The sequence below is a fragment of the Anoplophora glabripennis genome, unplaced genomic scaffold (genome assembly GCF_000390285.2).
Source record: "Anoplophora glabripennis isolate ALB-LARVAE unplaced genomic scaffold, Agla_2.0 scaffold539, whole genome shotgun sequence".
Lineage (NCBI taxonomy): Eukaryota > Metazoa > Arthropoda > Insecta > Coleoptera > Cerambycidae > Anoplophora > Anoplophora glabripennis.
The window spans coordinates 33,843-105,931 of NW_019416773.1; the positions used below are offsets into that span (position 1 = coordinate 33,843).

Sequence of the window (72,089 nt, forward strand, 5' to 3'; positions counted from 1 at the left end):
CAATGGTCCAATAAAGTCATCACCAATGATTCCTGTCCATACGTTGACGGAAAATTGGAGTTGAAAATGGGTTTCCGTTATGGCATGTGAATTTTCATCCGGCCAAAAGAAATGACTGTTGTGAAAATTTTGAATGGAATTTCCTCGTCCGTGAACAGAATGTCTGATTCAAATTGCGGATTTTGCGCAACATTATGAAGATACCACTGACAAAAGGTTACACTTTGGAAAATGGCTGTACTCTTAAAATGTGGTACGGATATAACAAAAAATCCATTAAAATTCTCCAAACAATTTGGTGGAAAATAATCAAATATCTAGCGACCTTCCTCGTTCTCGTTTCAGGATGTTCTTCGTCTTTGTGCAGCACCGCTTCCTCAATTTCAGGTGTTCTTACATTTCGAGGCCTTTCAGATGTACGTTTTCGGGATACGCACGATTGGGATATCTTTGGTGATAAATTCGTATGGCTTGTTCGGCGAGGCCATACACGTAATGTATTTGTACCATTTCAACATTTGAAAAATTCACCATTATTAAGAAGATTGTAAAAATAAGATATTCGAATAAATTTGAACGACATATACTTACTTCAAAATGTCAGAAATACAAGTAACACATTCCAGCCCAACTAGGTTTATTGCAAAATTGTATTAAATAATTGCATTAATTAATTAAGAACAATACAACGGGTTTTATTTTTTTACTCAAAATACGACACACAAAAACACAAGAGAGCTCTTATCTTTCGAATTAAACGAGGTTTTCAAAAATAATTTATTCGGGAAATAAACCTATGTGCGTACCATTTTTTTCTTTAAAAATATCAAAGTCGGTGCTCGTACGCACGCCACTGTTAGAGCTAAAAATTATGTTTGTATTGAAAAACATACGCTGTTAACTATCACTACGTACTAAATATCACTGCAATATCTCAAGCGGTTTTTAAAATATTAATACATTTCCTTCTTTTGCCTAAAATTTTAACACTCCGTATTTTCGCAACGGAATATGACTGCGATTTTTTTTCGGGAAAGCACTTACGACGAAGGATTCTGGTTGAAAGTTTTATGGTCTGATGGGATCATACGATGATGACCTTGGCCATGACTTAGAGGTCAAGCTTCAAGGTTCTTAGAAGGTCAAATCAAGTCGATTTTAGGACATTATGTAAGATATAGCGATACCACGAATCTAGAGCTATGGTAACGTAACTATTAGATACTAATAAAGTGTATAGCAATACAAAATGGGAATTTGTTTTCTTTCTGCATTTACTCACCGCTGAACCAAAGTTCTGATTAGCAGGAAAATTACATGGGCTAGTTCGGTGTAGAATATTAGCAGGGGAAAAAATTGTTAAAGGCAATTAAAGTAAGAGAAGTTGACAAGTGATGTCGAAAATGGGTACCGCTTAGTCAAAAGAAGATTGACTATTAGCCAAGCTGGCAACAGTGGCGGTATGACTAACATTAGTCATAGCATTGGGAGAACTAATAAATAATTCCTATTATAATTGCGATCTGCTGTTCCCAAGCTAAGAGTATAAGTTTGTAGTGTATGAAGTGTAATTGTGTAAATGGGACTGAGAACTATTTGAGAAAGGAATAGCAACAGTTCATTCAGGTATAATAACAGTTAAGGAGCTTACAAGGTAATATTAGTAAAGAACCCCATCGTCGTCGAGAATTATTAGATAGGGTACATAACTTAATAAAAGAAGCTAGGAAATAATATAGAAAATTATTTCACTAGGTTAAGAGGTAAATATAATAAGGTGTCTAGGAAACCTGAGGAAACTAAACAATTGATAATATATATCGGGGTAATAATTGAGAATATTATTGTAAAAAGCTTGAATAAAATTTGATGTTGTCTTCATAATGGTTTATTAGTTATATCATTAGTTAATTGCAGTCGATATATTGTTTCCTAAGCTTATCAGCGTTCTTTGAACTATATGCTATGCATTCTAAAACTATACCTATTTTATAAAAATGCCAATACAACATATTTTATAATTGCGCATAAACAGTAGGTAGTAGGTAAGTATTACAGTATTGTAATAATATGTAAGTAATATTTTAGAAAATATCTAGATTAGAAAAAATAATCAAGTCCAAACCGTGTGGAATCGAATCGGAAGGTAAATCATTCGAGTTAACTGGTAATAATGTAAGTAAGGGAGAGAATAGCGGCATTCTTATTGCCTTTCATGCACGACAATGAGGATGTTATCAAACAATTAATGTTTATATAATGCGAGGAAAATATTTCAATAAATTACGCTTTGAGAATTACAAGAAGTCAGAATGCGAACCTTCGACTAGAAAAACAGTAAGAGAAACATTAATAATAATCAAAAGCAAGTTTTTTAAATTAAAGATAAGGTCGTGATTGTCAGTTGTCGCAACGTCGAAAAGTAAACAATAACAGAAAGCTCGAATAAACAAAGGAGTTAATAGAGTGTGAAAATGATAATTTCGAGTGTGAATGAACGAATTATGTGTGTGGGACAGGGACGAGTATTACCTATTTTTTTTAGTGATTTCCTTAAAAATAAAGATGAAACAGAATTAGAATTAGAGGAATAATGAATTCAACTCATCAGTCGGTTCAGCAAAAATTTCACTTAATATAATAAAAAACAGTTATTTTGGGTAAATTCTAAGTAGAAATTATACATTACCAAATGGAGGAGACATCGGCATCAATTTCATGTAGGTATATACAATATTAAAAGAAGATATTTTTAGCAAGTACCTACTGAAAAATAATGTTGAGGAATTTTTCAAATGGTGTAACGATTGTCAAAGATTTAAACATTCGAAATCTAATAAAGAACACATGGTAATAACCACAACAGCTACATCAGCCTTTCAAAATTTTTTTTTGATTTAATAGGCAGGCCATAGATATCGAGGGAAACTAATATTTAGATTATTGTAAAGGGCTCTAGGGATCGTTTAATATTATAATTAAATTCAAACTTCAGAAGTCTGGTTATTTATGACACAACTTTATTACCCCTCTTGCTACACAGGAACAGACACTAATAATAGTAGATAAATAAATAAATCCTATTATTTGTTGTTCTTTTTGCTACATAGGCAACACAAACAAAAGGGTAGCTATAAATCCTAGGTTATTGTTCTTCCTGTTTTATAGGCAACACTAATAACAATGGAGATGTAACCCTTGTCACTAACTTGTTATTAGACAGGTGTAAATTTGTACTAAACATGGAACCAATACAATTTCATGGGTTAAGTTACGGAAATTATCAATTAGAATATAAACGAAAAATTAAACATTAAAATTAGCATTATGCCGCCCTATTTTTAATTAAAATTACCTCGAAAAATAATCATTTCATCGTTATGAAACTAGGATACATTATTTTCGTAAAAAATGTTTATAGATAAAACATCATATTACAATGGCGGTTCCACTAGTGGCATAGAATTTAGAGGGGGAAAACTATAGCACAGACAAAATAGCTATCGCCACAGACCGCTCCTGGAATAGGCCAGCAGTTTTAAATTTCCGAATTGCCGGTAGAGTACACCACCAGCAGAATTTTAGGAAGAATCAAATACAGCGGCCCGCATACCTAAGCGTATCCTAGCAACATATAAACAAGACTTTGGTAATGTTGCCAGGCGTACTTACGAATTTCTTTTGTACACTTTTTTATCAACATCTGTTTTTTGCGTTACTGTATTGATAAAAATGTTTTTAAAGAATCAACGAATATCTATGTATGTATCATATGGTATTCTGCAGTGGTGTTACTATTAAGTTATTTAATCATAATTTCGTTAATTAGCTACCTACTATTTTCATTTTTTGGTATTGAAATACTGCAGAAAATATATTTACAAATAAACAAAATTCGTAATAATATTTTAAACAGCTTGTAATATAATTTTTTTAATATTTGATGACGACGATAAATTTACTTAATATACAAGGTGGGTTATTAATACGTCGCGGAATGTAGGTACAGGTTTTTTTTGTATTTTGACATCCACTTATAGGTTTAATAATTAAAGATAGAAAGAAACTTTAAATACAAATGTACGACTTTTCCTTTATTTCATTTGATATCAAAATTTACTGGCATAAAATATATATGTTTAAAATTAAAAAAATCATTAAAAAAAATTAAAATTCATCCTTATGAAAATAACAAACAACGCTTTTTATAACTAACCTTTACAACAACATAAGGAGAATAACTAAAAACGAAATAACGTTAATATACCTACAATTTTTACAAATCAACATGCAAGTGATTGTGATGACACAGTTGAAAATATGTTTCAATTTACTATTAATTGCATCAAAAACAAATTCAAAATTATCAAGCGTTTCGTCCTGTATTTTTTTTCAATACTTGCAAATTTTCAGGTAAAAAAAAATATGTCTAAAGGACTGACAATGAGATCGGGGCTGTTTTCTGGCCACCTAAGGTTTCTAATAATATTTTTTAGTGTTCGTTGACGGGATTCTTCCTCCAAAATAAATTTGCCAATATTCCTGAAGAACTTTTGCACATTATTGTTATTTGAATAATACAGTTAATTATGTTTTATTTTTCGTCATCAGAATAACCCATTGTAATTTCTAATAATGATAAATCCCATGTATTTTTAAAAGAAGGTTCGTTTCTGTCGTTTTTGTCTGATTGTGTGCGAGAGAAATAGAGTTATAGTGTGCGATAGAGATAAAGTGACTCTGTCCTCATAGAGAGCTTATCTCTCTCTCTCTCTGCTGTCTTCAGGAGTCTCCCCAGCAATTTCAGGACACCTAGGGAGGGAACGTGGGGTAGAGCGCGTGGCATTGTTAAGCCTTCGTTATCGATCTATGATGTCACACAGTATAAGAAAAAAAAATGGTTTTTGCTCGTAACTCGGAAATGGCTGGAAATATAAACAAATTTCCCCTTGGTCCTGAGTAGAGCACTCGGTGGGCGACGCAGAGCGGGGTGTTACAATATATGAAAGAAAAAAAAACAGCATTTGCTTAGACTCTTAAGTATCAAAAAATCTCCCATGGTGAACAAATAAATCTCCCATGGTGAACGAGTGAAAAACGTCAAAACCCGCATGTCAAAAAAAAAAATCCGGACCAACGGTGTGTGACGTCATAGGATAAAAAAGTGTTTATAACTCGGAAACGGTGCGTTGAATCGAAAAAATAATTGAAAAATGTCAACCCCTCCCTCCCGGGTTCTGTATGTTCCTTCTGCGTTGAATGCAAAAGGTCCGAAGTCCGTATGTCGAAAATAAATTCTGGAAACAAGAGGTATGTCGTGTTATAGTAAAAAGGCCGTATAACTCGGAAACGGTGCGTTAAATCGAAAAAATAATTGAAAAAATCTCCCCACACCCCTGGTTCTGTATGACAGTTCTGCGTTGAATGGAAAAGGTCCGAAGTCCGTATGTGGAAAATAAATTTCGGAAAGAAGAGGTGTGTGAGGTGATACAGTAAAAAAGGTCTTATAATTCGGAAACGGTGCGTTGAATTGAAAAAATAATTAAAAAAATCTCCCCACTACTCTGGTTCTGATTGTCCGTTCTGCGTTGAATGGAAACGGTCCGAAGTCAGTATGTCGAAAAACAAAAAAGTTAGTTAGTTAAAAATTGCAACAGCAGTAGCGAACGCATTATCTTATCTCTGTATTGATTGATGATTTGTTGTTTTTTTTTAAATAAATTTCGTATTCAACTACTCCTTGAGGTTCCAGCAATTTTACATTGTGTTAATTTTTTTGAACACCTTGTGTCACAAATATGGGCACTACCAATGACATCCATAATATGCAACACTTGTGTCAATAAATAATTATTTACCTATCTAAAGAAATCAACAATAAGAGGCAGTACCCATCTAAGGATACACAATCTGTATAATGCAATTTTTTTAAACATAGGTTTTGATATCGTACCATATTGGAAGTCGACGCACAAATCTAAAAACATTACTTTCGAGTTTTTGAATTTTCCCATTCCAAGGTGATATAAAATAAATAATTAATTAGGTAAATTCATAGTTTTAATTCTAACTTGATTTATTTTATATAACATTTAAGGCAAATGTGATTTCCAAACACAAGATAAGTTCCATATCTCTTTAATTACATAATTGAAAGCATTAAATTTATTTAGCAGTTATTATTTGGCAACAAAGCCACCGCTGGAACTGCCGCCTATTAGCAAGTAGAAGAGTTACCACGCTAAATTTTATAGCTGGAAGCCGGCTAAGGAGACCCTGCTTCCATTTCGGGTTGCCAATTTCCTGCATTTAAGTAGCAGTCTGTAGCGATACACTATATTGTCTGTGACTATAGTTACCTCTGTTCCTGCCGTACGCCTCTGGTAATAGCGAAATCTGTATTATACATTAATGTTTCATAATGTAGCTAAAGTTTCTACAAAAATATTAAACAGTCTAATTGTTAATAACAATGATTTCCGATACTACGTATTTTAATATAGTTTTACGTAGGAGTGTTGGAAGAATATTAACTGGACGGAGCACTCCTTAGTTTCCTTAGCTTAAGTCTAGTTTGTAATAACGTAGAAAAAAGTAGGCTTCTCATACATGTCACATTGTAACATTTGTCAACAAATATACAGTCCACTTTAAGGTCAATTTATTTACCACAAAACCAAACATTAACAATTAAAAAAATGACGTCAATCCGTAGACTAATAATTAACTTTGTAAAATGAAGTAAAATGTTTGCAAAAGCATAATGATGTTATATAAAGACAGTTTACTTAAAAATTTAGCTAGAAATAATTCCATTTTTATTTAATTTATATAATATAATAAAAAAATATCGAAAACTTACATTTTTAGCAAGGCGTACTATATTTCCATAAAATGTTTCCTTCAAAACATAGTTTTAGGATATTAATAAAAAATGGAAGGCAATGAAACATTTAAAAAATAAAAAACGACACGCTATATTAAAAAATAAAAGTGTTGGTTTGTTAAAAATTGCATTTAAAAAAAAGCTTCTTTTTTGACAAGATGTCACACTGTACAGCTTACTAAGACGATGTTATGTTAGTAATAAATAACGTCTCTAAAAATGAGATAACGAAAACTAATCTTCTATTAAAAAAGCATAAATTAAGGCTAATTTCGGAAATGCTCCATTCAATTGTTTTTGTGGTATGTATAATTTTTTTAAATTTCTACAAAGTCATGACGTGGATTTTGGTTAGCTCTCGGTGGAGTTGTCCTATTTTCATCTCCCTCAGCATCATGAGAGGGTCGTAGAACCTTATAATGGGTTCGGAAGGGTCGTATGGATCTGAGTCGGTTTTTACCCTCGGTGTTAAGACGTTAGACGTCTGCTCGCTGGTGTACAGGTTCCCAGGCATCTCATATGTTTTCTTCTTGACGTCAAACCTGAAGGTCGTCAACGAAAGATGCTGAGATTTACGGTCTTCCGCCGTAAGTGAGTTCGAAATTCTGTAGGTTGATGCTACACGCTGTAACTTGTAGTTTTTAAATGGTTTTAAGACGCACTGCAGTTACTGACACTTGCCTTAGTAAAGTTTATAGCGTATAAGAAAGTTTGTGTAACGGGTTTTTTAGTTCACCCTGTATAGCACTGGCGGGTCTGATACCCTTGTGCCTGAAAATCGCTGTCTTTTCACTGTTTAGAAACATTGTGCTGTATGGTGTCCGGGGAACACCGGTATGATAAGCTTTTAGAAGCTCCTGTGGGAGTGTTAATATGGCGTTTTTAGAAGTGAAATTTTTTATCATTTTTTCGAAACTGTATCGAAAAATTTTCGCTGTTGGCTCATATCGGCGACCTCGGGGGAAGGAATGGCACATGTTGTTAGCGTAGTTCGATGGAACGGAGGACTTGGCGGTGGAGATTTCGAAAAATCGCTGATTTTCGAAGGATTTTGCACTTTCGGATGCGCTTAGTGCTCATTCGCGTGCCACTATGCATCGATGTAGATGGTCTCTGATGGTAATCTTTTTTATGTGCTCGGAACTGTTCTACACGCTTGGTGTTCCTATTTTGTGGCGGAAATCGCGCCATACATGCTTTTTTAGTAGAAATGCTGCTGATATTTGAAACATAGGCGAATTTGGTCACGTAGGTACCACGACAACATGCCCAGAAAGCTTAAAGGTTTTATTTCTTCTATAGCAATAGTTTCTTTCATAAATACTGAGAATTAGTTAATTTCAAATTGACAATGTAGCAGGCAACAGTAGTCAGTAACCTATAGAATTTCTATAGAGTTTGGAATATATTTCTTTTCAATATGTTTATTTTATACACCTTCATTAAAATTATTTAAAATCTCAAAATTTTATACATTTCCAGTTAAATTAAAAGGTTTACAATAATTTGGTAAATATACATTAATACTGTTAAATTACTTGATATTATTCTGTAAAATAAACTAATTACGCTCATGTAGGTACTCATTTATTACGATTTACAAGCGTTTTGTTAGCTTAATCTTGCATGATTTTTAATTTTAATCTCCGTGATATTGTAAAAATGATGACCATTGTACTGTAAAAAGTGGGGGGAAGATCCGTACAAGTCTTTTGCAAGGTTTTATTTACCTGGACCCTTATCTGTATCCATCGATTAATGTTATCAATATTAACATATTATTGTCGTGATCAATATCTTTTCTAAGTACTGTAATTTGATTGTAGTCCTTCAAAACTATAATTTCAGATAGAATAGCCTAACGTTTTATAGAAAATTCAATTAATTTTGCATCTCACTGTAAAAAACACACTAATCCTAAACGTTACAACCCCACTAAATTATATTACTGAAGATATATCAACTATGCGCAATCCCAACAACGAAGGGATATATGAATTGAATAGAAGGCGATGGAAAATCCTACATGCCGTCGGAATTTGGTGTTGCTCCACCGATTAAGTAAACTACAAGATAATAAAACATACTTTGAATTTCTAGTCCTTCACGAGATTTTGAATACTAAAGATGGCAGAAAAATATTGTCAATGCAGCCAAACATCAATTAAAACTCTGTTCTATTGATAAGTATCTATGCTTCGATATGATTATTTTTTAATTCTTTGAGACTGTTATTTAATTGAGTTATTCATTTTAGTTTTGTTTTGCCCATTGATCGTAATGTGTTTGTCAAGACCGGAGTTTAGATCTGTCTCGATATGATGTCAACATACTTCCATATATATTGTGTTTTCGTCAAGACCAGACATTAGATCTGTCTTGAGTATGGGGTTAGCATACTCTCATACATGTTTGTCTTGTAACAGACTCAACTTTAAGTCTGTTTGGGCATCGTATCCGCATTTTCCCATAAGATTGAATATTTTTATTTTGCTTTTTATTACTTGTGCTGCCTGTGTGCTTAAGTCATCAGGCTATGATTTTTTTAATAAAACACACTTAATTTTTTCCTTTGTAAAATGAGTTTCAGATCAGGATGTTCAGAGAACGTAACATCTGTCGGTATCTATATGTATACAGCGTGGTAAAAAAGTTCTGCATAAAATTCATATTTTCGTTAAACAATTTTTTTTTCGAAAAACGGTGAGACCCGTCGATTTTTATTTGATCCAGGGCACCTTGTTATGTGGAAAAATTTTTTTTTCGATAATCCACTTACGGCAGCGATGACATAATTTTTTTTTAAATGACAACGCATATTTTTTTCGTTCGAAATTGATGACAGTGATAATTATCTAAACAACGGTGTGAAAATTTCGATGTCTTACATAACAATTTTTTTTAGAAAAATGCACCTTAAGTTCTTATAAGTGATAATTGTCTACTTACACTATTAATGGCTCCGAAAAGGACAAAGTTGACAAAATTACATTTCAAACGAGTAAAATTACACTAATGTTTGTGTAAGTCTAGCGAAATTGTTCGAATTGCCCACCCTGTACCATTTGGCATTGTCCTAAGCGTGTGTAAACGCCGTCTACACTTCGTTCAAGCATTCCCGGGTCGATTTGATTTATTTCAAAACGAATACGGTTTTTAAGTTCTTCCAAATCACCTGGTCTGTTTGTGTACACACGCGATTTCAAATAGCCCCACAAAAAAAAGTCTAGAGGTGTTAAATCAGGCGAACGCGGAGGCCACTCGATTGTTCCGCGTCGCCCGATCCACCGGCCAGTAAACGTGTTATTCAAGTACTCCCGTACTTGCACTCCATAATGGGGCGGTGCACCATCCTGCTGAAACCAAATTCTTTCCTCAGGAATATCAGGATCCTCGTTGTTCGGGAATAACTCTGCTAAGCTTGGGACCAAATCGAACCGCAGGAAATCCAAATAGCGAGCAGCAGTTAAATTTTCCTCGAAAAAATACGGGCCTAAAATACGACGCCCTATTATTCCCGCCCAAACGTTCACCTTTCGGGGGTGCTGATGATCTACTTCTTGCACCCAGTGCGGGTTTTCCTGAGACCAATACCGGCAGTTATGTCGATGCACCGATCCATTAAGATAAAAAGTAGCCTCGTCAGAAAAAATTATGTTCTTGAGGAAGTCGGGGTCTCCGTTACATCGATGCATTAAATCTTCACAAAAGTGGAGACGGCGGTCTGGGTCGTCCTCAGTCAATGCATGTATCAAGTGACCCTTATAGGGGTGAAATTTCTCTTTTTTGAGAAAGTTCACCACAGTTACATGTGAAATATCATTGTTCAATGCAATCGACCTTGTACTAGAATGAGGGTTGTCCTGGAGCTCCACCAGGATATTCAATCTAGTTTCATCATCTACTCTAGGACGACCCGCACGAGGAGCATCTTTCACACTACCAGTTTCCTCAAACCTTGCCAGTACCCTACTAACCGTAGATTGCGTAATTGGTGGTCTGTCAGGGTACGTTGCATTAAATAATTGGCAAGCTTCTTGATGGGTTCGTAACTTATCGCCGAAACCAATCATCCTCAAAATATCAATTCTTTCGCGTTCACTAAGTTTTGCCATTTCGAATTAAACGATTTCACCAAAGAATGTTAAATCGGTACTGATTTTTAGTCTTCAATATTTCAGGTAATCTACTCCTTTCAAGTAAACATTTCTTTGGATCTTTTTTTTTTGGGGAATTTATCGGCAAACTCGAAGACAAAAAGTCGACCTTAATTTGCTACATACTATTTGGATTTTGTGCGGTTGAACTTGGTTCTAAATTTTGCAGTTTAATCAGGATCCTGACAATATCTGATGAATAATTCCGCAAATATTACATAACACCAGTTGCAACTTAAGTTATCTGAAATGCTTTCTGCCGAATAAATTTTTTTCTAAGGCATTTGATCCGTAAACAGCAAATTATTGCATTCAAGAACTTAAGGTGCATTTTTCTAAAAAAAATTGTTATGTAAGACATCGAAATTTTCACACCGTTGTTTAGATAATTATCACTGTCATCAATTTCGAACGAAAAAAATATGCGTTCTCATTAAAAAAAAAATATGTCATGCCCTGGATCAAATAAAAATCGACGGGTCTCACCGTTTTCCGAAAAAAAATTGTTTAATTAATTTTATGCAGAACTTTTTTACCACGCTGTATATGCGGGCGGCCTCTATGAGGGCTGTGCCAGCAAAGATATTATAACTTCATGCCTAACTATGTTAATATTTTTTCTTAAAGTTATTCAAGGAATCATGTATCGAAATATTTTGACGACTATACTTAAGTTAAGTTAAGTTTACAATAGTAAAAAGTATTTATTAGATATTTTTTGTTTCAGATTAAACTACGCACCGGAAAGCTATTCTCTTCTGTATAGATTAAAATACATGCTGCCAATATCACAAAGTAAGTTAAATATTTTCATTTACAACTAGTTAAAATTTAACTCTCTTAAAATCATCATAAATAGTATTTCTAATTTTCATTATTATAGAGTGTAGGTACCCCCGATAATTTAGGATATCACGAGTCTTGTGATAAAATATGTGATATATAGGTACATACAGTGTGTTCCGTTTTTTAGGTTAACACCTCTAGAAAGGTGAGAAGGCTGTAGATTTTCCGCAAGCCAATTCTTTTACAATTATTACCCTGAAGGGAGGTTATATTCTACTAACCATTTTATTGACGTGACAAAAGCCTGGCCTTCTATGATTTTTTAAAGAGGTCGTTTTTCCAAAAAGTGGTATAGACAGGTTTTTATCAAAAAGATAATGTTACCAGGCTATTCAACCTATTCCAAAATTAATCGACAAATTGAGTTTTTTTTATGGGGTGCCAAAGTTCGAAAAATCAGACAACTAAAAATTATTACAACAAGCAAAGTCAAAGATTGCCATGAAAGTGAAAACAAGTATCAATCGGACAAAGAAAAATACATACACTATTTTAACTCTTTTAATTGCGGCCACAGTAAAAATATTAACGTACAAAAAATGTAATGAATTATAAATACTAAGTTGTTAAATAAAAAATTGCAAAACGTTAATCTAAATTAAATTTTAGTTTTCTCCACCAAACCTCCTTACAGTCGAACACATTTTTCCAATCGAGAAGAAGAAGAAGAAATTTAGTGCCTAATTAATATGTAGTATGTATTTTATTGTTAAACCTCTTGCTAATTGTATTATTTTCGTAATAATCCAAAAAGTAGTCTCCGAAATGCCAGTTTGGTGTTAAATTGTTCGAAAAACAAAATTCATCGTTGTCTAAAGAAACATAATATAAAACCGTTTAAACCCAAGTTTTTTTAGACATTGGAAGAGGGAGATGAGGCAAGGCGAATAGAATTTTGTTTGTGGACACAGGGAAATTTTATTTAAATGATGATAATTTTTTTGGTAATATTATCTTCACTAATGAAGACCTTTACGACAAATGGAGTCGTATTATCTCAAAATATCAGGTTTTGGAATGAAAATAATTGCAGTAGGTATTCAGAGAAAGTTAATGTGTTTTGCGGAATTTCAAAGCACAGGGTAATAGGTTCCTTCTTTTTTTTTATATAATAACAATGAATAATTATGGGACATTATACAGGATATTCCTTTATTGGAAAGGAGATATATTTATTTACAGTTTAATGGAGCTCCATTCCACAACACTGTAGCAGTAATTAATTGGCTTAATCACCAGTTTCGGAATAAGTGGATTGAGTGAAAAAGCCTAGTAGTACAATGGCCACCAAGATCCCCTGATTTGTCCCCAATGGACTTTTACTTTTCGCGTTTTATAAAACAAAAAGTTTATAAAAGAGACCGAGGAATTAGGATGACCTAATGAATGGCATAAGACAAGCTTGTGCAGATATAACTGTACAACAGCAGAAAGTATTTTTAAATTTAAGAACACGATTGGAAAAATGTGTTCGACTGGAAGGAAGGTTTGGGGGAGAAAACTAAAATTTAATTTAGATTAACGTTTTGCAATTTTTTGTTTAACTTAGTATTTATAATTCATATAATTCAATTTTTTTCATTTCTCCTACTAAAACCCTAAGTAGACGATTTTGCAATGTGTTTGCGATAAAAAAAATACTACCTTTTATGTAAATACCGGAAATTCGTCGCCAAAAAAGTTTATTCATTTTGCAAATTTCGAATAACTGGGAAATTGTTATTTGTAGAAATAGCTGGTGAATAAACTACTTTTAGCGTAACTACGAACAACGACGTGGACGTAGTAGTTTCCTGTGCTTGATTAAAATGATTTCTTTCTTAAAGTTATTTCTTTCTTCCTACGTTTATTTTGTATTTTTTCAGTTAAAACACAAAGAAAAAAATAAGAGAAACGTTAAAATATAATAAAACATTTTTATGGAAATTATTTTTAACAAAAGAAATAGTATCTTTAAAACAAAATTCAAAAAATACATTCATTTGAAAGCAGATAATCAAGTACTCCGATAAGTTATATGCGAAGGAAATCGCGTTGACCAAGTTTTTCAAAAAAGGCGCCTGTTCCTTGGTTACAATAACAGTAGTCTCTTGACAAGTAATTTTTTAGTAATTGAAAATAATTTGTTTTAAAACTAATTTTGATTATTTACAGTGAAAACGTGGTATTTTGTATTGCAAACGTATTGCAGAATCGTATAAATAGATTCTCAGTAGGAGAAATTAGAAAAATTTAATTTCGTCGATCTATCATAAAATTTTAGCCGTAGAATCCGAATCTGAATAAAAAATAGGGGTTCATATTTAAGATTTCAAAGTTACCCCCAGTTTCGCCTACAAGGAGGGAATGATTCTTAAAGGCGTGGATTCGAATTTTAGTTCAGTCATCCAAGGTTCAGAAACGGCGTTTCCAGGAAAAAAAGTTTTTCTCTCACCGGTTCTATATGTTCTTTGGGATGCTAACTCCGAATCTGAGGTTTGCCACCTCGTCAGGCATCGGTTTTACAAGAAAAATTGTAAAAACCCCAAATTTTCGGCACTTTTTTTTAATATAACTATGATATACCAAATTAAAGTAGACAAAATTTCCTACAGATACGTATAATAACTCTAAAGTCTGGACAATCCATAACGTCGTTAGATCGTGTTGAAAAAATGACATTTCTCGACTTTCCGCTAAAACAGTTGAAAACGTTATTCTAACTGCGCGCTGCGTTGGTGCCCTACTATCAACTTCATTCACCTCTAAAATCAATTATTTTATGATTACCTAGTATGTCAAGGTTACATTTAAGGAACTCTCAAACGTGAGTGAGGTACATATATGGTCAACGGGCCTCCTAATTCAAACGAAATCGTACTACTCTTAATTCACGATAGAAGGTTGTATTTACACAAAAAACACATTATTTAATGGGCCAGGAGCGACGTAATGTTTTCTTTTTAGTCCTGTTCGGGCAATGGACTGCTCGAATTCTTGTAGGATGAGCGCTGGTCTCTCCACTGGAAAAATATTATTATGACATTTTGATCTGTGAATGTATACTTCCTAATTTACAGTGATAAATACTAGATTAGAATAATAATTACTTGTAATAGTATAAATTACCTTCGATCTTCTCAGATCAAACGTCTTGATCGTCATCACTGAGCAGTATTTCTACCTTGGAGCACCTTCCTTCACAATTCAGAGTCTGGAGCAGTAACCCAATACTTCTGCTTGCGCAATTGCCCTTGCAGCCCTTCTGGCACTTGCAGGCAATGAGAGAAGCTTCTCTAGGGCTGGGGACTTTACGCGCTCCGGATATACAGCCTGGTCCATCTAAACGGAACATCTGCGAACGCAATCCTGAGCATTATGCAGGTATTGTCTTTTTCTTCATCTTATTTTCGGTTTTCTCTTTTTTAAAAATAAATTGTGCAAAAACATAATAAATTTTGTCCATAATGAACATGAACGACATGGATTCTATTAAAGTTACCTATCTAAAGTCTCCATTCTCGTTGTTTCATGTGATAATTCTGCAGATGAGGACAACGAATGAATATGAAAATTATTAAGTAATGGTGTTTTTGCGTTTTTTCGTGTAAATACAAATTTGTTCCAAATATGTTTCCTTTTACCAAAACCTTCTAGCTTCCCTTTGAATTAAGAGTAGTATGAGTAGCGATCATAGTTATAAATCAAAAAACGCTTAGTTTTCGAGTTATAGTTAAAAAACTGAAAAAAGTGCCGAAAATTTTAGGTTTTTTGCAATTTTCCTTGTGAAGCCGACGCCTGCCGATGTGGCAAACCACAGATTCGGATTCAGCACCCCAAAGAACATATAGAACCGGTGAGAAAAAACTTTGCTTGCTCGATTATTTGGTATAGCGACAATCAAATTAGGTGGAGTGAGAAACTTCAATTTCAAAAGAAAGTTTGTCCTCAGGAAAAATTATCTTACTAGTGTTATAAACATTTCATACATTGCATGTTAAGTAAAAGTACAAGCGCCTTAAAACTATTATGAGTATTGTCAGTAACACCCATATGTCAGTATACGTACTACAAAAGTATGAAAAGAAAAATATCCAAATGACCAAATTGGACAATAGATAATTACGTTGGTACAGTTTTGTTTGTGAGCGGTATCGTACCAGTAGATGGACGTTGTGCAAGTTTTACGTATAAGTAACTGCTGCAATAAAACCATTTATCAGATCGAAAATTTGTACATTCAAATATTCATTAGTAGATAACTGATTGAAAACCTTGTTTTGAAGTCTAAATTTCTGTTTTTAGTGTTTTAAAATAAGTTGACAGTGTTACTAATTTCGTAGTTATTAAAGATGCATAGTTATCAAACTGTAGACATTTCTCTACGAATAAAATACAATAAAATAAATCAGTTGAATATTGCTTTGGTCAAACATTGGTCAGACATACACTATTTTCGCATGCAATACCCTTTTTAATACAAGTTTTCCGCGAATTAAAATGCTGTACATTTGTTTTGTTAAGATTTGTTTATCTCTGATTGAGATATGTTGGAAGGATATAAACAGATTTGGTAGCTTAGCAATTTACTAGTCTCCCTCAAGTTTATTTCCACAACTTAATAGCATGTTCTGATGTCAACATCTTCCTTACCATTAGATCAAATACATTATTGTTATACTGCAATGGTGTTCTATACATATATGACTTTGATATTGATGTACAATACAAAACGTCGAAAGCCATTTTCTTGGTAATGTTTCGAATTACCTACAGAATACTGACGCTGATCTATAGAATTCCTTCCCTTTATATTTATATGCTTTAAATAGTAGAATAAAGCCCCCATGCGATTGATGTATATAGAGGAAGCGGTCCTAAGGTTAGATCATTTCCTGTCATAAAGGAAAGGGAATATACCATTCCTGAATTAACACCTTTGTCAATATAATATATAAAGCATACACGCAAAACTTGCAATAAATGTATGTGATAATTCTTTTATCTGAAAAATGCATTTTTCTAAAATATGGTAGAATTATAGCAGATGATAATATCAAATATATTAGTTACATTGTGAACAAAATAAAATTTTTCTTTATTTACGGCATTGGGCACCAAAAATAAATAAATAAAATCAATACTGGTTCGTTTCTGAGAGTGTGCAAAAAATGATTAATTAATTTTTTTTAACTTGGATGCCATGTAACTATTAAACTAATAAAAATTGGACATCGAGAGGTATTATATAAGGCAAACCTGCAACATTTTTTACGATCTTTATACTTGCTGTGTTTCATTCAAATATTTTGTATCATGGTTTCCATTTCACAGGTAACAATTGTTTTTCAAAATAGCGTATAACCTAAGCAATAATAATTTGTAATTAAAATTTATATTTGATGCATTGAAAATAAAATGTGTGAAAATTAAAAATAAGTGCAGATGAAACCAATGTTCTGTTAAATAGATATAATATATTCCTCTATCAATGTCTGCAAAGATACCTGTTTTTGACTACCTATCTTTAATATATCTTTTTAAATTACTTTCAATTATTTTTTTAGTCGTATTCTGATTTTATAATTACATCCTTGTCATGTAATTATTTAAATTAAATAAGTAAAAAACTGTTTTATATACAAGATAAGTATTTAAGATTGTAACACCTTCATAATTTTTCTCTCAAGCGACCCTGTATTTGAAGTGCTTATATGTGGAAACTAATTACCTCCATTTTTAAAAAATTTATATTCGACAAAAACTAAAAAAATATATAAATGTGTTACACTATTTTTTAAATATAGTATTATTAATTTCTCCTTATTAGTGAATTAATTTAATAATAGTAATATGATAGTAATGTAATTGAAGATTGGAGTTAAGTATAGTACTTATAGTATGAATATGAAGTTAGAAAAACATTTATATTTTTTAAAGCAGAAGAACCTTATTGATTTCGGAAATATAAAAATACGTAGTGTTTCTTTAAAAAAAACATAACTTCATTGAGGGAAATATCTTTTAGCTACAAGTAGAAATTGATAACAAAATATCTGCATTAAATAAAAATAGAAAGGACCACTGTGAAAACTGCAGGTAAAGATACCAAATTAAACGTACAAAGATACCTAAGGAGTCAGTAGCGTACTTCAGTTATACAATAAATGCTGGCACAGGTAAAATAATAATAATTCTATAAGAGTATAAAAAAATTACTTGATGAAATAAAAATTAAATCCAAGTAATATCTCGATCTCTTCTCCTTTATGTCTCCTCTCACAGTTGTTGATACTATGGTTTCTGTTTTGCTCTTGTCGTTATTCCGGTCCCTGCTCGGGCGCCAAAATTATGTGATGTACTTTCGAGGTTCGGTCTCAGACGCCGAACTAGTACAGTCACAGTCCGGGTTCACTCGGTGGAGAAGTGTTTTCCAAGGTTCGGGAATATTACAAGACTTGGTATCAATAAAACTTTTATTTTCTAAAATAAATCGCAGTCTATAAACACATATAATATTAACAATAATACCCTACCCATATAAATAACAAAAACATCGGGATACCTATTGTCACGAAGGCAATACGGATGTCCTGACGGTGACAACGCCGAGTGTCGCGGAAAGACCTGCTAAACACCCGGAGTCGGCCGCGAGGTAGACGTCAGGTACCGCGGAAAGACCTGCTAAGTACCCGGAGTCGGAGTCCAGGTGTGTACCTTACCTTGAGCGCCGCGGAAGAGACCTGCTAAACGCTCTGGTTAGGACACCCAGAGGAGGGTTGAGTGCCGTGGAAAGACCTACTAAGCACTGCCTGGTGTAGGTGACTCCGTTGCTTTTATACAGAACGGCTGGTAGTGCCGTGTGCAACTTCAGCCGTTGAAACGGCGACTTCGTGGGCCGTGTGCAAAATCGCGGTGCGCCAAACAATTATAATACAGCGGGAGCAAAATAAAATAAGTTCATTACTAAAATATAAATGAAATCCCGAAAATAAAAAAAAGGTTCATTACATCCCCCCCTCTCTTCGTAAAAAAAAAAAACATTTTTTTTTCCCTAACCTCTTAATCTAATACAACAAAAAAATAACTAATTCTACTTTTACTAGCATGGTATTGGTTACAATCGGGTAATTCCCGACGCGGAGGGTTCGTCTTCTCGTCTCGGGGCGGCCAGCCATTTTACCCCTTCCGGAGTAATTAGCCGCAGCCGGTATCGGTGGTGACCTGGAATTGTGGGGGGTCGCAACCTCCACCTGGGGATGCGGACGAGCAGCGGTCCCTTCGGTGGCGTCGGTGGCTTGGGTGGCGTCGGCATCCATCGTCCCGGAGTGACGGGCAATGGAGTGGCTGGGATCGGACTGACCAGCGGTGGTACAGGCGTTACCTGGTCAGGGGTGACCGGCAGTGGCGACGCATATAGCTGCAGGACCTCCGGACTGGGGCCAAACAACTCCATCAAGCGAGCTTGGGTCGTGGTTGGTGTTGTCGGTTCCATATCTGTAAAAAAAATAACTTAGTGCGCGGGTTTAAGATCTTTTACATGGATTCGTCGAAATCGTCGCCCCGTCTGTTCATTTTTTAGGTCGAATACCACTGGCGACCATACTTTTGTAATCAAGTATGGACCTGAATATTTCGGCGCTAGCTTAGCGGCAAATCCTCGTACAGCGGAGGACAAATGATGTTCTCTCTTCATAACTCGGTCACCTAAATGGCAAGTCCACTCTCTGCGGCGTAAATCGTATTGCTTTTTCTGCGAACTAAACGCTCTGTCCAAGTTAATTCGAACGAAGTCGAAAACGTCTCTGAGCTTGTTTAAATGATCGGAGCGCCTTTCAATATCGGCAGCTTCATGTTCGGGGATAGGTTCTTCGGTTTGGTCTTCTCGGAAAATACTTTTTGGCATCTCTAATTCTCGTCCGAAATTGAGGTATGCTGGTGAGAATCCTGTGGACTCATGACGTGTGGTATTCATGGCTAACATAAAATCGGGCAAGTGTCGGTCCCATTTCTTGTGGTCATTGTCACAAAACTGGGCTATCATAGTTTCTATGACTTTATTTGCTCTTTCGACGGGATTCGTCTGCGGTGTATACGGTGGTGAGAATAGTTGTCGTATTCCTAAGTCTTTTAGGAATTTACGCATTTCACGATTCTTATATTGTACCCCGTTGTCGGAAATTACAACTCTCGGGCATCCAAATCGAACGATAATCCTTTCGTGCAATGCTTTCCTTACTGCAGCGGCGGTAGCTTTTCGCAATGGTTGAAATTCTATCCATTTCGTGAACCGATCTTGAAAAACCACAATATATCTATTTCCGGACGTAGAGCGGGGTAAAGGGCCAATTAAATCGGTACTAATTGTGTGCCAAGGTCCCCCTTGAGGGCGTGGCTGCATTTTTCCTGGTGGTCGTAATTGAGAATATTTATGTTGTTGACATATCTGACATTGTCGAACATATTTCGCAATTTCTCGGAACATTCCTGGCCAATAGTAGTGTCTGGCTATGCGAGCTATGGTCTTAGCAACGCCTAAATGTCCGGCGGTCGGTCGATCATGACCTTCTTGCAGAATTTCAGATCGTCTGGATGTGGGAATACACAGTTTCCAAGGATCAGCCAGTTCGGGTTCTGTGAAGTCATATCGGTCGAAGAAATGTCTGTACAGTTTGCCATCTTTAATACAGTAATCAGAATTTTTATCGGGATCTTGCTCTACCTCTTGAAATTTTCTTGTATACCAAGGACATAAGATCATGTCATTCATGGCCTGAATTTCGGTACTATTAGTTTCGGGAATTGGATGTCTGGATAAAGCATCGGCTACTCGATTTAAGACACCAGGTTTGTATCTAATCTCAAAGTCGAACTGCTGAAGTGCTACTATCCATCGGGCTAAACGTCCGGTCGGATGTTGCAAATTCTGTAGCCATTTTAGGGACTGGTGATCGGTCTCGACTATAAAATGATAACCCTCCAAATACTGTCTCATTTTCTGAATTCCCCAAAATATGGCCAGGCATTCTTTCTCAGTAGTTGAGTAGTTTTTCTCCGGTGGAGTTAAGGTTCGGCTGGCATAACTAATGATGTGGTCTTGTCCTTCCAGATTTTGTATTAAAGCGGCTCCTAAGCCTTGATCGGATGCGTCGGTTTGCAGTACAAAGGGTTTTGTAAAATCGGGGCAGGCAAGAACTGGTGCTTCGGTGAGCTTGGCTTTTAAAGAGTTAAAAGCTTCTTCTTGCTTGTCGGTCCAATTCCATTTCATCCCCTTTTTCAGTAGTTTGGTCAGCGGTGCGGTAATGGCGGAAAATCTCGGTACGAATTTCCGGTACCAGGAAGCAATTCCTAAAAATCTTCTCAGAGCTCGCACGTTGGTAGGTGTCGGAATTTCTTTGATAGCGGCTACTTTATCGGGATCGGTCTGGATACCATTTTCGCCAACTAAATGTCCTAAATATTTCAGAGTTCGTTGAAAGAATTTACATTTCTCTGGGTTCGGTTTAAGTTTGGCCTCTCTTAGCCTACGGAAAACTTCTTTGAGGTTGGCTTTATGTTCTTCGTAATCTTTTCCCAGAACAATGATGTCGTCCAGATATGCAAATGCTTTCGCATGCATGTCGGGTCCCAAGACCTTATCCAATAGCCTTTGGAATGTAGCTGGAGCGGAATGCAGACCAAAAGGCATTGAAACGAATTCGAATAATCCTTTCGGAACGGTAAAAGCGGTTAACGGTCGGCTTTCCGGTGATAAAGGAATTTGCCAGTATCCCTGTTTTAGGTCAATACTGGAAAAGAAATTCGCTTCTTTCAGTCTACTTAATATGTCATTGATCATCGGCAGCGGATATGCATCTTTTATAGACACTTCGTTTAATTTACGGAAATCTATACAGAAGCGGCGTTTGCCATCCTTCTTCTCAGCCAAAACAATTGGTGAGCTCCACGGACTATCAGATGGTTGTACAATCCCATCGGCTAGCATTCTCTCTAATTCATCGTCAATAATTTTCTGCATTGCGGGATTTCTAGGACGATACCTCTGTTTTATAGGAGTCGGATCCTTTAAGCGAATAACATGTTCAGCCATGTTAGTATAGCCGTGTATCTCTTTAAATGCAGTGAATTCTTGTTCTATGAAATCGGCAATTTCTTTCTGCTGAACTTCGGATAAACATAACGACGGAAGAGTAATCGATTCTATGGTTGACGTAGGGTACACCCTATCTGTCTTAGGGTTTATAGTAATCTGGTTGGTTCCTATATCGATGGTAAAATTATATTTGGTGAGAAAATCCATTCCCAATACACAGTCTACAGTCAACGATGGCATGAGAAGAAAATCAGCTGCAACAGTCGTTAACAACAGTTGCCCTCGGATGTGATACTCCTCGGTAATGTTAACCAAAATTCCATTGGCTAATTCTGCTTGTATTTCCTGTTTTGCCGGATTCGGTAAATTCCCCATCTGCTTGCAATATTCGGCCACAACAGGACTGATGTAAGATCTCACCGATCCTGTATCAACTAAAGCAGAAAACGATCGGTGATAAATGTCTATGTTTACTCGAATGCGGTTATTCGACCAGTTACTTGTATTAGTACTGGTAAACGGTACAGAAATGGTTAATGGTTCGGAGGCCTCGATTGTCGGGCGCTGGGCTGGCCTCGCGGAGTTCCAGCCCCGACGGCATTTCCCGGTGTCGCGTGGCTCTGGTTAACACATCGGCAATGTCTAGTCTGTACTCCTTCCCGTCCACATCGGGAACAGAATAAGCGGAATGGTCCTCGGCATGTAAATCTCGTGTGTCCTGTGGCTCCACATCTCCAACAGATAGTGTTCGCATCCTGTCTGGGTATTGTTTGTGAACGGTTATTTGTCTCGTAGTTAGGGCGAGAATTCGGTCTGATAGTTCTATTGGGTTGTGAATCTGCAATGCCAGCATTTCGGACCGGCTCAGTCACTTTTCTTGTTTTGTTTTCTTTGTCCAGATCTTTTTGGAGTTGTTCGTACTCGTAGGTTTGTTGCACCAAATCGGAAATTGTTTCTACCTGTGTTCTTCGGATATATTGACGATATTCGGCCCGCAAACGTTTATAAATGCAAGTAACTTCTCGTTCGGCTGAAAATCCTCCATGTCGTCGTATCATAGTCTGCATTTCTAGAATAAAATTCCGGGCAGTCTCTTGTTTAGCTTGATACTTGGAACTTATCATCTCTTCTAAATTGTCCCGGTAATCGGACGGATAGAAGAAAGTTTTAAAATCTTGCACAAAGTCATCACAAGTACTCCAGTTATGTTTATAGTTCATATACCACTGGTATGCTTTTCCCTGAAGCACCCCTGGTAAAGTTTTCAGTAACTGTGCATCGGTAATTTCGTATTCGCTCTGCACCTGTTCTAGTCTTTCTAGAAATGATATCGGGTCTGTTTTGCCATCAAACACAATGTTAAGTTTACGTATTTGATTTAGTAGTTCGAAAGCTGATATTCTCGGTACTTCGGGGATTGATATAGTCGGTTCGGAGGGTGCGGATCGTGCTACGGGAGCTCCATTGCGTAGGAACCTTGTGATGCGCCGTCTCATCTCTTCCACTGTGCCTCCGGTTTCTAGATTGAAACGCTTAAGCTCAGCTGTCAATGCTTCTTTATTTAGTTTGTAAATCCATCCTACCCTGGGATCAGTGATTTCCAGGCCAGCTGCAGTTTCTTCGGAGTCAGAAGGCATTTTATGATAAAACTTGCTGAACAGATTTCGGGCTACACCTTCTTTCTGATTCTCACTTCAGATTGTGGGAATTTTTCGCTGAGCGTTTTTTTTATTCAATATCTCGGTGGGTAATTGTCGGATGCAGTCGGAAATAGTCGGAAACGCTTTCCTGGGTCCAATTATGTTGAAAACGACACCCCACTTGACTTCGGGTGCCTTCGGAAATGTTCGGTTAAGTTCGGCTTTTTCGAGAAAATGGCGGATCCACGGTACGGATGCTCTCAGTAACCTTTCTTAAGGGTTAGAGTGGTAATATCTCGATCTCTTTTCCTTTATCTCTCCTCTCACAGTTGTTGATACTATGGTTTCTGTTTTGCTCTTGTCGTTATTCCGGTCCCTGCTCGGGCGCCAAAATTATGTGATGTACTTTCGAGGTTCGGTCTCAGACGCCGAACTAGTACAGTCACAGTCCGGGTTCACTCGGTGGAGAAGTGTTTTCCAAGGTTCGGGAATATTACAAGACTTGGTATCAATAAAACTTTTATTTTCCAAAATAAATCGCAGTCTATAAACACATATAATATTAACAATAATACCCTACCCATATAAATAACAAAAACATCGGGATACCTATTGTCACGAAGGCAATACGGATGTCCTGACGGTGACAACGCCGAGTGTCGCGGAAAGACCTGCTAAACACCCGGAGTCGGCCGCGAGGTAGACGTCAGGTACCGCGGAAAGACCTGCTAAGTACCCGGAGTCGGAGTCCAGGTGTGTACCTTACCTTGAGCGCCGCGGAAGAGACCTGCTAAACGCTCTGGTTAGGACACCCAGAGGAGGGTTGAGTGCCGTGGAAAGACCTACTAAGCACTGCCTGGTGTAGGTGACTCCGTTGCTTTTATACAGAACGGCTGGTAGTGCCGTGTGCAACTTCAGCCGTTGAAACGGCGACTTCGTGGGCCGTGTGCAAAATCGCGGTGCGCCAAACAATTATAATACAGCGGGAGCAAAATAAAATAAGTTCATTACTAAAATATAAATGAAATCCCGAAAATAAAAAAAAAGGTTCATTACAAAGGTTTTAGTGGGATAAAGATCAATAAATAAAAGAACAGTATATGTTAAATAATTGCCAATGTTTCGGTGTTATTTTACACCATCCTCAGGGCTCTAAAATACAAACAATGTTTTTAATAATATTCGTTAAGGTATTAAAATAATAAAAAGAAAAACAAATACATTTACAATAATTCTAAAAAATTGTTCCTGACACAATTACCATAAAACCCGACAGAGAAAAATTCTAAAACAGCTCTAAAAGTAACATAAGTAAATTTACTTATACAATGGTATTACTCACTCACCGAAATTTGAAGTGTCTTTTGTCCAACTTAACAGTTCTAAATATAAGATGGTATCTAGATACTTATATGTGTACTTATATGTGTGTGTGTGTGGTTATGGCTTTGGACATGCCAATTAGCCAGAGCGTATTTGCTNGTAGACGACGGATGGGGCCCACCTACGAAGGCTGTCCAGGCCTACACGAGATGAGGCAGGATAAAGAGGGATAATCCCCCTCGATCCCAAATCATTGAGGTCAATTTCTAGCCATGGAATAATGGCGCGGCGCGCGCTCTGAACTGATCCCAAATCATTGAGGCCAATTTCTAGCCATGGAATAATGGTGCGGCACTTTTGGTTTTGCCTCTTTATTCTGTTTTGTGGTTTTGCTGTTCTAGGGTTTGGATGTGTGCCACAGAACATCCCTAACTGATGTGTGCTCGTGGTTTTCCAATTATTTTAGATTTTTTTGTTTAGGTATTTGCAAAGTGTAATATGTGCTGTAGTGTAGTGTTTTAATAATTTATTTATTATCAAATTAAATTACAATAAAGATATAATAAATTATTTTATATTTGCAGTCAAAACAAACAAACAAAAACAAATATGGGTTCTACCTCTAAATCTGTTGATTACCTGGTTGTCGATACGACTGCATTTATTCAAAATGTTCCTTTACAGGTAATTGTTATATTTAAAAATGTAGTTTACTGTTAAAATTAAAATTTTTATGTTGCAGGAAATTGCAGAAAATATAATAACCTGTCCAGAAGTAGTGACTGAAATAACAAATAAGAGACAGTTGCGTCGATTGGTTGTACTTCCATATGATTTAGTTGTAAGAGATGTTTTTCCTGAAAATATTAAAATTGTAACAGATTTTTCTAAAAAAACTGGTGATTATCCAAGCTTGTCAATCACAGATATTAAGGTTATGGCTTTAACATATCAATTGGAAAAAGAAAAGGTTGGCATAAATCACTTGCGGACAGAACCAGTAATGCAAAAACCTGTTGTTTCAACTATCTTAAACTCACTTCCTGATATGACTCCTGATGTGACAGGATTTGTATTACCTGGAGATTTAAAAATAAATTTTAATGGCAATAAAAATCAAGCTAATGAAGACTTAGCAGCACAATTTAAATCATTGGAATGCACGGATGAAAATTTATCAGAAGCGAAAACTGGAAATAACGATCTTTCAAAAAATAAAAATGTGGAGGGATTCACTGAAGATGATACCGACGATGAAGGTTGGATCACTCCTCTTAATGTTGAAATTGCAAAAAAACAAATAAACTCTGAATTAACAGATGATAATCATGTGGCAGTAGCTTGCATGACAACCGATTTTGCAATGCAAAATGTTTTACGACAAATGAATTTAAATGTTGCCTCTTTAGATGGTCGGATAATTAAACAATTGCGAACTTATATATTACGCTGTTATACTTGTTTCAAGACCACAAGTATCATGACAAAGAAATTTTGCCCCAAATGTGGCAACAACACTTTAAAGAAAGTAGCTGCTTCTTTGGATGAAAATGGAAAATTGCAAATTCATATTAACGTAAAGCGACCACTCACTGCACGAGGAAAAAAATTTAGCTTGCCTAAAATAAAAGGAGGAAAACATCCCAACAACCCTATCCTTGTTGAAGATCAGCCTATTCCAGATAATAAGCCTAGTAGATTAGCAAGAACAAAAAACAATCCTCTTGATGACGATTATATTGCAGGTAATTAACTGTTTCTTACTATACCACACCAGATTTTCACTACTTTAATGCTTCAGATTCTTTTAAATCAAAATATGTGCTAAACCTAATAGGCTTAATACATTATACACGTTTAACCCTTTGACTGCTCCAGACGTGTTTATTCGCTAAAAATTTATAGGGCTCAAACTGTTCCAGACGGATTAATTCGCTTGAATAGTTAAATTGAATCAGGCTGCTCAAACCGTATATATTCGCAACCAGACGCATTAGTGCAATTTTTGCGGGCGGAGCTAGTAGCGATTGTGACAAATATTTTTATGGAAGGAGGTACTGGTAATAATGCCAATATTGTTCATCTCTCTTTCAGTTTCTATTTAGTACAGCTGTCGATATAGTGTATTTTATTTAAAATAAAATCGTAAAATTTATCGTAAATCGTAATTTAACACAACATAATGTAAAACTATAAGTGGTCTAACTGCTCCAGACGTATATATTCGCACGCGATAAACTTTTGCGCACAGCGCGGTAGCTACGTTCAGACGTATTGCGGAGCGAAAGGGTTAAGAATCATATAGTCTGGACTGTGTGAGTTAAACTTGGTTAAGATTCAAACAAAATATCTACGCAAACAAACCATGAGTTACGTGCTGGAAATTGGCATACTTATAAGTATTTCGGTTCCAGAAGCCGGCATTGAAAGACGGCAGCCTAGAAATAATATAAAATTAAAATTAATTTCTATTTTTGCGATGTGAAATTAAGATTTTTATACAGGGTGATTCAGAACTTATCCAAAAAAACAAATTCTGGATGTACAGGGGACCCTTACAAATACAATTTTGTAAAGAAAAAATCAAAAAGGGCAGTTTGAAAATGATTTAAAAATACACTTCTGCACGGCACTGGAAACTGGTCCACTGTAAAACCTGACCTCGCAAAATGCGACCAGCATGGCGGTGTGATAAAAATGGACAAAAATTTTCGCAAGGAAAGAAATATGTAAATAGAATTTTATATCGGCAAATTCAACTGCTTTTGCCTTTATTAATTAATAAAATTAATTTGTGTTTTTAAATAATAAAATCATTTGACATACCCGATGTTACAATAATTGTTCAAAATTTTATCCTCCAATGTGTAAACACATTTGGGTCCGTTGTACTCAGTTTCTACGAACTAACACAAATGTTGTCTTGTTTCACCATAACACAAATGCTTCACCATAAATTGAAACGATATCCATCAACTCCGAGTACACGCAAACCATTTTTGACACTAACTACCCATTTTTGACACTAACTATTCAAAACATTGTAAACACCACAGATAACAGGTAAATATCGCAACGACGATTGCAAAATCCGAATTCAGTATTCGGAGTCGCTGAGGCACGTGGCCAATGACGCTAGAGACTACAGTTGTCCACCTATGTAGTAGTTGAATGTACTATAACTTCAATATTTTTTTTCTTGGAAACTAAGGATTTTACAAAATTTTTTTTTTACGATATTGATTCCATTTCTCATGCTGCATCTATTCCCAAATTATTTTGGATAAGTTGTATATCGATAAAATATATATTTTTTTAATTTTAGGATTACTATTGCAATGTTCATTTGGACTAATTCAATTATTTTTGTGGTATTTATTCTCTTAACTGGCATATTTTTCAAAGGCATATGTATATACCATACCAAATGGGGAGAAAGTCAAAAGATGAATGGAGAGATCTGAGGTGCAAATCACTCAATCAACACCTACATTTAACATGTTATAATCCATATCAACGATGCAAACTAACTGCTTAGAATAGAATACTGAATATTTTACGTCAGATTGTAGTTTTAATTGTGGGGATGAGAACGCAACACCGCAAGTGATTATGTTCATATTATCCATAAAAGGCCCCTATAAAAATTGGACCGCAAATATATTCATCATAACTTAGAAAATGATTTTAAATTTGCCTATATGTCACAACCAGTTAAGAGGTTAATTAGCTTTAAAATAACTATTGATTTTTTACATTACAATGATTTATAATTCAAATTTGACTGTCCTGTTTAAAAATAACTATTAATCTAAAAGATGGTAATGGAAAATAATTTACCTAATATGTTTATTACATATATTATCCAAGTTATTCTGAATGAAGAAATATGCTTTCAAGTAAATATTTAAGCCTTATCTTACAAATACATAATGTACGTTGAAAAATGGTTATAAAATTTAGTGTGATATCTTTCAAGATATTTTTCATTTTAAATAGTATTTAACATTATTTTATTGGAAACAATGGATAATATTTGTTCAATTTATTCTTTTACACCTTTTAAATTGGATAATAATCCCCAGTAATTAAATACAAAACAACTATTAAAAATGATTAATCATTTATGACAGTGGCGGCTCGACAGGTGACGCACCGCTTCACCTAAAATTTCCGTTTGGTTGTGCAATTTAAAATTATTTTTAATTTTATATAAATTTTATAATTTAGGTATAATTCTATATTGAAAATGTATCGTGTTTGTTTTTTTGTTTAATACACAGAAATAAACAGAATAGTTGCACGGTGAACACCTTCTCAAAAAACATTGCCTTCGTTGAGCGTGAACATCAACCCTCGTACCATACAACGTGTAGTATACGCAAATGATGCAGATCGAAATCAGTTTGTATTCCGCTTCTCTTTGAAGCGTTGTTTACAGCGCGCGGCAATTATTATGGCAACGAGGCGGCCAACATGTGAGTAATACGGCATGGGGGAACTGTTCCCTGCAAAGGCAAAAGAGTCTAATCACAAAATTGTCTATTTTAATATATTTACATAAATGTAATGCGCAGAAGCAGTTCTACGTTTTGGTGTAGAAACGGTATTCCTAGGATAAGGGGTTTTAAAGTTAGAAAATTGAAAAAACAGTCCATTGTTATGACCTTGCCGGCCATTCCAAGGCAAAAAAGTCTAATGTGGATTTTCTCAAAATCACATTTTTGCTAATAGACTTTTGCCTTTGCATATTTTTTCTCATGTAACTAATATCATATAGGAATAATTGCACTCTACTGGCCTACTAATTTATTTTCTATATCAAATTTTTTTTAATTTTTAACAAATAATCGGCAGCTTTTTCCCCTTGCTAAAAATTACTAATAACTGGGATAAGCATTTAACATCCGTTGTTTCATTTGGGTACTTGCCACGCGAAATATAGAGCATTTCTTATTTCTGAAAATATCACTTTGGATGCTACTCCATTGATGCTCTCTATTAAATCATTTTGAATAGTTTTTGAAAGGCTGCTAAAAACTAGACTTTTTTCTAAAAACACTAAATTTATTATCATACCTTGAACGTAAGTTTGCAAGCTCACAAAAATTGCCTTGATTAATGGAATTATCTGTTTCATTATGGTCCTTAAATCTTGTTCTTGTGTAGCTAAGTAAATAATCATATCAATAAAGTGCTTTACAATGTCTATTTTCATCCACACTTTATTATATTTTAAAATATTCTCAGGAAATGCGGAATCAAGAAAAGTTTGAATGTTTTTTTTCCTAATAATTTAAATTTTAATGATGAATATGTATGCTAATTCGATCGCTCTTGCTTTTTTTAAGGATTCATTAATATGTTTCAGATCTGAATATCCTAGATAGTTCCACGGTGTTTTACTTTTTTCATTACATAGTAAGCAATTCTACCAATATAATTTGGTTTTGGTTTCACTGCCTGTTAACCACTCATATTTATTGTACCAATTTTTATTAAATGATCCGTTACTTCCGCAATTGTTTTTATTTGTTAAATTTTTCGTGTCAGGCGTAGGTTTTAATTTTGAAATAAATAATTTATCATCGAAAGTGAACGTACTAAATTTTAACAATACATTAACATTGCTACTCACCAATTCACAAATTTCACTTGCCATTTTACTTTACTCCAAACTATTAAACAATAAAAACTTGCCTAAACCACCACTAGAAACCCTAATCTTGTCTAGGTTAAACATAAACAAACGACATGACAAATCGCAAGATGATACGTAAGTATTCGAGGAATATACGAGTGAAGCCGAAGGGCTTGCCCGGTGCGTAAGGCAATTTATGTATACATATTATAATTATTTATTAAAAATCTGATTAAAATTCAAAAAATGTATTGAATGAAATGAACGTTTTTTTTATGTCACAGTTTCTTTATTATTTGAAGAAAAAATAAATATTGGATTTAAAAGTCCTAAAAATTTACATCACTTCTATATTTACAAACTCAAATCTATTAAAACATTGAAAATTTCTCCGCAATCATTCTTAATTCAGTTTAACAGCAACGAGTTAAAAAAAACTTAATAATTATAATTATCATTATCACAGAATATTCAACATAGCACCGTAGATATTTATTTTTTAACTCGATTTGCACATTATTATAAAACCGTTTATTATTTCATTTATTAAAATTTGTTTTCTGGAATATCTTTCCAGGGAAAAATTGTTCTAATTTTTAAAAATTCATTTAAAGAACAAAATTACAGCAAATAAATATACATACATATGTGTATTTCCAATCGCTGGCGAAAAGTCTTAGCTGGCCTAGCCGATACAGCATCGTGGAGCAAATATTCTGAATTGGTAAGCAGGCAAGGGACGGCGTCGCTTAGTTCAGCGGCTACGGGCCAGCCCGAATGTAATGTTGGTTGCTGCTGAGATCATGATTAAATTATAATTGTAAAATTTGGTAGCGGGAGTTTCAAAGGAGGTAATGCAGTTTAGATTTAATTTTATAAGAATTAGGTCAAATTACTTTGGCATATGTACACACATTTTTCTTTTATTTTTCTGAAATTATCAGAGTGGGCACTGCACCCCAACGAGCCGCCACTGTATTGAAGCAGCATTGTTATCGCCTGCCTTTAAACAGTTTATACGATACGCGTCGCCCAGTGCACGATTATAATGGTTCTTAGTTTTGTATAATTGTAGAAATGTTTCCTATGTATGATCCAGTATGTATTTCATTGGAAACGCCATCTTCCAGATAGAAAAGGATTTTTTAAATTGCGAAAGACCTGTGCCTTATTGTCTCGATATGGAAAAAAGGGGAAGTCAAAAGACAATATGTACGTTCTGAAGTTTCGGAATGAATGGCATTCCTAGTTGTGTGGAAGTATTTATTTAAAAAAATTTCTCTGTATGCCATATTTAATTGTGGGTGTAAAGTTGGGTGTGAGGGAGGAGGAATTTAACAATTTTGGGAACGTCACGGGAGGCTGTCGTTCGTAACCACAAAGCTTCTTTGGAACATACATGTACGGTGTGCGTTAATGTTCACAGAAGTCCACAAGCCGAACTAATTCTATTTTTTATAAAATCTAAATGAAAATCCTTCTCACGAATGTCAGTTTTTCGGTAAACGCAACTAGAAATTTCTAGATCCATTTAAAGCCATTTGACATTGAAATTGAAAATCAATGAATATGCTTCTCCTATTCTCAATGTCACGAGCCGCCACTGATTTATCGAAATATATAAAAATAGGGTGCAGAAAATTTAGGCATTGATTTTATTAATGAAAGTAATGGTCTATAGCAGTGGTTCTTAACCTGTGATCCACAGACCCTTGGGTGTCCGCCATCTCCTCCCAAGGATCTGCGAAGTTTTTAGAAACATTTAATCACTAATAACAACTAATTAAGAAAATGCACTCTCTTATGTCAGAGTGCAACTCATTGTAATCTTTTCAAAATTTGTGTTTGGTGTACAATTTTAAAATTTCAAATCCATTTAATTAAGACTAATATTCTAACTGTAAGTAACTGGGGGTCCGCAACAACAAATAAATGTTGAAAGGAGGTCCACGGTAAACAAAATGTTAAGAAACGCTGGTCTATAACACTTTCTTAAAAGTTAGATATTAATGTAGTTACATAATTTCAAAATTATTTTTAGTTGATTTTTAAATGTGTTTTTTTTTTCTCAGAAATGATTAATATTATTGGCTTGGACCAAGGGGACTTTTTTAATGAGCTTTGATATTAACTGGTTTAATTTTTTTGTAAATCGCAAATGAAAAAAGTGCTGATCAATTTATTGGTCAATAAAGTCCTTTAGAGCCTTAGAATATTTATGGTTTTTCATTCACAGATGTAGTTTGTTTACCAATTTATATCAAAATTAAATTTGGAATAAAAATTTTTTTGGGGTTAGTCTGAATTTCTAAGAAATCAAAACAAAATTATCTAATTAAATATATTTCATTTCATAAAAACAAAAGCGATATACCCATTAATAATATAATAATACTGCGACTGGCATTTCCTTACATACTGAAAGACTTACATATTTAAATTGTTACTAACCATAAGCTAAGTTAGGTTAATTCAGAATAAAAAGATTTTCTCTACCTTCATATTTTTAACCCAAATAACTACTATCTGTCTACCTGTAGCTAGTAGTGATTTAAAATGTTTTTTAGGTTCTAGTAAAAAGTCGCTGGAAATGTTAAGTGCCTTATACAGGATGTTCCTAAATATCATGTACATAAGGGAGGGATCATTGGGCATGCGAAATGATTGTGAAACTGTACAGGATGATATATTTTCTTCCCCTAAACTTTTGTATGGTGTGCTGGTAGATTCTAAAATATAAATTGAACTTTCTGTTTTGTTGAAAAACTTTTTTGGTCCCTTGTATTTTTTCGTATCTGCGACCATTATAGAGAAAAAAAAATATAAAAAAACGATTTTGTGAAATTCGTTAGATGAAATTGAAATTTTTAAAATGGTCCTGAAGGCTCTGATTTTATTTGGATAATCTCGTTTCTACTATTTTTGAGTTTATTCGCCATTACCTGCTAATAATTAAAGCTGGGATGATACGGTTTTTAGCAATGATTTATTATAATACAAAAAACTTAAATAATAACTATAACAAGGAAAGTATGTTACAACAATAGGGTTGTTGACTATAAAAACAAACCATATACAAATTGTTGTTGGTACAAAGATTTTATATAAAAAAACCTGCCTGTATAGTCAAATTTTAAATATATGACAAATTAGTGGTAGAAATCATTTATGAATTTTTGTGTTACTTAAAAACTAGTCTGACGTCATAAGGGGCAATTGAACAAGAAGCTAGTAGCGATCCTATTACATAATTTTGAAGAAGAAGAAAATATATCAAAATTGTCCATCAAACCCTGTTACCCTGTTTCCTGTTTTTTAAACAAAAGTGACAGTAGTGACACTAGTGACAGCAGTCTATCAATTGCATTATCTCCATAAGACTCCCGAACTGCACTATAATTTTCCGTAAATAAATAGGTATTTATATTTATTATTTATATTATAAATAAACACAATAAAATCATTCATTAAATATATTAATCCTTACCTGACTGCTTTTATACCTCTGATTTCGCCAATATTAAAACGATTGTCTCTTTTTAAAAATTCAATTCATGATCATAAAAATATCAATTTTCGGTAAAATTTTCGAAGTAGTTTTCACAAATCCCGTTTCACACATTCTGCTTTAATTCTAAGGGAAGGAAGATCTTAAATGATTATTACTAAATAATAATTTTACTTAATAAAGGAATTCGAAGATTAAGGAAAATAACTTGTAGACTTGAAAATATTTTGTGACAATGTCACTGACAGACTGACACTACTGACAGTGTTGACAGAGCATCTTCTTCCTCCAATTTTTTTCTTTTACGCAATCATCTACACATAATTTCACTACAAGGTACCCCTTATGACGTCACAGCCGTTTTGAAATACATACAAAAAAATCAGTTTTAAATAATTATTTTAAAACTGTTCCAATGCATTTCTCAATCTTTAATTGTGCATAGACACTAATCAGTACGTGTAGAATTATATTATCTACTTTTTGAAATTTGGTCAACAACCCTATTGTTGAAAGTTATCCAACCCTTGTATATGCATTAGCTCCTCTTCTCAAACATTCCTGGAGTATTTCTTATGGTTTCAAATGTATCTAATATGCGATTTCGTAAGTCATCAACAATATTCACTGTTCACAATTTCATCTAACGAATTACAGTCATATTTTTTTTTTCTCGATAACGGTCGCAGATATGAAAAAACCCTAAGAGATCAAAAAGTTTCAACAAAACAGCAAATTCAATTTGTATTTTAGAATCTACCTGCGGCGCTCCGCACAAAAGTTCAGAGGAAGAAAAAGGGGCATGACCAGAAAAATTAAATAAAAAATATCACCTTGTAGAATCTCACAACCATTTGGCATGCCCAATGATGTAAGTCCTACAGCTTAACCTATATTTTAAATTTCAGCTAAATATCTCAAAAACTGCAGGAGCCATAGAGAAAAAAACTTTAAAAAACTTGAAATTTCAGCACCCTGTAGTTAGGTAACGATGGTTTTGCAGACCTATGTTTGTATAAAATGAAATAAGCCGAAGAATTACCCATTCCCTTATGTACATGATATTTAGGAATAACATTTATAATACAAAATGAAAATATTTTGTTCGAAAAATAAAACTACAAATGCTTCAAATTTTGTAATTTTCTCATTTTTTTTTCGCTTTTTATTGAAAGAATATCTAGTATTTTTTAGTTGCGTGGGAAAGAATGTTTAATTATTGAATCCGGCGATGTATTATATATGAATACATGTGACAGTTTTGTTGTCTTCTAAGCGAAATAATTGATAAAATGAAAATAAAAATACATATTTATACATAAAGTAATAGTCCACGGGCCCACGTACAAAGAAAAAAATGATTACCAGCAAGCTGTAACTTTGCGTGAAGCTTAAGTTTGACGAATCTCCAAAGATTTGACTACGAGGAAAATTCAACAGTGGTAAGTTTTCCCGTGATTTCCAGGAAAACATGTCAATCTGGCATAAACATGGAATGTTATGACCAGCACTTTTTTTTTTCAAGTTTAAATGAAAGATATATTTTTTTTAAACCCCCAAAAAAAATTTGTCCGACAAAAATGTTGGTATTTTGAGTTTGTCCCCCACCCCCAATATGTCGATTTGGTGACATTATGGTTGGTGACAACCAGCAAACTGATTTTTCTGGGAGTGTTTGGTAATAAGATTTGAAATGAAAGTATCTTATTGTCCGACAAAATTCTTGAAAAGTTTTGCAGTCCGACGCCCCGAAGATGTCGACTTAACGACAACATGGTTGGTGATAACCAGCAATCTGGTTTTAATTTTTTTCCCTAATAATTGAAATGTATAACACAATAATATACTTGTCCGCCAAAAAGATTGGAAAATTTGGCTTAAAAATAGGAAAATAACTATTTTTGTGGTACCTAATGTTCATTCCGCTATAAAATAATTAATTTTTAATGAAAAAATAAAGAATAAATAGAAAATTATCTTGTTAACAGGAGCAACAGAAATTGAAATTCATAAATAATTATGTCTAACTAATTTAATTAATCTCCATCAAAATGATTTCTTGTTCAAAAAACTTATATGTACATTTTATTTTATAAACTACTGTAACTATTTTATAAAAAATGGTAACTGTACAATGAATGCATAAATTTTTGCTTGTGTTTTTTTAAATTAAAATTTGCAATCTTGTTTTGACAAACAGTTTACACATAGTTTTGTTCTTGAAAAACCATTACACCAATTTTAAACCAAATTTAAAAATATTATACATTTATCAACGCGTTTATTAAAAGATTGTCTTGTTGTAAAGTATAAATCCTTAATGCGAAATGACTTTGCAGCATTTAAAACCTGCTGCCAAAGTTCTTAACAGGTGTTTATAGTTTCTCCATAAACAACTGATTTCATGTAACCCCAAAAGCAGTAGCATACAAATGACAGCAATAAGACAAGTGGAATATGTCAATTATTTGATTTTCGTCCAAACTTAAGAAACTTCACCGCTAAATTATTAATAGGTAGGTACTTCATTGTAATTTAATTCAACAGCATTGGAAGTTTCAAAGACAAATATCTCGAAAACAGTGCGAGACAGCTAGTTTTATAAAGTGTAGCTTTTTTGTGTAAAAAAACTTGGAAAAGACACCAAAGATGAGATACCTTAAATTATAAAAAAGTTGTCATTTTTAACACATTCAATCTACTGCAGCTAGCGCCCTCTATGAACTTTAACCAAAATGTGAACACATTTCAATTCCTCCACTTAAAGAAATCCAAACCTCAAAATTTTGGGAGGATATTTGCATTTGTTAAGGAATAAATGAAAAAAAAACAAAATATTTTACATTAACACCCTGTATCTCTTTAACTATCAACTTTTGGACTAAGGTAAGTTCGGCTAAATCGCAATATTGTTGCTTCGAGAATCTACCCATGAATTTTGACCTAATAGGTCAAATTGTATAAAAAAATAAATTTAAATTAGTCATATTTATTTTGAAATTTGAGAATTTTAAACAAAATTTGTTTTATTCATATTTTTTTTTTTTTTATTAAATATACATTTTTCTTCTATGCGTAAGTATTGAAACCGCAAAATTTTATAGTTTAATTTTGTCGGACAATTAAATTCTCAGAATATTGCATTTTTTTATATAATGACGCTTTTGTCCGACAGCTGGTTATCACCAACCATGTTGTCGTTAAGTCAACATCTTCGGGGCGTCGGACTGCAAAAACTTCTCAAGAATTTTGTCGGACAATAAGATACTTTCATTTCAAATCTTATTACCAAACCCTCCCAGAAAAATCAGTTTGCTGGTTGTCACCAACCATAATGTCGCCAAATCGACATATTTGGGGTGGGGACAAACTCAAAATACCAACATTTTTGTCGGACAAATTTTTTTGGGGGTTTAAAAAATATATCTCATTTAAACTTAAAAAAAAGTGCTGCACATAACATTCCATATTTATGCCAGATTGACATGTTTTCCTGAAAATCACGGGAAAACTTACCACTGTTGAATTTTCCTCATAGTCAAATCTTGGGAGACTCGTCAAACTTAAGCTGCACGCAAAGTTATAGCTTGCTGGTAATCATTTTTTTCTTTGTACGTGGGCCTGTGGACTATAAATGCATTCTTCAAATATTTCGAAATGACAAATAGTAAGTTTTGGAAAACATTACATAATTAAAATGTCAATATGTTTCAATTCCAAATAACCATTTTACACAAACATAACAATTGGAAATCATAGATATAGCTTTTTTCTTAACTGTGTAATTAAAAAAAAACAGCTATATCTTCAAAGTTAATATTGGTACCATTTAGTTTCCACACACTACTTTTTTAACAAATATATTAAAATTTTGAAACTATTCGGAATAGGTTCATTGCTTGCGTTTGAGCTATGACATGAGGTTTAGGTTCTTCTGTAAAAAATTATCTGCATTACAAAGCAAATATTCACTTTTGAATTAGTATAATTCTAGAAAAAAAATTAAAAGTAAAAATCATATTTCATAATAGCTGTTTTACATTGACAATTTATTGATCAATTAATTTATGAAGTCGTTTCATCAAGAAATTGGACAAGTGTAATGCAACCAAATCTGATGTCAAATAACTTCATGAATTTATTCATCAAGTTCTTGACGAATTAGAGCATGTTCTAATTTTCGTCAATTTCTTCGTAAAGTTCGGAAGTACCAACTCAACAGATTTACAGCCTCAGATCAGTAATGAGGTTATGTTATTGGAATATGTAAATAATTGTATGGCGTCATACTAGTTTTGCATTGTTTTTACTGATTTGTTACTTACAAACACTAATATTTATATAATATGTATCAAAACGGTACTGCTGTTGTATTACTACAATTATGAGTAGAAAGATGACATTTTTGAAATTTATTTGCATCTTTGATTCGTTAGTAGAACTGATTCATGTGTCAAAAAACTTGACAAAGTCTGCAGCAGTGTAAAACCACACTGTTTACCAATAAATTCGTGAATTAATTCATGAAGAACTTCATCAATAAATTGTCGATGTAAAACAGATATGTCTAATTTCTTTTTTATCAATTAAGAACTTAATTATATAGAAAAAATAATTACCACAATCACTATCCATTTTTTAAATAGTTCTTCATTTTATGGAAATCTCTCTTATTACAAGAATAAATAAAATATCAGTTTAATAGAGGGGTCAGTCCACTTTACCAAATTGAACAAGGATCATGTGATGTACAAAACAAAGTCCATAACTCAAATAGAAAAAGCTTTGGTGGTTACATTTTCTATAGTGCCCTAGCTTATACAATTAAGTTCAATTTATTATTATACTATACAGGGTGTAACGTAAAGGTTGGGAATAAATTAAACAGTGGATTCTTTAGTATAAAAAATAAATTTTTGTCATATGAAGTTATGCTCTACGGGTTTTCTTTTCCAAGCTACAGGGCACTAAAAAAATTCAAAAAATTTAGTTTTTCTCCAATAACTTTCGAACATTAGAAGATAATGGAATGAAATTTTATCCATAGCTTAATTTGATAATCCCCTAGTAACAGGAAAAAGANTGACAAAAATTTATTTTTTAAAATAAAGAATCCACCGATTAATTTATTCCCAACCTTTACGTTACACCCTGTATATATATATATTTTTTTTTCTAGGATATTCACCCTTTGTAATGAGAGACATCAATTCAAAATCAGCACAATTGTGCATCAGACCAGGCCAAGAATATAAAAACTGGTTAAGGAAAAATCCAAATGAAGCTCGCAGGAAAAGAAAATAAATGTTTAAATATGAACTTTTTTAAGAAATATAACATTTGTTTTTAATGGTTTATTGTATTTACCTGATTCCTACAACTTTCTGCCCTCTTAGAATAGTTTTTTTTAAGTTTAAAATAATATAATTTTTATAATGTAATAAAAGCTATACATTCACTGTTATCTTTTTCGAAATTTGAAGCGTGTACTACTGTGGGAAACAGTCATGGGCCTGTATCATGCACAAGTCACTTCTAGGCTGAGAAACGGTATAATATTTTGGGGAAATTCTGTAATTGCGAAAAGTATATTTGTGGCACAAAAACGTATTTTTAGATATATAGCAGGTGTAACAAGTAGACAATCTTGTAAACATATTTTTAAGGAATATAAAATATTAACGCTTCCAATGAATTGTGTTTTCTTTTTCAATAACAAAAATCATTTGAACAAAGTATGTGCTTTGCATACATATAAAACTACACAATGGAATAAATTTTGTGTACCTTATAGTAATTATAATGTGTCTGTAAAGTCTCCTTTCGTGTTTGGACCCAGGGTGTTTAATAACTTGCCATTGGAAATAAAAATGATTGAGAATCTCGGTAGGTTTAAATCTAAGTTAAAATATTATTTAATTGACAAATGTATATATAACATTACTGAATTCTTTTAGTACAAGAATTTATGGCTTTTCCCTTTTTTTGTATCTTTTTTAGTCTTTAAGGAAACTAAAGGTTATTTATTTATTTATTTGGTCCAGCTGAACAGGATGGCCCATTTTGGTTAGGATTTCAGGGTACAGGTTATAGACAGAAAAATACTAGTACAGGTATCCCATGCTTTTTTTAGTTTAGTTCAGTGGTACAACAAAGTTGACTAACTTGATCGATTTTCGGTATACAGATGACTTCTCAAATTTGATAGATTTATTGACCTCTATGTCTTGGATGTTATATGGGATACCAAAGAATTTTTACACAATTATGATTTTTTATATGTAACATTGGCATGCTAAGTTCAATCTTCATTTCTTTTTGCATTACCTTTCCGACAATATAGTAATATTTATATAAAAATTACTTGTCTTGTGTATTAAGGGGTCCTATGACAGTAAAGTTCTAAAATAAAGCGTTTTTTTGTGATTTTGTTTTTAGGAAAGGAAAAAGGATCATAATCAAAGATGTTATTAACCATGTCTTCGTGTTCAAAAAATATATATATATATTCATAAATGGCACAAAATGGCATGTTCAATTAGCGAGACTATAGTGTAACTAACGCAAATTTGAAAACAAGAAATTTTCTCAATCTACACGAGTATGGCTAAAGAATTACATAGGGGTTTCGAAAACATTAATTTTTTTTATGATTGTCGAACATTTGAAGCAAATAATTTGATTTATGACAAAAAAGTGGCAATCATTTGTCAATAAATAATATTAAAAGCAACAGAAAATCCCATAGGTACTTCTCTTTGTAATGTTATTTTAAATATATGGTCAGTCAAATAGGTATTGGAATGATTAAAATGAATTAGAGAAAATCGCTTTTAATTTTTGAGATATATGGTACATACTTTCATCAACATCGGTTACTATATTAAAAAAGTTAGAAATCAAAAGGTAAGTCATTGGTTGTACCTTTCCAGCAGTTATCTATATGCCACAAGGAAAGAACACGGAATTTCAATGAAAAATAATTTGTACAGGTATAGAACTTTTCCCCCTTCTAGAAGGTTTAAAGCATCTTTTAAATCAATAAAAAAAAACTAAGATTCCTGAAAATTATACTCTTCTCTTTAAAGAGAAAAACTTTTGAAAATTGTTTTATGGGAATTGTCTAGAAGTCAGATAGGGTTCCGCGGCCAATCAGAGTAACACTGAATCCAAAAACTTGGTCGCAAGGCCTGAAAGTGGTCAGATTAATTGTTATTAACAAATTAAATGTTTAAAAGGCTGTAAAAAGTTTATTTTTATAGCTAGTACAATTTTTTAAGCGTTAATAGTTTTCTCAACATACTTTTTGAAAATTAAAAAAATATTAGCTTTAACCAAAGTTATTGCAAATTTAGTGCAAATATCTTACATTTTCCGTCTCCGCGCGCACCTATTTTACCATATCTCTGGTTCTGTTGGATGAATTGAGACGCACGACATCTCATTTTAAAGTTTGAACTTTATTTTACAAGATAGATAAGTTCCATTAATTAATTAATTTATTTAACAATTAATAGCAGCTTAGAAAGTTATGAGATTTCAACGACAATACTGGTTATATTTGTTTATAAGGTTTTTTTTATTATTCAACTTCGATGAAAAGCCAAAAAAGTTACCGGACATTGTTCTTCACATCCTAACAATCATTTCATACCTTATAGTCATTAGTTTTTCTTTATCAAAATCCGTGAAGAGACGCGCGTACGTCAAGGGCGATATACGCGCGCTTGATCGAAAACTCAGAGTGCAAGTGCCTTATATACTTACATGTTTTTGATGTTAATCTATTTATTAAACAAGAATTACAAACACCATTCAGCTTTGCAAGGAGATCCTACAAACTATTTGATCAATTTTGGAAAAGGTAAAATGTAGTTCATTATAAATTTCATCGTCAAGGCATTAATAAAATTAATCCTATAACCAGTAGTTTAAATATTTAAAAATGTGATGTTTCATTTTATAGATTATTCAGAAACTACTATCAAAGCAAATAATAAAATAAACAATAGCAAATAAACCTAATAAAATGACAGAAGAATATTTAGTTAAAGTCGTAAAGAAGAAGAGTTGCCTCCTACAAATGCGTCAATACAATTGCACATTTTAAGGTGTATATAAATTATACAGTTTACAATCAGGTAAACTGTTTAAATAGCCACGCTGCAAAGTTAGACCCACACATGTTCGGCTGGATAGATGATGGAGATATGCTTGCTCAAAAAATAATACAAATATTGCTTCCTCCACCAGATGAACTTATCACTAATTGCACATGAAAAGTATGCTCTAGAAGATCATCTGTTTGTATGGCTGCAGAAATTAAATGTTGCTCATTTTGCTATTGCCAAAGGCAAGGCACCTGCAAAAATGTCTATAATGAACCCATTATTAAAAAAGAAACAAATTAATTAAAATATTTAAACAATTAATTGTTGTTATTATTTAAGTAAATCTTATAAATATCAGTAATTAAATCAATTGTTAATGCTTTTTTTATTATTTAGTCTTTGTGATTTTTTAATAATAAAAGTTTATAACACTATATAGAGCTCTTGCAATCTGAACTTTCGATCGAACGCGCGTACATTGTTCACGGGTTTTGATAAAGAATAACTTTATAACTATAAGGCATGAAATGATTGTTAGGATACAAGGAATAATATTCGGTAACTTTTTTTGGCTTTTCATCGAAGTTGAATAAAAAAAAGCCTTATAAACAAATATAACCAGCATTTTCCTTGAAATTTCACAACTTTCAAAGCTGCCATTAATTGTTAAATAAATTAATTAATAAATGGAACTTACCTATCTTGTAAAATAAAATTCAAGCGTTAAAATGAGATGTCGTGCGTCTCAATCCGTCCAATAGAACCAGAGATATGGTAAAATTGGTTCGCGCGGAGACGCACAATGTAAGATATTTGCACTAAATTTGCAATAACATTGGTTAAAGTTAATATTTTTTAATTTTCAAAAAAGTATGTTTGTTATGAGGAAATGTAACTATCAATGCATAAAAAATTGTACTAGCTATAAAAATAAACTTTTTACGGCCTTTTAAACAATTAATTTGTTAATAACAATTAAACTGACCACTTTCAGGCTTTGCGACCAAGTTTTTTGAATTCAGGTCAAAATACTTGGGAATAAATTGTTTGCAGCTGTGACACTCTGATTGGCCACGAAATCCTATCTGGCTCCTAGACTAGCAGAATTAATATTAAAAATATATGTTCAAACCCTTTTGAATACATAAATTGAACATAATAATATGCTTTTATTAATATTTTAACATTTTCATTAATATATTCCAAACAATTTCTCTATTTACATCAAGGGGATGTTTGAGAGGGAGTTCTAGAAGTTATATTTGTCTGACAAATATATTTTAATTTGACATTATTAGTTATTACAGTGCTGTTAATATATATATTTAAATACCTGAAATTAAGTTGTAAAAATTCAAAACTTTAAATTAAAATTTCTAAGTTTAGTCGCAATAAAATAGTTTCAAATATTTCTTAATAAATATATACGAGCCCAGGCTCATATATAATAATTCGGCCAATTATAATTTTACTACTAATATATTTAAATAAAAGTAATAATGCTCTCAAAACTATTTTATTCAAGGAAAATATTGGTAATAGAAACAAAGTATAAACTTTTAACTTAAATATTACTACGTAATGATGTATCATTGACTAGTTTGTTAATAAAAAACATTAAGATTCGCGGTTCAGAATAGTTTGACTGCTTCATCAAAATTGTTTTACATCACCTTTATTAAGAATAACAGCTTTAATTTTGGCAGGCATTGTATCTACCAGCGCTCTTCTGCTGTCCCAAATTTCTTGCAATTTGGTGCGTAGATTGTTAACTGAATGGATTGGATGTTTGTGCAACTGTTTCTGCATTTTATGCCACAATGTTTCCATTGGCAAGAGCTCTGGACTGAAATGCCATTACATAACAGGAACATTATGTTTCTGTTACCAATATTTTTATTTAATAAAATAGTTTTGTGTCGGTACTTTTATTTAAATATATTGTAAAATTATGCCTGGCGGATTTATTATGAGCCCGGGCTCGTATATAAGCAGTGCTATAATAATTAATATTGTAAAATTAAAAAATGTTTGACATAAATTAACATTTTTAAAACTCAATATGAGAGTTTGAATGTCTACATAAATGGGAAAAATATTGGAATATGTCAAAATAAATTTAAGAATATTAATAAACACCATAAATTATGACGTACATCCATCAAATTCGGAGTTTTCAGCATGTATTTTTAGCAATAATTCCTCTAGTAAAATAAAGAATAAAAACAATTTTATTTTTTACTGTAGTACATAAGTAATTTTTAGACTATATATTTTTAAAAAGGTAATAAAAAAAGTAAATCAATGCAGTAAAAATATACAGGGTGTTCTATTAGAAATAACAAAATCTAGTGACATTTCTCTGAAAATATAAGAAAAAACCATTCTAAGAAAATCGTATAAACTTCATTAAAACATTTTTTTTGGTAACGGCCAAATTCAAAAAAATCATCTGTATATTAAAAATCAATCAAGTTAGCCAGTATTTGTTTCCACAAAATTTAGCACTCAAAATGGGAGGCCCTGTACAATGGTCCACCTGGTAAAGTTCTATTGAGTCGACTGCGATTATAGCCTCTCTTTCTTTTTTTAATTAGTATTTTTCACAATAATTAAATAAAACCATAAAAATTTTAATATTTATTTTTAATTTTTATTAAGATATAAGTAGGTAATATATGCATTTATTTATTTGTATCGTTTTTTAGAACATGTTTGAGTACACAACAAATAGTTTGTTTCGTTAAAAATTGCTAAATATGCGTTGTCACCATTTATATAGTAATGATGTTCATCAGAACCCCAAGCAACTGGAGAATCCGAGAATCCTTGGACATAAATTGATATCCATGGTTTATTAATTAATGTGGCATATTGTCTAAAAAAAAATTTTTTAGAATCCTTTAGCATAAAACTATGTGTAAAATAATTTGTACTATCTATCAGCAATAACTTCCATTTTCTTAAGAGTAAACAAAAGATTACTTTCCACGTAAAATTAAATATTAAATTACCTACATTAAAAAATTAAAGAAGATATAAAATTTTGTTATAATTTATGAAGCATTGTTATGTGTAAGTTGTGGAAAGAACATAGTTGTAATTTTTACATGAAAAACAATATACAAAATCACGACTAATTATGAATGAACATTTGGTACTTCTAGACATCCAACATTTTGTTGCAACTAATCCATCTGGGGCTTACTCATAAGTTTAATATTAGTGTCAGTGTATTACAAATAGCCCAGTTACTGTAGCTGAAAATATAGTAATACCTCCGAATTTTTTATAACCATCGATTTTTCTCAAAATTTAGAATTAGGCTCATCAAAACTTATATATGCGCTAGGTGTGCTTTTTGTTCTTAAGGGGTGAAAACCACCCCTTATTGGAAAAAAAAATACAAATTTAAGCATTTTATGTAATCAAATCCTTTTTATTTATGCAGTATGGGTAATTTGATGTGCTATCCAACATGAAAATGAATGTGTTCCAAATTTTCAACCCAGAAAAACTTTTAAAAACCACCTCTTTGGATGAAAATAAAATAAAAATTGATTTCTTGATTTAAAAATCTTTTTTATTGATTGTAACTTTTCAATCCTTGAAAAAATACCCCTTCTTTCGAAAATAAAATGAAAAAATATTATTGAAAGAGTAGAAACATTTTAAATGTGCATTCGTATTAAATAAACATTTATTCCCTTCTTATAAAATAATTTTGAATTGATTGCAACTTTTCAACCCTTAAAAATTACCCCTTACATTTATAAATTTTTATTTTTCTTTTTAATAATAATAGACAAAAAAAACATTATAATTATATGTAAATGATTATTCGTCGTCAGTGCTATTCACTTATTATTATTATTGTGTGTGTGTATGGTGTGTGTGCGTATGTGTAGTATAGTGTGTATTATAATACAGTACTGGTTTATTCGAATATACACATACTAAATACGCATATATGCAAAAAAGATTTCAATGCTTCAAAATTCTTGTTTGACCTAAATTTTCCTAAAATTATCACCTATACACCTGTTTATTTTTTTTAAGCCCTTCAAAAAGGGTGGTTCTCTCATTCATATGATAACTTAAAATGGCGATATCTCGATTAATATTAATTTTAGAGGAATAAAAAATAAAGCAAAATCTTCAGCAAAAATAAAGCTAAATTTTTTTACTCTTGTATTTTTTCCGTACACCCTTTAATTTTAAGTTACAACGTAAAAATCGATTTTTTTTAAAAAATTGGAAAAATTTACATTTTAAAAATTAAGTTTTTTTTCGAAATCATGCTTTATAAGTAAGCCAAAGACCCAGAGCACATTCTTAGAACATAAATGAAGAAATCTGTAAATGGATTGCATTTAATTTTAATTCTGTCGCCAAAGGCACTGATTTGTTTAATTTTTTCTTAAAAAAAATTAGACTATCATGTTATTTCGATCATATTTCCGTTAATTTTGATTCTAAAGACTTTTAAAACAGCTCATATTAAAGGTTTTTCAAAGTACTTTAAAAAAGGTGCAAATAGTTTTTTTCCTAATATTTATGGTTTTGGCGTTATTTAACGTTAACTGGTTCCAATTTAGTTTTTAGCTAACTTATAATAATGTTTAAAAATCCATAACTCGGTTTATATTGCAATTAGAGAAAAACAAAATAATGCCATTAGATTTGTTATTTCATTACTTTTCTTTTTGTTCATTACAACTTTTTCGTTAAATCCAATGGTTTCAGAGTTATTTGCAAAAAACTGTCCGAAAACAAGCACTTTTTCAGTAAAAAATCAACATTTTCAATGACGAATTACTCGGAAAGTATTGGATTATTTAAAAAACTTTATATAACATTTGTTACTTAAAATTGACACCTCTATCGATTCCTGTGGTTATTTTGGGCGTAAAAATTTCCACTTCCAAGAAGGGGTGGGAACCACCCCCAGGGCAAAAGCACACTTCGGCACTATATAAGTTGTGTTCCTTGAGGCATTCCCCACATTCAGTCAAAATGTTCACGTCAATCGGTTCAGTTATAAAGAATTTGAAGGTAAAAACCCTGAGTAACTGGAAATATAGTATAAGAAATATTTGTCAAAGCATTCAAAAATTAGTAATTGCGAACAGATATTTACAATTACATATTTGTACAGTAATAATAAATTACAACATTATTTAATTTCAATGGCAAAACGCTCAAATTCACTATCTTCATAAGAAAAATAAGCAATTTAACATATGATGCAAAAAAAAAATCAGACATAGGTACCTACTTCCATACAGATGTCACTTTGACATAGTAAATGAAGAAAATTAAAAACTGAAAAATATCTATCCTCTCTCTTCACTAATCATAATTTTATTGGGGAGTCATGCTACAGCTTCTATTTCTTAAAGATGAAGAGTTTATTAAAATTTTTCCCTCCTGAAAAAATTCTGTATTTGTAACTGTTTTAGGTTGATTAATTTTCTTTATTAGATTACTAATGCGTTTTGGATAACATTACAAGCTACTGTAAATTAGAATGTACTATGCTTCTGTTATCAAACAAAATACTTTTGAAATAACAATTATTTCAAGTTTGAATTGTAAATGAATTAGTAATGACCTAACAAAACCAATTAATTAATCCAAAACTATTACAACAATTTCACAAGGGGGAAACATTTTTCATAAGCCCTTCATTTTTAAGACAATAAGAAGATATAACGTGATCATGATCCCTCGACAAAATTATGAGCAAATTAGTTCAAGGGAGGGGGTATTTTTCACAGTTCAATTAGTCCAATTACCTCATTACTGTGTGATAAAGACATCTATTATGGAAATATTAATGTAGCATATTTCAACTAAAACTTACAAGACATTTCAGTTATTTGAAAAAAAAAAATTGTCAATTAGGATATAGGAAAGTTAGTTAAATCTGCTTATATTGATCGCATGAAAATGTGGTAGTCCATGTATGTAAATTGCAATTTCTCAAAGGAAAAAAAAAATGGTTAAACTGAAATTACTGGTGTCAATAAAATTAAAGAACTTTAAAGACACAGGAAAAATATAGAAGTACGAAGTACTGAAACTAAGCCGAGAGCGTATATTCAAAAGAATTGTTTTTTAATCAAATTGAAGTAATTTCTGTACAAAAGTTTTTGTTTCCTAAATTTGCATACATACGTATTTATGTAGTTTTACATTACTTACATTAATTCATGTAATAACTCCTTTATTTTTGTAACAGTAAAAAATCCTCTCCATTGCAAGAATTTAACTTGCCCTAATTTCTCATTAGGCTCTAGGGTTACATAACTTGTATGATAATTTTCTGACTGATTTGTCCCCAAATCACCATCAAGAGATATCATTCCTAACCATTCAGTAAACTCAACCATATCTTCTTCATCATTTCTAGTAAAAGGTGCTTTTGGAACACTTACAGAATATATTGTATTTGAAGTAAAACTTGGAAAACTAATATTGACTTTATAACCTATATCTGAAAAATATTTGGCCACAGAAGAAGGACAAATATCTTGTATACTAGGTTCCCATAAAATGATAACTGTGAATTTACCCAGTGTGTGCAAACGTGATTTTATTTTCTCATACTTGGGTTTCCCTGGTTCCAAAAAATCTTCTTTTAAATTAATCTTAATAACTAAAATATTGGCAAACAAGTTAGAAAAACACTTTTTATTATACAATCACATCAACAACACTTACCCACTTATTATCCATTTGAAATTAAAAAAAAAATTTAAAACAGGCATTAGCATAAACTTATCTAGAAACATAAGTTATAATAACAATTATTATGTTGTTATGTGATTGTAACTTAAAAATAAAATAAAGAAAATATATTTATATCAATATACATGTATATATTTAAATATTAAATTTGACAATAAACCAGACAATGTGTAACACAAGTATTATAAATGTTGCAAAATATTTAACCAAATTAAATGTTTCATTACAACAAATTAATAAATAGGTGGCTAACACTTTGAAGCAATATATAAGTTCAGTACAGCAATAATTGCAAGATAAATTTTTCATGTAGTACATTGAAGAGGATATATGCAATTGCTTCCTCCATTTAAATTAATAAAAACTTCAGACAATACCCTCATAAATAAACACACTATGTAGAAAATGATAAAGTAGGTCGTATATCCAAATCAAAATTACTAGAATAAATATATTCTTTAAAACCTTTTAGTTCTTCCATCATTATTCCTTGCCAACTTTCTAATTCTGAAAGAACTTTTAAATTTGTACAACTAGCTAGTAGCAGTTCCACAGTTCTCATATTCATATCGCTACTATATAGTACCCTAAATTCTTCAAGTTGTTTCATAGGGTTTACATTTAATACATTTACCATAGTTGAATGAGTGATCCCAGTGGATGATCCTAAATGTATGTAGCGAATATTTAAAGCATGCATTAAAATAAATTCTAAATGACTTATAGCACTATCTACAACCCAAAATATTCTTTCCAAGTTTAGAAAAGGTTGTAATTTATATCTTTGTGGTGGAATTGAGGAGTTATTCATAAAATCACAGTTGTAAAAAACTAAACTTTTCAGCTTTGGGCAAAATTGACTTATATCTACTAAAACTTTAAAATCCATTTCCTCTACGTGTTCTAAATGCAAACTAGTGATATTATATCCTCTGACCTCTAAAAGTTGCTTTAAATAATCCCCATAAAATGCACACGACAACAATTTTAACTCCCTTAAATTATCCAGTGAAATTAATACAGTTAAATCTGATATTTGTTCTTCATGAAATAAACTGATATATTCAACTTTAGGAAACATATCAACAAATAATCTCAAATTCTCAGTAGATAAATCACGAGTTTGTACTTTTCTGAGACCAAATGGGCCACGATTCTGGTGATGCTGATATAGATATTTTATAACACCTCCAAATTCATCACATCGACCGGTATCTTGTAATTTAGGTAAGCCTATAATCAGTTGTGCAAGGCCTTCGATACTAACAGATGTTCTGTGTAACTGAAGTTCTTTCAAATTTTTACATTTTAGTAAAAATGGTATACTGCGATCCGTAACTGATCTAGAAGAAGTCAGATCTAAGCATTGAATATTAGGACAGTTTTCTCCCACTGTCTGGACTATTATATCAGTGCTATCAAAACACAAGCACAAAGATTTTAAATATTTCATTGTAGATATTCCCTCTAACAAACTTTTATCATATTCACTAGTTCTCCAACCACCAGAACAAGATCCCAAGTTCAAATTCTCCAGGCCAGTCATATTATGTAACTTTTTATAAAGAACATATCTCATAATTTTTGGCCATTCTGAAAAATCTATCTGTTTTAAATGAGAATTGAGCACTACTTCAGTCAAACTAACTACTACATTCATTTCCGTTAAAAATGCAGACATTGAAGTATGTGGGTAATATGTCTTTTTTGTTTTCTCTATTAAAGTTTTAACAGACTTCAATACTTCCACAGCCATTGTATCATATAGATAATAAGGAACATGTGAAACCAGTAACTTATTTAACCAATCAAGACTTTGCTGTAGGCTAGTAATTATTTTTTGAGGCTCATGATACACTTGTATTTTGGTTATAATAAAGGGTGCCATGTATACTACTAGTGACCCAATGCTTTTAAGGGATAGTTTCTGTAGAGATGGTACATCTCGATGTTTAGGCATTTTCTGAAAAAATTGATGGTGTTAATAGTGCTCAAACACCACCATTACTTCTGATTTGGAAATACGACTAGATAATAAATATATATTACATAATAATATTTTGTATGCAGAATTGTTTTTTTGAAATATTTATAACAGTTTATATAGAACTTGCAAACTTTGAAATTACAGTATCTCCTTTATTTGAATTCCAAAAATTATATTTATACAGGATGTCAATCCTAGAATGATTGGGACAGAACAACTGTGAATTTGGAAAATTACATTAGTAACAAAATAATATTTTTGCTATGTATGTAGAAAACATTCTCAGGTAGAAATAAGCAAAAAAATAAATATTTTAAATTCCATTTTCAAGAACATTTAAATTTTTTTCACAAAATTTGATATACTTAGTTCTTACAAAACTATATAGTAAAATCTCATTAATCCGGCACCATTAAAATCTTAAGAGTGCGGGAGTACTGGAAAATTCGAATTAATGAAATATGTATAATGTAAACAATATTAAATTAAAAAAACGTTACTTTTAATTGTTTATTAACAAAGAGTTTGGTACATAGATACATACATATTACATTTGTGTGTGCATATATATGTATATTGTAATGTTTTTATGTTTTTGTAAAATAATCTTCATTACGCCGGATTACTGGACGTACCGGTGTAATGAAGTGCTGGATTATAGAGATTTTGCTGTACTTGTAATTCTACATTTCTATTACCAGCACCTTTCGTAATTTATGTAATTTCTACACCTAGGATTTTTTTTAAGTACCTACATGACATTTTGTAAAAACAATATATTCACATATGCACAACAAATCACATAACTATCTTTCCCCCTTTTGACAATTATCATTTGAATGCAGTAATGTTGCTTTTAGCTTGAATACAATTTTTTCAATCATAGTAAATTTTTAATAATTTAAAACGTAACTTTTTTGTAGCGCATACAGAAATAAAAAAATATATTGAATCTCCAGTTGGAAATGCTATTTTTTCTGTTCATATCCAGGTGATAGAAAACAAAATATGTTTAATTTGGAGATACAGACTCTTGAAATTAAGAAAAAATATCACATTTATTTATACATTTTTCATATTTATATTTTAAAATGTTTGATGTATATTGATGAAACAGTGTAATAACATAATTAATTATTAATAAAAATTTACTGCATTGATCCAAAAACCTGGCAACCAATGGTGAACATGTTGGGATCACCAACAACCGCAGAATTTCGACATAACTGAATATTTTGTAAATTGGATAAATGTCTTTAAAAAGGTAATAGTCCAGCAGCCCACGGACAAAGAAAAAAATGATTACCAGCAAGCTATAACTTTGCATGCAGCTTAAGTTTAACGAGTCTCCCAAGAACTAATTACGAGGAAAATTCAACAGTGGTAAGTTTTCCCGTGACTTTAAGGAAAACATGTCAATCTGGCATAAACATGGAATGTTATGACCAGATTTATTTAAAAAATAAAAAATATTGTTGCAAATACAATAATTTTAAAAAGAACTATTATAAACGAGTGACCTGAGTAATTATTATACAGTAATCCTAAAAATTTTGTAACTTCTTTTAAAAATTAAGTAATTTTCATACACACTGTTTATTATACAGGGTGTTTTAGAAAACATGGGCCAACGTTTGGGGGCAGATTCCTAACCTAAAAACAAGATTATTTTTTCGTATCAACATGGGTCCTATTTCGCTTCGTTCCGTAGCTACAGGGTGTCAAAGTTTAAAAATAAAATTAGTTTTTTTCAAAGATCTAGATTTCCACTTGACGGAATTAATTGAAATTTGGACAACTAACTATTTACAACTGAATACAATTCCTAGGTATTATTATGTTGAAAATGAATTACAGGACCAGAGTTACTTGAAAGCCCTTGGGTTTAATCAGAGAAAAAATTGGTTATTCGTTAAGATTTATAATTTATAATTACATGGGTTTAAATTCTAGCTCAATTTTGATAAAAAATTGACTTACTATTTTTTCGTTTTCCGTCGAGTTTTCAGTATTTTAAATGTAATATAAACAATTATTTATTTATCTAGAATTAATTATGAATTGTATACGTACTTACAATAAACAACTCGATAAACATAATATAATATTTTATAGGAAATATTGAGTGTCCCAAAATTTAAATTTCTGATCACATTTAAATTAGAATCTTGTAATTCATGTTCAACATAATACCTAGGAATGTGTATTCGGTTGTAAATAGTTAGTCATCTAAATTTCATTTGATTCCCTCAAGTGAAAATCTAGATTTTTGGAAAACATTCTATTTTAAAATTTCGACACCCTGTAGCTAAGGAGCAAAGCAAAATCAGACCCATGTTGATATGAAAAAGTAATCTTGGTTTTTTGAAACACCCCGTATAATGATAGAAAATTAGAGTGGCTACTTTAACAGTGTTCCCCCCTGTTCCAGGGGGTCTGGATCCCCCCGCTGCGGTTCGGAGCATTCAGGGCCATTCGAGGTCCGATGCAGCGTAACACTGCATCTATTAAGGTGGCCATATCCCTGACCGAGAAATAGTGAAATTTCTGGCGTTTTTAGGTACTGAAATCTTGATGTTCTGTTTATTCATTGTTACCATTTAAATTTACTCAAATAAAATAATAACTAAAAAAAAGCGTTTGTAAAACATGCGTTTGCTGTTATCCTGACCCCACATTAATTATTTTCACGTACTTATAAATAAAAGTAAACAATTTTATATGTAGGACTAAGCAAGTAAACGTTATAAGAATATTTACATGTAGTTATATATAAAAAAGTTAGTATTTTCGTAGATTTCAGTACCTAAAACCTTGACGGTTTGATCGTTCTTTGCACCTGTTTATTCGTTTTACTGGGGCGTCTTTGAAAATACTCAGATGGCATGACATAACATTCCTATTATTTGATAAGCTTTAGATTATTCAGTTATTAAATGTTTGAAATTATTTGTCTTTGCGGAAAACACTATATAAAGAATATGGCGCCCTTTTAGTGAGACAGTCGCGATCGTACAGTACATCAGTTAATTTATTTATTTTTTATTTATTTATCAGTACAATATCCAACGAGCGATAAAGCCCAGTTACAGGATAAGGAGAAGAAGCAAGAAGTCAGTCATCAAAATGATGTAAAACAAAAGAAACAACAAAGAAGAGTGTCAAAGATACATACATAAAAGTTAAAAAACATTAAAAAAGAAAAAATAACAGTCACTAATTAAAAACAGACAATAGACAAAACTAAAGTACAATAAAAGTCACAAAATAAAATCAGTTGCGTACATTATAAACCTGCTTAATACAACTGATGGTAGAACAGAATAAATCTAACCGTGATTCAACTTCTAGGTAGCTGGCACACATCTGATGAACAGGCGCTGCTTTGTACAAATTGTTCGACCTTTTTTTAATTCCAAAAGATGCCTATTTCTAGCATTCACTCGAGGAACATGAAAATCTACTAGCCTCAACAAGTTCTCACATTTTATTAAATTATTGAGCAATTTAAACAAAAATATAACAGAATACATTTTTCGGCGTTCTGCGAGACTGCACATGTTGAAGCGTTCGAAAAATGCCTCCTGCGGGAAGCCCCTCGGCGGGTAGTGACCATCAAGCGCGAACACCGCTAGTTTAAAAAATCGACGTTGAACTCTTTCTAAGCATGACACATGAATAGAATAAATAGGAGTCCAAACCAAAGACGCATACTCCAGTCTAGATCTGACCAGTGCACCGTATAGCAGTTTAAAAGTGTTAGGATTCCGAAAACCCGCCATATTCCGCACGACAAAACCCAGGTTCTTGTAGGCAGATTTAACTATAAAATCCATATGCTGCCTGAAAGAAAGCTTTGGATCGAAATAGACTCCTAGGTCTTTAATAACATTTGGCCGATCTAGGCTGGACCCGTGTAATCGGTAGTCATACGAAATTTGCCTCAACTGCCGACTGAAGGACATGACATTACATTTTGCCACATTAAAAGGTAATCTATTGTCAGCGCACCAGGAGTTTACCAAATCCAAATTTCTCTGCAGATTACGTGCATCACGTTCATTGGCTATGGGACAAAACATCTTCATATCATCCGCATATAATAGGAAACGCACATCCAGATCCAATGCTATATCATTGATAAAAATCGCAAACAACAAGGGCCCCAGGACAGAACCTTGTGGAACCCCTGAGGATTGAGCAAATTCCATTGACCTTTCTCCCATAATCTGGACAAACTGAGTTCTGTCAGATAAGAGGTCATGAGCTCCAACAATGAAGAACCCAACCCCGCGGAATCTAGTTTCGACAATAATAAACCGTGGTCAAGACGGTCGAAAGCCTTCGAAAAATCCGTGTATAAGACGTCCACCTGACCTCCCCTATCAATCACCTCATGGATATACTGCGCCATGCACGCCAAATTGGTAACCGTGGAACGCCCTTCAACAAAACCATGCTGCTCCGGTAGGATAATATTTCTAAGGTGAAATGACAAAATATTATGTAGGGCTGTTTCAAAAATTTTACCGAAATTACATAGTATTGCGATTGGTCTATAATTCTTTATGTCATTCCTGTTATCTTTTTTATATATGGGACCGATTTTCGAAGTTTTCCAACGATCGGGAAATGTATGAGTGGACAGTATTCGGTTGAATATTATAAGAAGAGGCTTGGCAAACACAGTAGCACAATCTTTGATAAGAAAGGCAGGTATGAGATCGGGACCCATGGTCATTTTAGGTTTTAGTTTTTTTATGGAATTAAGTACATCGTTGTGTGAGAAAATTACATCAGAAAGAGCATTGGTATTAAAATTAAAATTGGTGCTGCTCAAAGGATCACTATTGTCACTGTTTACGAATGAGGAAGCAAAGTAGTCAGCAAAGGAATCGGCAATTTGTTTAGTATCATTTAACGACATGTTGTCGTATGTCATGATATTTGGGATGGTTACATTACCTTTCTTAGCGTTAACAAAAGTCCAAAATTTATTTGGACTGTGTTTTAATTGATGTTCAATATCAGCGATATATGTGTTGTAGGCCAGTTTACTTTTGTTTTTTACAGCTGATCGCAAACGTTGGAAATTTATATGATCCTCAGCATTTGAAGTGGAACGGTACTTCTTCCATGCCCTCGCTTTTTCATTAATGGCAACAATTAGGTCTCTGTTAAACCAGGGTGGGTAGGATCTTTTTGAAGGTATCTTTTTGGGAACATATTTCAGAAGAATGGAGTTTAAGGTTTCATAAAACTGAGAAACAAGATCGTTGACAGATGTGATTTTTTCCATGAAGGACCAGTCAGTCAAAGTAAGTTCGTGATACAAGGCAGGGAAGTTCGCTTTCCTAAAATTAATATTTGAACTTAGTTGTGTTCTTATTCTCTTAACATTATTGGGAACAAAGAAGTCTATTAGTAAAGCAGGATGATGAGGATCCTCCGGCAACAACACGTCAGAAGAGTGGAAAACGGAACATCTGACATTAGAGAGAACGAGGTCAAGAATCCTGTTATTGTGATTTAGAATATTGTTTTGATGGAAGTCATAAAAGTTTATAAATTTATTTAGTAAATGAAGTGGAGATTGTTCAGTAAGAGTGGTATTATTAATATAATTAGGCAAATTAAAGTCGCCCACCACAACAATATCGGAATCATATATCACGTACATAGATTCAAAAGCAAAAAATAGCTTTTCATAAGTATCCGTTGTTGTTTTAGGAGGTACGTAGATTACAAATATGTATAAATTGCGATTTTTCGCAATGTTAACTTTTATGAAAATAATATCAATAGAGAAGAGATCCTGAAATATTTCGTATCGCAGCTTATGATCAAATTTGCAAGCATTAAAATGCTTAGCAATAGCCAATAAAACACCCCCACCTCTACTAGAATTAGTATGAATAGAATCACGATCAGAACGAAAAACATCATAGTGATTTGTGTTAATTAATTCACTATTATGAAAATTATCGTTCAACCAAGTTTCTGCGAGAGCGATTATGTCGAATAGACACACGGAACAACCCATCAGTAATTCAATTGTTTTAGTCCGAACCCCGCGGACATTCTGATAATATAAATTGAAAGTCGGTAAATCAGTAGATAGGGCCTCGTTTTTACAAACACCAACGCCAGAAAAAGGTAATTGCTATTTATCCGATAAGATATTCTCTTTAAACCTTTTTAGTGCCGAGCTGTAAACATGGCAGGTTTTATCCCACACGGCATGGTCGGCGCGGACGGGGTCTCTATTGTTCTTGTTAAAATTAAGGCAATTGATGCAGGAATACGTAGTTGGTTTTGGACAATCCTCAAGTCTGTGATTTTTAGCGCATAATGGACATATGTCAACATCAGATGAACACCGCCTCGCCAAGTGATGATAACCACAGCACTTGTAACATCTACGCAAATCAATTGCATCAAAAACGCTGCAGTAATCATATCCAATAAATATTTTCGCACTGTCTATTAAGTTACGATACGTACCTACATCTGTTTGAATCACGGCATGATATACTCTATTATTTTTTTTTGATTGATTAACAGATATTACAGAAAAAATACTATCCTCATGAACAATATAATAATATATTCTGGTTCCTAATGTAATTGACAATAGTATCCTCATCCAGCTTCTCAGTCAGCCCAACAATTTTGACTCTAGGATTCAGTGCTGGGACCTCTTTAATTGTGTAATTGTCCCCTAATTTTTCACTAACCAGTTGCTTTAGTTTAACAAAATCTCCGGAACTTCGACAACCAACCATCAAACCACCATCTCGAACTCCTCTTACTTTCGTTAAGTCAGAGATGCTAGCCTCTCTAGTAATAAACGAGAGAATATAAATAGTGCGGGCTCTTCGATTAATTGTTAATTTTACAGTAAAATTATATTAAGAAGACGACTCTTAGGTTTTATCATTTAGTAAACTAAATAGGTAGGTCGTAGATGTACTTACACTAAAACTGAATTATACAAAAAATAATCAATATACTACACTGTCGGTGGACCGCCTAGCCGGGTGTCTTGGCCGGTGGATTTCGATCTGCCGAGGCAAGCATCACGGACGCAGGCTGGAATTTGGATGGGTGACCTAAGGCAGGCTCGGGGACGTGGCTGTGGCAGCATCACGGACTCAAGCTGGAATTTGGATGGGTGACCTAAGGCAGGCTCGGGGACGTGGCTGTGGCAGCCTACCAGAGACCTGGGTCGCCCAACATTTGCCGCATGCGTGTGGTACCCGATAAATGGTAATGAGAACAAAGTAAAGAAATCTCTGTAACTCAAGACCATGCTGTCATACATAAACTGTACGAGACTTTGCCACCAAGCCACCCGTGTAGTAAATAGGATGGTTTGAAGAAAGGTTCCCGAGTAATGAAGGAGGGTGTACAAGGGGCCTAATAAGGCCTAAGTGCTGCGGTGGAAAAACAATTCCACCACCCTCCGACATACATACATACACTAAGTGTTGTTTAGTGAATATTTTCCTATATTCAGTCACTTTTTTCGTAATAAAATCCTCGATTCTCAATTTTTTTTTTATCTTTACATAAATAAAACCTGCTATATCCTTTAGCATCCATACGGAATTCAAAAGTATTTTGTCGTAAAAAAAAAAATTTCAGACCCCACCCGGAGAAAAATCCTAAATACGCCATTCCTTTTATCATTTAATAAAACCTTCTATTTACAAATTGTAATCATTCTAGCCCAGCATAAACCGAGTTTTTGTAAATCTCTTATGTGCAAAAGAATTAAATTCGTCTCCAAATAGCTCCTATGTAAATATATTCTACATAGAAGAAATTTCAGCTTCACAACCTTTGTACTATTTCAACTTGATATATCTACATAGGAGATATCACATACGATCAACGATGTAGATGTTCTACAAAATCTTAAACGATCTAAAGACATTTTTACTATATTTCCAATTTCAAAGTATTTTTAAAATACATGAAGCTTCAATTGATAGTTTAAAGGATACATAAACATGACTGTTTTATTTATTTTATTTTTAGTTTTGTTTTAATTTTGGCTCTCTTTAAACATATTAAGTTACTTCAGGCTTCTTTCAAATTCACTGTTGTCATACCAAACATCTTATTTACATATTCTTTTATTCTAAACATATGTAGTCGGTAAACCCTGTTGGCAACAGGGTTATAAAAACTTCAACCTATTTTCAAATACTAACCAATTATGGGTAAATGCGATATATTTTTTAAATATAACCATTCTATACTTTGAAAATTAATGTGTTTAGAACACAAGTTCATAGAAACTTTTTTCTAAAAATGTTCTAATGAATTATTGAAACAGACTTAAAAGGACCACCTTGTATAAATATAAAGTATTAATTCATATTCTTTATTCGAGGATCTTGGCCTCTGTGATCCTACAAATCTTGATTAAACTAATGAATTGAGACAAATATTAGGCTACAATATGCCATGAAATTAAAACCGCACGGTTAAATTTCTTTCAAAAGACAACAAAACAATTATTTATTTCTTACATCAACATATCAAATAGAACACAAAATTTTTAAGGTGGTTTTTATATTTGTACTTCTTAATTTCTGTTATAAATATTTCAAAATATGTATTTTTTTAGAAATTGATTCTACTTACTATATCTATATTTATTTTTTCCTGTAAAATGTGATTTTTTCCCGTCAAGTCCCAAATTTTGAAATGTTTCTTTGTCTACACTTAAAATTAGTTGACCATCAGGGGTAATACCAATGCAGTTGTCGCAATCAATTCTGGTATTGCTACTTAAAAGTGTTAGTTTTCCTATAAAATTTATAGATAAAAACTAATTAAGTAATGTAATTTTTAATACATACCACTTTTTATGAAAAATTTCAGAAAATTTCTATTTAACAAATCACTGGGATTCAAGTCACAAATCTTGTAATATTCACAGTCAAGAATAAGTTTCTCAGTTAAACTCTCAGGAAACTTTAATGAATCCGGCAAAGTGACAGACACCTACAATTTAATTGTAAAGTATACAAATTAAAGTAAATGTCAATTTTAATAATTTACCAAATGGTTATAGTAAAATGTATTTATACTTGTTTCTGCCTCAAGATTTTGCCCCCCATATATTTTTTTAAATTTAAATGTAGAGTTTGGTGCTTCGAAGTTCCAAACTTCTGGGCACAGCATTCTATAAGCTTTCTACATAAAATTAAATATGTAAACGTGCCAATCACTTATAAATTCACTATTATCATTATCTGAAAAAGCTAAAAGCTACAACGCCATAGGCCAGGGCAGTGTTGCCAGATTGATAAAAACAAATGAAAATTATCGGATACAAAACGAAAAATTTCGTATAAGTTATCGTATTTTAATAATTTGTTTAGTACTTTAGTACTTACTGAAGACTAGAATAAATAAAATGATAATATAAATGGTAAATAGCATCTAAAAATGTCTAACGGCTTTTACAAAAATAGTTTTTTAAACCTTGATTGAGTACAATTGGATGTTGACGATCACGTGATTACAACAGAAACAGATTCGCTACCATAGATTTTCACTACCGTGCGAGTATGAAGATCCTGGCTAAAAGCAGTAGGCATAGATTGGTTGCCTACATAGAAAATAAAGTACTAACCAGGGAGACTAGATAAGGAGCACGAACTCATACGGGAAAATTGACAAAATTTGTACAAGAAATGGCAGAAGTTGGGGTGGCGCTAGTGTTCCATATGTCCCAAATGAATATAGCTTAATAAATACGAGTGAAGTAAGCAAATAACCAATTTTATTTTATATTGAGTTTAATCCGCGATAATTTTTAAGATGCAAGCGCACCAAGCGGCGAAAGCAGTAAGCTCCGAGACAAGGTAATTTTGACATTGCCGTTCGTGTTTACACATTCATTTGAACATTTGAACAACATTTGTTTTATTTGTAATTTTGTTATCAAACTGCGGTTATTTGACTTTTGTGTTATTTTATAGGTTTCAAATATTTCATAAATAAATTTTAAGGCAAGTATATTTATGTCTACTTTATTTGTCTCTAGCATTACAATTTAATGTACATTTTATTAGGTTATAACTATGAACTTATTCGTTGTGGAATCCATTTCCTATTTACATACTGCCATTATTCCATGGCTAGAAATTGGCCTCGCCATTATTCTATGGCTAGAAATTGGCCTCAATGATTTGGGATCGAGGGGGATTATCCCTCTTTATCCTGCCTCATCTCGTGTAGGCCTGGACAGCCTTCGTAGGTGGGCCCCATCCGTCGTCTACCCCGACCGCAAATGCGGCCGGTGTAGGCGCTTTGTGGGACCTCCTTTTGTCCTGGCTGGGCCCCGCCGGCTAGGGCCCTTTCTTCTGGCGCTCTTCTTGCTTCGCCGGCTCGTCTGTGTAAACCCCGGGGGTAGTGTCATGTTTATGTGTGGTATGGTTGGGTAGGGTAGTGCGGCTATGCAGCCTGGGATGCGCTTTGCTAAGGTGGCCCTTAGGCTAGCGCGGGCGGGGAGGGTTAAGGAGGGTATGGGGGGTGTGGGTGTGTGTGTGTGTGTGTGTGTGTCGTTGTCTTCGTTTCTTGATCCTGGCTGTCTCTGAAACAGAAAAGGTTAGCGGGCAGGGGGGGGGTCATTGGGGTGGTCACCCAGGGTCAAAAAGTTGGTGTCTAGGTCTTTTGTGTTTGTCGGTCACGTCGGGTACGTAGTCAACGGCTTGCCTGAGGAGGGGATTGTCATGTCTAGCGGCTACGTCAAATCGTTTCTCCGCGTTTTGTCTTATTGTCTGTGTAGCGTTTGTGTATTGTAAGTCTCGTAATATGTCAGTGTTTCTTACGTACCAGGGCGCGTCGGTGGCCGTGCGGAGGGCTATGTTTTCCACAGCCTGTAATGACTTTAAGTGGCTTTTTGCCGCGTGACCCCACGCCGTGGAGGCGTAGGTTAGCTGCGGTTGAAGTACCACCTTGATAAGCGTTCGCTTATTCTTTCAGTTCCTAGCGGGCAGCCGACCAGAGCACACGTGTTTTGTGAAAGTGTAGTGCAAGGAGCAAATTCTACCTGCCTTTATTAAGGCTACCTGGAAAGAATCCCTTTCTTTCCTTTTAATCACCGACCTAATCCCCGGCTTAAGCATAGAGGCCGTCGGCATCTTTGTCACAGGTACCTGTCCCGGGGTTATGCCCAGGTAAGTTTTTACTTATTTATCAGTTATTAGCACTACTTTAGAATACATTTCTTTAAAATTGCGACCCCCGACAACCAATATACCAGACAGACAAATAACCCAAAATACACGTACGCCCCCGTAAGGGGGCATCCCCACACGACTAACACGTACACACCCTCACACACACGTANGGTGGAAAGGGAATCTTGGATTTGGATGCGGAATTTTCGGTGGTGTAGGTAGGATTTTATGAGTTTGGTAAAGGATATGGGATATTGGTTGGTGAGCATTTTCATCAGTAGGCCTTCATGCCAAACCATATCGAAGGCCTTTGCGACGTCCAGGAAGACAGCACCAGTGTACTGTAACTGTCCCCTGTTGAAGGCCGCCGTGATGTGCTCGGTAAGGTGAAGGATTTGGAGTTCAGTGGAGTGATTGGGTCGGAAGGCGAACTATTACAAACTGATTCTGAAAAAAAAAAAAAACAAAAATAGGATTTAAATTATTAGAAGTGGTTATGACAAAAACCGAAATGGCATTTATAAAGTGTGTATGAACATGAGCAGATTATTTTAGAACTCAAAGTGCGAATCAGAACAAAACAGGTTCCACCCGTGTAGAAAGTGTGTATGGCTAGTACTCTCTGGTTGAACTTAAAATGATTAAAATAAGAAAATTGAAAGCTTGGATCAGATGGATCATATACAAGATAAGCGAAAGATTAATTACAAATATTATTCGTGAAATTATCTACAGAAAATATGACGTGACAGTTGCGGGTTAATTTTTATTGAAGACTGAAATTCTGAAAATATTCAATATATCCAAAAATAAAATTTTTAAAACAATATTTGAAGTTAAAAATGGATTTGTACTATCAATTTTTGATTTTATGTGCATTAATATCAGCTACATATACTTTACCGGATGAAGGAAAATGGGATTATAATCTTACTGCGGTAATAAAATAATTCAGATAAAAAAAAATGTAAAAAATGTTTGTTTTAGGGCTACATAAACATATATTTATCAAAAAGCTTGTACAAGGGTGCCCAAGTTTTTATAAGAAGTAAGTTTATACATTTTTTATGACAAAAGTTTATAAATAGCTACTATATACTGCTTCAAAAACAGAAAAACATTTCCAATACAATTATGCTATGTGTTTGACACTTTTTTTTTAGTAAACTGTGATTCAAAAGTTCCAAACTCGCAAGTTCGTATCGACTTGGCAATTTTGCAGTCAAATTGTTGGGATATCACAGACGCTATACAGGATATAAAGGAGGTATGTATAAAATATGCAAAATGTATGATTGTATGAAACATGTCTCTAACTTGATGTCAGGTTGCCTCAATAATTTATAAACGGCAGTCAATATTTCCAAAACTCAATTGTTTGTGTTGGTGATTTTTATGAGTTTAATATTTATTTGCTTGTTTGAAGTGTTTTTAAAAAGTAGTAAATTTTAATTTAAACTAAATTTTCCATAAAATTATTATGAGTTAAATTAGTATAATTTTAATATAAATAATTTCTAATAAAAAAAAAATGTTTTTTCTCAAAATCAGACAATTCTCTAAACATATAATAAATATATGTGCATCTGTTAAACCCAAAAAAGTTGGAAGGGAATTATTATTTTAAAACAGACTAACAACATCACAACTGTACTGTTCAACAACAAAATAGTATATTTGGTTGAGACGTGTGGGAAATAGGCAGGATGCACAGTAGCATATGTTTTATCTGTCTTCTTACATGTGTGGTTAAACCCAAGTGAAAAGATCATTGAAGTATTCAAAATAATTAGCACATAAATCTAATAATGCATTTCTTAAAATTACAACTTTTATAAGTACTCAACACAGAAAAGTCCGTTGCACTAAAATGAATTGGTAAGTTTTCTAAATTTATAACATAGTATTTTTCGTAGGAGATATCCTCACCAAACTTGGTCAAAAATTCCTCCAAAGTATACCTTGATACAAGAATATATAACTGCAATGACCACTTCTTCTTCAAGGAAGCGGAACTGGGTCAGAAAAAGAATTTACACAACACAGCCCAACCAGTGCACATTATAGACCATGATGGAGTATACGTTTTAGCTCTAAAAGTTAATACGAATACCTCTGAATACAGTATCGGTGTTCATATCGAGATGAAAAATGACTATGGGTATTTGTCTGCAGTTGATTGGCCTTTATTACCGTTCTATGGGTTTATGTGTATATACTACGTCATATTGGGGTTGATATGGTTAATTCTCTCGTTTCTTCAGTGGAGAGATTTGTTGAGAGTGCAGTTCTGGATAGGAGGAGTGATTTTGTTGGGTATGCTCGAGAAAGCTACTTTCTATGCCGAATATCAGAGCATCAACAACACAGGTACTCGAGTACAAGGAGCTATGCTTTTTGCTGAATGGGTATCCTGCGCTAAAAGAACCCTCGCTCGTATGCTTGTTGTAATAGTGAGTTTAGGATTTGGAATAGTAAAACCAAGACTTGGAGCTACTTTGCATAGAGTAGTAGGTGTAGGGTTATTGTACTTTTTCCTAGCCGCATCCGAGGGTTATCTAAGAATAACTAAAGCTAAAAATGATCCTAGCAAAGACTTACTTGTAGCGTCTGTACCTTTAGCAGTTCTGGATTCTGCTATTTGTTGGTGGATTTTCTCTGCATTAGTCAATACAACAAGGACTCTACGACTGAGACGTAACGAAACTAAATTAAACTTGTACCGGCATTTTACAAACACATTAATATTTTCGGTAGTAGCGTCAGTATTTTTTATGTTGTACTGCATCAAGGTACATCACTTTGTGAGCTGTTTAACTGTTTGGAAAGATATCTGGCTGGAAGAAGCGTACTGGCACATACTTTTTTCGTGTTTGTTGCTGGTTATTATGATTTTATGGAGACCCACTAATAATAACCAAAGGTATGCATTTGTCCCGCTTTTGGACACGGGAGACGATGCCGATGAGGAAGAACAATTGGTAAACGACGCCTATGGTGTAAAAGTTAGAGTGCATCATCCAAAACAATCTGCCTCTCCAAGAACGTCTGTGGACGATGACCTTAAATGGTTGGAGGACAATGTGAAGAGCGATCCTGCACTCCCTATTTTAGATTCCGATGAAGAATTAGTTAGTACTCGTTTTGAAGTATCTAAAATGCAGTAAAGGTTCCGTGTATAATTTATAGCCATATTTTATAAACAGCTTTACGTGTTTAAGTTGTCATTGGAATATTTATTTTATTAGAAATCGTTCTTGTTATTTTTCTTATGAATTTATAAAAAACTAATGTTTAATGTAGGTCTGTGAATTTTTTTGTGTTACTTCTTGAAATATTGTATATACACTGTTAATTAGTTAGATTTCTTATTTTTTCATAAAATTTTTTGAGATTGCAACAAAGTTCAAGTTTGATAATAACAGTGCAACATATGTATAAAATGTCCTGTACACGGTATCTATTTCATGATAGTAGTTAGATCAACACTAAAAATAATACAAAAACTAACATTTATAAACAAAAAAAATACCCATTACATTCAGTCGTTCATAGATGTATTTGCTTCAACAAATTAATGTTAAAATTAAATTAAACCGACAATTATTATTGATTTCAAAATGTAATGCTTCGAGTGATGTTGTCGAGTGGATGTACAAAGTTAACACTAAAAGTCATTGTTTGTGATAAAGGTGGTCATTTCAATAGAACAGTTAACAATCAATTCGTTATCTGAAATTTGATGTCTTCCGTTGAAAAGAAATTCTTATGTATGGAAAGTATTTAATTTGATAGTACACAAACTTAAATAATATGTGCACTGTTATTACAATCAGAAGTCTCGCTTAACAGTATTAAATAAATTGTACTTGCAGTTCTCACAAAAATTATTTATCGTATCATAAATCCATTATTATTCAACTATTCGTTGTACTTTTGTATTCATAAAATGAAAACATTTTTAGTACTTAGGGTATTTAATCTTAAATATAGAACTTGTATATACCTTACCTATTTTAATTTGTGATAATGTTTATTTCTTTAAAAAGAAATTGTGTTGTTTTATAGGATTTAAATAAATAATATTTAATTTGTCAGTGATTGCTTTTTTGCTGCAAAAAGTTAACGTGTTTGAAGTGAGAACAATACAATACAAGGTGTTCCAGTTTGGGCGAATTGAACTTTGATTATAAGAATATAAAAATATTTCTTAAACCACAGCCCTATTTTCTACAGTTTTCTATGTATGTGGTTAGTTTTGTACGTGGCCAACTACACAATTTGATGTTGCTCTAGTGGTCTGGTCTTTAATGAAACAGAGATGAAGAAGTGACTCTTTTTTACCACAACTTTACACCCTTTGTTAAAAGTTTTAAGTTAATTTTTTTGGATTAGTTTAACTGGTAAGCACTATAATTTTCAGAAAATCTGTTTTTTTTTATGGATTTAAAATATGCTTTAAACCCTCTAGAATAAGAGAAAGAAAGATTTAGGTTTGTACAAACATTTTTTTTTAATTCCAAGCTCTCCCAAGCATGTCGGATTGCTCCGAAACGACTACCTGGAGCACAGACACCTGCTGGAAGAGATGACTTACTTTTTGATTTCTAACATCTCTAATACCACTAATAGATGTTGTTAGGAGTTTGTGTTCTAGGCATTTTCAAACTAATATACCAATACAGGGTGTTTGGAAATGTTGGTGCAAAATTTAAGGGGGTGAAAGTAGGGCCAAAAATAGTAAAAAAAGTTTCTATAAACGTTGGTCCTCCGGAGCACCGTTACTGAGACATGGCCCTCCAAAGGGGTCTTATCATTTGGATATTTTTTAAAATAACTTTCTGATTAAGATAACGGAATTAAAATTGTAGGTAATAATACTATAAGGGTCTTAACTACCATAAGTTTCATGAAAATCGGTTATAAATAAGAATAGTTTTGTAACTGCTCCTAACAGAAATTTTTCGAATTTTTTTTTATTAAGCAAATAATATTTTTTAATAAATTAGACTTTTTTGAAGAAAACGTCTACTTTTTTCGAATTCTACGTAGTTTAGTCAGAAATAATTATTTTTTTAAATAATGTATGGCTCAGAACAGTAACTTTTTTTTAACATTTTGACATAGTAGGCAGTCATGGTGACAGTTTCGTTGTAATGATACTAATGATTGCCACATTCACGTGCTATCGTTTAAATTCTTACGTTTCTTTATCTTCTTAGTTGTGATCTTTGTGCTTGACTTGAACCATGAACCATCATAAACAGACGCTCTTCTTACACTCGCAGTAAGATTACGTTCAAAAAATCTTAAAATTACTTTGTCTAAATCATATCTACGCCTCCTTGGGCCACATTCACGATATCTTGGAGTTAGGGCTCCTGATTCCATAGCTCGCATGAATTTTCTGAAACAATCTTGCAGAGGGTTGCCTTCTATCAGGAAAACGTTGCAGATGCTCTCTTTGAGCCGCCAGACTATTTCCATTACAGAAACCATAAATAAAATGCATATCGGCATATTCACGGTTAGTAAAAGCATAAGAAGAAAATAAAGAAACATAAGAATTTAAATCATAGCATGCAAAAGTGACAATCATTAGCATCATTACAATGAAACTGTCACTATGAAAGATGTCTAATATGTAAAAATGTTTTAAAAAATGTTACTGTTCTGAGCCATATATTATTTAAAAAATAATTATTTCTGACTAAACTACGCAGAATTCGAAAGTAGATTGTTTTTTTTTTCTTGAGTCTATTCTTTTTCTTTTAATATTGATGTCGTGGTCTTCGTATGGGGTGGGCATCCGATCTGGATTTTTACTTTTACTGGAAATGTCGTTTTTGTTTTCGAGATTTAGATTTAGTGTGTTTGTTTTGCTTTTGTTATTATAGTAATACCTTTTCGTTCTTTTTGGTTGTTTAGCTTTTAGTTCTATTCTAATGTTTACTTGTTTTTGGTTTCCTGCTCCTTTGTGCTTTTGGTATTTTGGTGTTCGGTGTATTATTTTTTTTTATATTATGTGTGTATTGTATACAAATATGTTTTTTATTTATACAGTAATTGTATTAATTCCAACTAAAATTTGTTACATTTAATTTTGGTGCATTTTCCTCTTTAGAAGTCGTTCTCATACTTGTTGTAGAGACGTCTCGTCATCAAATTCTTCATCGTCGGAATTTTGGGAACTATTTATTACTGGCAAAGAAACAAAAATATTTATATTCTGGAGGAATGACTCCATCTTTGCCATGGCACATAGACAATAAATTGTTATACTTTAATTTATTTATGGAAAGTTTTTCAGAATACAGCGATGTTGTAAAATTGTCCGGGTTTTAGGACACTTACGATACACCAAAAACAACACAAACATTCACAAGTTTAACCAAATTTAAGGTTATGTGAAATTTACCAAATCAGGTGAGGGCGTATAAGCCAATACTGTCTAGCAAGCGTAAAAGAAATACAGAAGTATTAGGGCCGTATGAGCATACGCCTTTCTGATATTATAGTTTTACAAAATCGGTTCATATGCCTAAGTAAAATGCGTTAGAATAGAGTGTCTATGTTTATGAATATATACGCTCTTCTGATATATTAAGCGAATTGATTAAATGTGGTCATATGACCTAAAAACCCAAAACTGACTATAGTGGCTCTTATGCCCTTCTGAAATAAAAAAAATTTCAAAAATTTCTGTTAAGAGTAGTTACAAAACCATCCTTATTTATAACCGATTTTGATAAAACTTATGGCAGTTAAAGACCCTTATGGTATGATTATTACCTACAATTTTCATTCCATTATCTTAATCAGAAAGAAAGATATTTTAAAAAATATCCAAATGATAAGACCCCTTTGGAGGGCCATATCTCAGTAACGGTGCTCCGGAGGACCAATATTTATGGGGACTTTTTTTACTATTTTTGGTTCTACTTTCACCCCCTTAAACTTTGTACCAACTTTTCTAAACACCCTGTATCGTGTATATCAAGTATAAAGGCGTTTTTCTCGAAACAAGATTTTTTTTAAAAGGTATGCAGCATAACTCGAACAATTTTCACTCTATTCACACCATATTTTGACCATATCTTCAAAATAACATTTCAAAGTACATATAGGGTTTTTGATTTTAACATTATTGACAAATGATTGCCCCTTATTATGTCAAAAATTTAAATTTTTACTTCAAATGCTTGCCAATCATACAAATATTAATGTTTTCAATATACCTTGCATATTTCTCTAACCATCCTCGTGTAGATTAAGAGAAAATTTTTTGTTTTTTTCCATATGCAAATTTGCATCAGTTATAAGCCGAGCACCTGCTTTGTGAGAATGGCTATTTATGAAATAAATATATTTTTTTGAACACTTTAAGAAAGGGTTAATAAAATCCTTGAATATAATTTCCTTAATTTTTCAAAAAAAAAACCGCAATTAAAACGATTTATTTTAAAACTTTACAGTGGTGTTACCATTTAATACCTTTGAAATAGAGTAAGAGAAATCTAAGAGCTAATAGTAATAAAAATAGGTTTTAAAGAAATTTTTATATCACTGGCACATTTGTACTTTAAGCCCTATTTTTAAATAAATAATACTTGGAAATCAGGTTACACCACTTTTATAGTAATGAAAAAAATAGACATTATATATGGGATGTTACTATATTTTAATAAAAATCAATAAAAGTCATCTGCATTGTTTACGATATTCCAAGAATCGTCTCCACTGCAGTGCTAGCTTCACATTTTATTACTTTAAATATAGTAACAAAAATTTTTCTTGCTATGATCTGTATTTTTTGCATTACTGTAAAAGTTGTGCAATCTGACTTCTGGTGCATTTTCAGTAAAACGGTTTGTGGGTACACATGTCTGCAAGTGACCCATTTTAAGTACTACGTTAATAGCGCCAGCCTGACGCCACCCGGACCAGTCCAACAGTTGCAAGAACAAAAAAACAGACACGGGATGCAACATGGTTCCCGGGTGGGTGTGTGGGTACATATGTCTGCAAGTGACCCATTTCCAAGTACAACGTCAATAGCGCCAGCCTAACGCCACCCGAACCGGTTCAACAGTTGCAAGGACAAAAAAACAGACGCGGGATGCAACATGGTTCCTGGGTGGCTGTATGGGTACACATGTCTGCAAGTGACCCATTTTAAGAACTACATGAATAGTGCCAGCCTGACGCCACCCAGACCGGTCCAACAGTTGCAAGTACAAAAAAAACAGACGGGGACACAACATGGTTCCCGGAAGAGGACCACCGCAGTTTAGCGCCAAGGACTAGAACTTATACCTACGACCCATGATATAAATTTATAGTTATACCACGAGTTATACCATGCCTACGACCGACTCCGCATAGAGAACTCTCCAGCGAACGCTCGCTCCGACAACACGTCAAAATCAACCCTCAGGTCTATTACATAGACTTCACGAGAATTTTTTAATAAAAAATATTCAGGAAAACTAGAATTAGAACATAAATTATAATTGTTCGAGTACATAAAAATTGAGGCAAAGAAAGACCATTTCTTCATATCTACGTACATATAACTAAGTTATCTAAAATGTCATCCAAATTTATGCAGTTTTATCCAAGATACCTCAAACCAGATTCACTATCATGATATAATACTAAAGGCTACTAAATGTTTTCTGCAAATTCTGGTAAAGTACACCATTTTTGATATAAGATAAAGATATTTTTTGAATAATAATTCAAGAAATCATATTATCGATGAACAAAATCTTCCTTAATTGTTTTTTGCAACTTGAACAAACTGTAAGTTTTCATTAATTTTGAACACCCTATCCCGAGAATGAAGCGTGTTTGTACACATATTTTTATGAACTTTATTGATCTGTATAGTAGAATCTAAAGTTTGGTTAAGCATTTGAGTTACAGCCAGTAATAGGTATTTCATTATGGGTTGGAAAACATTAATTAAAAGCAATGTACATTACTGATTGTTTATTTATTGCTATTTATTTACAAAAAAATATCACAAATACATATCCATAAATTACATTTGAAACTTCATATGATTGTACAAATTATATAAGTATGTACCTACTACTTTTGTAGAACAGTAACTTTGGGGTTTGTTGTTTCAACAGTTAACCTGATTTAATATAATACAAGCTTTCAAAATTTTCATATAATATCCACACAAGAAATGTAATCGGAAGAAGAAAGTCTTAAGTAATTATATGGTTCTGTTTACAACATTTTAATTAATATATTCCTAAACATTTTTAATTACATTTCAATAAATTTACCTTATAAGTAATTTAAGATGAAATATTAAGTTAGTATCAATATTGTCATAACTCTTAGTTCAAATCAGAGATTTTATTCCCACTATAATTTGTATCTGTAACAGAACAGCAGAGTGTGATAGCAAATGTTACTGCAATTTTATTGTTGGGATAAAATCTTCGCAACAGAATAGCAGTTAATAAACGGGAGATTTGAAAAGCAATTTTAAATTGCAGACTGAACTGCCATATATACTAAAAAATTAATCGTTTAAAAATTCCGCTGATCATTTTATGTACTATCAAAATCTCAATGTTACTTTAATCTTCAATTTATGAAACAGTATTCTCAATGAGGAAAATTTAGTTTTGAGATGGAATATTATAAAGAAAATTAAATAAATCATCAATAACATAAGAAATATGTAATTCTAACAAGAAAAACAATTTGGCATCATTCGGCGTTATATCAGAAAGGGGCTTACTTTAATGGTTGTCACCTATACAACTCTTTATCAATCGATATTCGTAGTTCAAAGAATATATACACATTTAAAAAAAAAGTTAGAGAATATCTAGTTGCTATCTGCCCCTACAATTTAGAGGAATATTCACTGAATAATGCTGTACAATAATTTATTAATGTATTATTTTAGTTTTCTTTTTTTTTTCTCCATCTT

At 32.9% G+C, this 72,089-nt stretch overlaps 3 protein-coding genes across 5 annotated transcripts; 2 read left to right on the forward strand and 1 right to left on the reverse strand.

Moving 5' to 3' along the window:
* The first annotated feature begins 25,316 nt into the window (after nucleotides 1-25,316).
* On the forward strand, nucleotides 25,317-39,423 carry LOC108911890 (RNA-binding protein NOB1). The gene is made up of 4 exons (XM_018716966.1): nucleotides 25,317-25,404; nucleotides 25,509-25,608; nucleotides 25,667-26,669; nucleotides 39,253-39,423. The coding sequence occupies exons 2-4, from the start codon at nucleotides 25,534-25,536 to the stop codon at nucleotides 39,375-39,377; spliced, it is 1,203 nt and encodes a 400-aa protein (XP_018572482.1). The 5' UTR covers nucleotides 25,317-25,404; nucleotides 25,509-25,533; the 3' UTR covers nucleotides 39,378-39,423.
* Nucleotides 39,424-44,856: 5,433 nt separating this feature from the next.
* Nucleotides 44,857-60,357, reverse strand: LOC108911880 (ribonuclease P protein subunit p40). 3 transcript variants are annotated; one of them, XM_018716948.1, is made up of 5 exons: nucleotides 60,000-60,350; nucleotides 59,798-59,942; nucleotides 59,580-59,744; nucleotides 48,392-48,845; nucleotides 44,857-45,062 (listed from the first exon to the last, which is right to left on the reverse strand). In XM_018716948.1, exons 1-5 carry the CDS (start codon nucleotides 60,120-60,122, stop codon nucleotides 44,873-44,875), a joined length of 1,077 nt encoding a protein of 358 aa, XP_018572464.1. In that variant the 5' UTR covers nucleotides 60,123-60,350; the 3' UTR covers nucleotides 44,857-44,872. The 3 variants fall into 3 exon arrangements, with proteins under 3 accessions (XP_018572464.1, XP_018572463.1, XP_018572465.1); XM_018716949.1 differs by lacking the exons at nucleotides 44,857-45,062; nucleotides 48,392-48,845 and adding an exon at nucleotides 50,809-50,900 and having other exon boundaries at nucleotides 60,000-60,357; XM_018716947.2 differs by lacking the exons at nucleotides 44,857-45,062; nucleotides 59,798-59,942; nucleotides 60,000-60,350 and having other exon boundaries at nucleotides 48,748-50,900; nucleotides 59,580-59,670.
* Nucleotides 60,358-62,891: 2,534 nt separating this feature from the next.
* On the forward strand, nucleotides 62,892-66,406 carry LOC108911874 (transmembrane protein 87A). Its single transcript, XM_018716937.2, has 4 exons — nucleotides 62,892-63,066; nucleotides 63,116-63,176; nucleotides 63,292-63,395; nucleotides 64,045-66,406. Exons 1-4 carry the CDS (start codon nucleotides 62,971-62,973, stop codon nucleotides 65,293-65,295), a joined length of 1,512 nt encoding a protein of 503 aa, XP_018572453.1. The 5' UTR covers nucleotides 62,892-62,970; the 3' UTR covers nucleotides 65,296-66,406.
* Nucleotides 66,407-72,089: the final 5,683 nt, after the last annotated feature.

Excerpts from the sequence above, each read along its gene's own strand:
- LOC108911890 (XM_018716966.1), top strand. The coding sequence starts at position 25,534 with ATGGGTTCTACCTCTAAATCTGTTGATTACCTGGTTGTCGATACGACT. Across the intron at positions 25,609-25,666 it reads TTCAAAATGTTCCTTTACAG|GAAATTGCAGAAAATATAAT; the intron begins GTAATTGTTATA and ends TTTATGTTGCAG. Across the intron at positions 26,670-39,252 it reads TGATGACGATTATATTGCAG|GATATTCACCCTTTGTAATG; the intron begins GTAATTAACTGT and ends TTTTTTTTCTAG.
- LOC108911880 (XM_018716947.2), bottom strand. The coding sequence starts at position 50,897 with ATGCCTAAACATCGAGATGTACCATCTCTACAGAAACTATCCCTTAAA.
- LOC108911874 (XM_018716937.2), top strand. The coding sequence starts at position 62,971 with ATGGATTTGTACTATCAATTTTTGATTTTATGTGCATTAATATCAGCT. Across the intron at positions 63,067-63,115 it reads GGGATTATAATCTTACTGCG|GGCTACATAAACATATATTT; the intron begins GTAATAAAATAA and ends TGTTTGTTTTAG. Across the intron at positions 63,177-63,291 it reads TGCCCAAGTTTTTATAAGAA|TAAACTGTGATTCAAAAGTT; the intron begins GTAAGTTTATAC and ends CTTTTTTTTTAG.